At 43.7% G+C, this 67,343-nt stretch overlaps 4 protein-coding genes across 5 annotated transcripts; all 4 read right to left on the minus strand.

Annotated features, from left to right (window-relative positions):
* Positions 1-13,295: 13,295 nt before the first annotated feature.
* Positions 13,296-15,648, minus strand: LOC311110303 (uncharacterized protein; the record flags this gene model as incomplete). Its single annotated transcript, XM_084188839.1, has 3 exons — positions 15,155-15,648; positions 14,611-14,741; positions 13,296-14,411 (listed from the first exon to the last, which is right to left on the minus strand). Exons 1-3 carry the CDS (start codon positions 15,435-15,437, stop codon positions 13,296-13,298), a joined length of 1,530 nt encoding a protein of 509 aa, XP_084044965.1. The 5' UTR covers positions 15,438-15,648.
* A 5,948-nt stretch (positions 15,649-21,596) lies between these two features.
* On the minus strand, positions 21,597-31,702 carry LOC311110313 (uncharacterized protein). 2 transcript variants are annotated; one of them, XM_084188851.1, is made up of 7 exons: positions 31,196-31,702; positions 30,681-30,811; positions 30,321-30,488; positions 26,900-27,064; positions 26,390-26,501; positions 26,029-26,156; positions 21,597-23,012 (listed from the first exon to the last, which is right to left on the minus strand). In XM_084188851.1, exons 1-7 carry the CDS (start codon positions 31,476-31,478, stop codon positions 22,011-22,013), a joined length of 1,989 nt encoding a protein of 662 aa, XP_084044977.1. In that variant the 5' UTR covers positions 31,479-31,702; the 3' UTR covers positions 21,597-22,010. The 2 variants fall into 2 exon arrangements, with proteins under 2 accessions (XP_084044977.1, XP_084044978.1); XM_084188852.1 differs by lacking the exon at positions 21,597-23,012 and having other exon boundaries at positions 23,322-26,156.
* A 4,875-nt stretch (positions 31,703-36,577) lies between these two features.
* Positions 36,578-53,259, minus strand: LOC311110327 (uncharacterized protein). Its single transcript, XM_084188871.1, has 6 exons — positions 52,779-53,259; positions 48,333-48,463; positions 47,990-48,133; positions 39,495-39,606; positions 39,207-39,298; positions 36,578-37,847 (listed from the first exon to the last, which is right to left on the minus strand). The coding sequence occupies exons 1-6, from the start codon at positions 53,059-53,061 to the stop codon at positions 36,930-36,932; spliced, it is 1,680 nt and encodes a 559-aa protein (XP_084044997.1). The 5' UTR covers positions 53,062-53,259; the 3' UTR covers positions 36,578-36,929.
* Positions 53,260-63,935: 10,676 nt separating this feature from the next.
* On the minus strand, positions 63,936-67,265 carry LOC311110331 (uncharacterized protein). The gene is made up of 3 exons (XM_084188876.1): positions 66,753-67,265; positions 66,448-66,578; positions 63,936-66,234 (listed from the first exon to the last, which is right to left on the minus strand). The coding sequence occupies exons 1-3, from the start codon at positions 67,018-67,020 to the stop codon at positions 64,990-64,992; spliced, it is 1,644 nt and encodes a 547-aa protein (XP_084045002.1). The 5' UTR covers positions 67,021-67,265; the 3' UTR covers positions 63,936-64,989.
* Between the last annotated feature and the right edge of the window lie 78 nt (positions 67,266-67,343).

Raw genomic sequence — 67,343 nt, forward strand, 5'->3', positions numbered from 1 at the left:
GCAAATGGAGGACGTGATTTTTGGACTTTTCACTGTATTTTGCACCAGGAGGCTTTGTGTTGCAAGTCATTAAAGATGGATAACGTCATGAAGGTGGTCATCCAAACTGTTAATTTCATCCGATCCAGAAGCCTGAATCACCGTCAGTTTGACAGCCTTCTCAGAGAGAAAGACCACATCTATGGCCTGCCATACCACACTGAGGTAAGATGGTTAAGCCGAGGTGCTGTGCTGAGGCGTTTCTTTGATTTACGAGAAGAAATTGAACAGTTCATGGAAGAAAAGGGCAAACCAGTGTTAGAATTTAATTCCGCAGAATGGATGCAGGACCTTGCATTTATGGTGGATGTTACAGAGCACCTGAATAACTTGAACAAACAGCTGCAAGGGCGCAACAAAGTTGCCACGCAGTATTATGACAGCATACGTTCTTTCAAGTTGAAGCTGTCATTGTGGGAGACGCAACTCGCCGGTGGTGATGCAGCTCACTTCCCCTGTCTGAGAAATGTGTGCGCGACCCAACATGTGGCAGACATAAAGCGGTTCAAAGATAAAATAACGGGACTGTTAAGGGAGTTTGAGCAACGCTTTCAGATTTTTGGTGAACTGGAGAAAGACTTCAACGTTTTTTGTTCGCCATTCACCGTGAATCCCTCTGATCTGCCCGTCAGCATCCAACTTGAAATAATAGACTTGCAGTGTGACTCGGATTTGAAGGGCAAATTTGCCGCAGCTGGCTTGGACACATTTTATCAGAATCTCTTGCCAGGTTACCCCAACTTGACAGCCCTCGCTGCAAAACTGTTGTGCATGTTTGGAACCACATATCTTTGTGAGCAAGTTCTCTGTAATGAGCATAAATAAAACAAAGCTGCGCTCAAGGCTCACGCACAAGCACTTGAATCACATCCTGAAGTTGGCTGCCACTCAGGATGTGACGCCTGATATTGATGCGCTGGTGAAAGCTAAAAGATGCCAGGTATCAGGAGTCAAATAAACTATGCAACCCCACTTAAAGTGCTGCATGAGACACCCTGATATAGTTCTGTGATCTGTGATATACTTCTGTGAATCACTGAGGCATTGTGTGTTTGTGTGTTGTTTGTCCTCAGAATTTCAAATAACTTGAGGTGTTTTATGATTAATAGTGATGTCGTGCTTTTGGACACACTGTCCTCAGGCTCCAGCTTTATGTTTATATGTTTTTATGTTGATGTGCTATTGTTTTTAATTGATTTGTATATTTAACCTATTCTTGACTCTGTGGTTCTTGCACTTGTTTGGGGAACAGGATTTCATTATTTGTATCTACATTTCTGCCTGAGAAATGACACCCTGATATAGTTATGTGATCTGTGAAACAGTTATGTGAATCACTGAGGCATTGTGTGTTTGTGTGTTCTTTTTCTTTAGAATTTTCAAATAAACTTCAGGTGTTTTATGATTAATAGTGATGTTGTGCTTGTACTATTTTGGACACACTGTCCTCAGGCTCCAGCTTTATGTTTTATGTTGATAGTATTAAAACAAAGAAAACAATCTGAAGTTGTTGTTTTTAAGTTATATATACACCATGATTTTACCGGTCCGGCCCACTTGGGAATAGATTTTCCTCCATGTGGCCCCTGAGCTAAAATGAGTTTGACACCCCTGACGTAGAGAGACAGGAAAATAGATTTCCACTCTTAAATTTAGAGCAACTGGCTCGCAACAGATACTACATGTCAGCTGTAATTTATATGCTGGAGTTTTTAGTGGTGAATCAATTGCCGTTACGTGGAGATAATGCTGGTTTTGCCAGTGTGCTAGATGATAATAGCTCAATGGGGCTGTTTTTGTCTCTCTTTGAGTACACCATGCGCAAAGATCCTGAACTGACACGGATTACAAAAACAATCCCACAGAATGCACGCTATACCAGCCCACAGATACAAAACGAGATTCTCGAAATGATGAGCAAACTCGTGACAGAGGAGATAGTGAGACATGTCGGCGATAGCTGGTATTTAATTAAAGTGGATGGCAAACGGGATCCTTTAAGCCAAGAAAACATATCTGTAGTTGTGCGTTTTGTTGACAAAAACTATGGTCTGTGTGAGCGCCTCTTGGTAATACCACATCTGAGAAAAGTGATGCAGAGGCTCTGACAGGTGTCATCATTGATGAGCTCACCAGCGCCGGACTCAGCACGGACAAAATCCTGAGTCAAGTTTATGATGGCGCATCACTCATGTCTGGCAGGCATGGTGGTGTGCAGAAATTGCTCCAAAACAAGCTGGATCGTAACATACCATATATTCACTGCTTTAATCACCAACTTCATCTGGTTGTGATTCATGCCATGTCCAGTGAAGCAGCTGTCGATGATTATTTTGGAGTATGCAACATACTGTACAACTTCATCAGGAAGCCAACTGTGGCTATTCTGTACAAAGGCGATACCCTGAAACGTCTCTTGAACCAGAGATGGACTGGCCACTTGGCAACGGTCAAAGTTGTGGTGAAGAGTTTTCACGACATATCCACATTACCAGGGGCGGTGTGTTCATTAGGGCGATATGGGCGACGCACTGCCAAACGGGAAAAGGAAGGGATTTTTTTTCTAATCAATTATATCACGGCAACAGTAGTTATCAGTGTTCTAATCTAGACGTCTGATCTGCCACTAAATGTCCAATCAGGCTAAAGTCGTGCTTCAAATGGCCCCGCCCGTTTTGGGGCGATTTCAGTCAGGTTGAAAATCGCCCCAGAAGTCTCTCATAGACTCTCATGTAAAATCTTTTTTTTTTCAAATATCAGAGCTTTCAATACAATCTCTATGGGTTCCGGGAGGGCTTGCACTTACGCGCTTTCGTCATACGTAACATAACCATGAACATAACTAAGAAAAGAGCGGGTAGCAGCGTCAATCAATTCACGTACTACTGTCAAGATGGCTAGCGTTCAGTGCAACTCGATTGTCTCTTTGAAAGAAGTTCCTTTTTGTCGGCGAACAAATCAAGATAAATTGGCAACGAAACAATTAGGACCTCCCAGACCAAATTTAATAATTCAACAGGTTTCTACTAAAGGGGGAAAGTCCTACACCCGAGGATTTTCCAAAAATTGGTACGAACGAAAAACCTGGCTAGCAGGCTGCGATGTAGCTAATGCAGTCTTCTGCTACCCCTGCTTACTCTTTCACCCTGAAGGCGGCACGGCAGACAGCACCGCTTGGACAGCGACTGGTGTAACGGACATGCACCATCTTTCAGAAAAGATTAAGAAACATGAGCTGTCAAAGACCCACATGGATAGCTGTTTGAGATTGTCTGCTTTGGGGAGAGTGAACATTGCCACTCAACTGGATGAGGGATACAGGCTAGCTGTCCGCCGCCACAACGATGAGGTTAGCAAGAACCGCCACATCCTCAGCCGGCTAATCCAGTGTGTGAAGTTTTGCGGAGTGTTTGAGTTAGCTTTGCGAGGCAAAGATGAAACTGAGGGCTCCACCAACCCTGGTATTTTTCTTGGACTTGTCAACTTTGTGGCACAATTAGATGAGGTGTTTTATGGAAATGCATATTGTTTATGCAGTGTTGAGGAATGTGAAAGAACACCCTTGATTATTTTTTACTGTGATAACTTATTTTGCTTTTGTAAGCCAACACTTTTGAGATCAGTCAATAAATGCTTCTGGTATTGACTTATATGCTGCCCCTGTCTTCATGTTGTTGCTGGACATATCTTTTTTAAAATGTGTGTAGGTCACCTAAATCATCAGAAAAATTGCCCCCCCTGAGAATTTTTTCAGGAGCCGCCACTGGTGAAATGTCAGAATAATAGTAGAGAGAATGATTTATTTCAGCTTTTATTTCTTTCATCACATTCCCAGTGGGTCAGAAGTTTACATACACTCAATTAGTATTTGGTAGCATTGCCTTTAAATTGTTTAACTTGGGTCAAACGTTTCGGGTAGCCTTCCACAAGCTTCCCACAATAAGTTTGGTGAATCCTGGCCCATTCCTCCTGACAGAGCTGGTGTAACTGAGTCAGGTTTGTAGGCCTCCTTGCTCGCACACGCTTTTTCAGTTCTGCCCACACATTTTCTATAGGATTGAGGTCAGGGCTTTGTGATGGCCACTCCAATACCTTGACTTTTTTGTCCTTAAGCCATTTTGCCACAACTTTGGAAGTATGCTTGGGGTCATTGTCCATTTGTAAAACCCATTTGCGACCAAGCTTTAACTTCCTGACTGATGTCTTGAGATGTTGCTTCAATATATCCACATAATTTTCCTTCCTCATCATGCCATCTATTTTGTGAAGTGCACCAGTCCCTCCTGCAGCAAAGCACCCCCACAGCATGATGCTGCCACCCCTGTGCTTCACAGTTGGGATGGTGTTCTTCGGCTTGCAAGCCTACCCCTTTTTCCTCCAAACATAACGATGGTCATTATGGCCAAACAGTTCTATTTTTGTTTCATCAGACCAGAGGACATTTCTCCAAAAAGTATGATCTTTGTCCCCATGTGCAGTTGCAAACCGTAGTCTAGCTTTTTTATGGAGGTTTTGGAGCAGTGGCTTCTTCCTTGCTGAGCGGCCTTTCAGGTAATGTCGATATAGGACTCGTTTTACTGTGGATATTGATACTTTTGTACCTGTTTCCTCCAGCATCTTCACAAGGTCCTTTGCTGTTGTTCTGTGATTGATTTGCACTTTTCGCACCAAAGTACATTAATCTCTAGGAGACAGAACGCGTCTCCTTCCTGAGCGGTATGATGGCTGTGTGGTCCCATGGTGTTTATACTTGCGTACTATTGTTTGTACAGATGAACGTGGTACCTTCAGGCGTTTGGAAATTGCTCCCAAGGATGAACTAGACTTGTGGAGGTCTACAATTTTTTTATGAGGTCTTGGCTGATTTCTTTTGATTTTCCCATGATGTCAAGCAAATAGGCACTGAGTTTGAAGGTAGGCCTTGAAATACATCCACAGGTACACTCCAATTGACTCAAAACATGACTTAGTACTTGGTGGCAAAACCCTTGTTGGCAATCACAGAGGTCAGACGTTTCTTGTAGTTGGCCACCAGGTTTGCACACATCTCAGGAGGGATTTTGTCCCACTCCTCTTTGCAGATCTTCTCCAAGTCATTAAGGTTTCGAGCCTGACGTTTGGCAACTCAAACCTTCAGCTCCCTCCACAGATTTTTTATGGGATTAAGGTCTGGAGACTGGCTAGGCCACTCCAGGACCTTAATGTAATTCTTCTTGATCCACTCCTTTGTTGCCTTGGCCGTGTGTTTTGGGTCATTGTCATGCTGGAATACCCATTCACGACCCATTTTCAATGCCCTGGCTGAGGGAAGGAGGATCTTACCCAAGATTTGATGGTACATGGCACCGTCCATCGTCCCTTTGATGCGGTGAAGTTGTCATGTCCACTTAGCAGAAAAACACCCCCAAAGCATAATGTTTCCACCTCCATGTTTGACGGTGGGGATGGTGTTCTTGGGGTCATAGGCAGCATTCCTCCTCCTCCAAACACGACGAGTTGAGTTGATGCCAAAGATCTCAATTTTGGTCTCATCTGACCACAACACTTTCACCCAGTTATCCTCTGAATCATTCAGATGTTCATTGGCAAACTTCAGACGGGCCTGTATATGTGCTTTCTTGAGCAGGGGAACCTTGCGGGCGCTGCAGGATTTCAGTCCTTCACGGCGTAGTGTGTTACCAATTGTTTTCTTGGTGACTATGGTCCCAGCTGCCTTGAGATCATTGACACGATCCTCCCGTGTAGTTCTGGGCTGATTCCTCACCATTCTCATGATCATTGCAACTCCACGAGGTGAGATCTTGCATGGAGCCCCAGGCCGAGGGAGATTGACAGTATTTTGTGTTTCTTCCATTTGCGAATAAACTGTTGTCACCTTCTCACCAAGCTGCTTGGAGATGGTTTTGTAACCCATTCCAGCCTTGTGTAGGTCTACAATCTTGTCCCTGACATCCTTGGAGAGCTCTTTGGTCTTGGCCATGGTGGAGAGTTTGGAATCTGATTGATCGATTGCTTCTGTGGACAGGTGTCTTTTATACAGGTAACAAGCTGAGATTAGGAGCACTCCCTTTAAGAGTGTGCTCCTAATCTCAGCTCGTTACCTGTATAAAAGACACCTGGGAGCCAGAAATCTTTCTGATTTAGAGGGGGTCAAATACTTATTTCCCTCATGAAAATGCAAATCAATTTATAACATTTTTGACATGCCTTTTTCTGGATTTTTTGTTGTTATTCTGTCTCTCACTGTTCAAATAAACCTACCATTAAAATTATAGACTGATCATTTCTTTGTCAGTGGGCAAACGTACAAAATCAGCAGGGGATCAAATACTTTTTTCCCTCACTGTATATGAGGAGTTTCTCCCATTCTTCTCAGCAGAACCTATCAAGCTCTGTCAGGTTGGATGGGGAGCGTCGCTGCACAGCTATTTTCAGGTCTCTCCAGAGATGTTCGATCGGGTTCAAGTCCGGGCTCTGGCTGGGCCACTCAAAGACATTCAGAGACTTGTCCCGAAGCCACTCCTGCGTTGTCTTGGCTGTATGCTTAGGGTTGTTGTCCTGTCGGAAGGTGAACTTTCACCCCAGTCTGAGGTCCTGAGCGCTCTCAAGCAGGTTTTTATCAAGGATCTCTCTGTACTTTGCTCCGTTCATCTTTCCCTCGATCCTGACTGGTCTCCCAGTCCCTGCCGCTGAAAAACATCCCCACAGCATGATGCTGCCACCACCATGCTTCACCAAAGGTATGGTGCCAGGTTTCCTCCAGACGTGACGCTTGGCATTCAGGCCAAAGAGTTTAATCTTGGTTTCATCAGCTCAGAGAATCTTGTTTCTCATGGTCTGAGAGTCCTTTTGGCAAACTCCAAGCGGGCTGTCATGTGCCTTTTATTGAGGAGTGGCTTCCATCTGGCCACTCTACCATAAAGGCCTGATTGGTGGAGTGCTGCAGAGATGGTTGTCCTTCTGGAAAGTTCTCCCATCTCCACAGAGGAACTCTGGAACTCTGTTAGAGTGACCATCGGGTTCTTGGTCACCTCCCTGACCAAGACCCTTCTCCTCCGATTGCTCAGTTTGGCCGGGCAGCCAGCTCTAGGAAGAGTCTTGGTGGTTCCAAACATCTTCCATTTAAGAATGATGGAGGCCACTGTGTTCTTGGGAACCTTCAATGCTGCATACATTTTTTTGTACCCTTCCCCAGATCTGTGCCTCGACACAATCCAGTCTCGGAACTCTACGGACAATTCCTTCGACCTCATGGCTTGGTTTTTGCTCTGACATGCACTGTCAACTGTGGGACCTTATATAGACATGTGTGTGCCTTTCCAAATCACGTCCAATCAATTGAATTGACCAAAGGTGGACTCCAATCAAGTTGTAGAAACATCTAAAGAATGATCAAAGGAAACAGGATGCACCTGAGGTCAATTTCGAGTCTCATAGCAAAGGGTCTGAATACTTATGTAAATGAGGTATTTCTGTTTTTTATTTTTAATACATTTGCAAAAATTTCTAAAAACCTGTTTTCGCTTTGTCATTATGGGGTATTGTGTGAAGATTGATGAGGGAAAAAAACTATACCTGTGACAAGTAGAATAGCTTTTCTCATTATGGTAACACTTTGTTCTGAAAATCTGGTACCCTCGCTTTGATAAAATAAATATTTGAATACTTTGGAAAAGGTTTAACATCACACACATCTTCACTACTTTATGCCAAGTAAACATGAATTAAGGCACTATCATTTCCTCATTATAAAACACCAGCATCAAACAACAGGACAAGGTTATCACTTTTCATCAGTGAAGCATTTATACAGACACCATCACATCAACCATCACCATATCATCTACTCTGCCTCATCATACTCATTCTTTCCTCAGTTGACCTCATCCAGTTCCCTATAGAGTACCACAGTATGAGTCATAATACCCATATAACCTAGCGGTCAAACAAGGAAATGGTTCCAATTGTGTTCCACCATTCATTTTTCCCAAAGGGGATTTTAGAAACACTTCAAATAAGGGCTGTGTTTCATGTAGGCTTACCCTGGCTTGACGTTTTTATAACCGTGTAAATCTCTCTAGGGCAAGGTGACTTTGTATGCATTGTGGGAAAAGGTTCTCACAAAGGAGCTACCTCAGGATACACCAGAAGAAAATGCACAAGGCCCATGGGAGAACCTCTTCTCACACTGGGGGCAGCTGTAGGACTTCTCCCCTGTGTGGAACCTCTGGTGCCTCTTCAGGTGGCCAGACACTGGGTAAAGCTGAAAAGATTTCTCCCCTGTGTGGAGAAATCTTTTCAGCTTTACCTTTTGGGGGCAGCTGAAGGCTTTCCCACAGACTGAACACGGGAAGTGCTTCTCTTTGCCACCAGATCTGCTGATAGCGTTACTACTATTGTCATTTGTCAATGGGCTTGTGTTGCCATTTAGTGTTGAGGCACTGGCATTGTCTGAGGTCTGGTTTAACATTAGGAGAGTGTGAGGAGGACGAAGGCCAGGGAGTGTCTGTGTTGTCGCAGGGTCCATGTTCCAGTTGATAGATCCTATAGAAGGCAGGCTGAAGGCAGCACCTTTCAGGGGGTTAACTTGAGGCACAATCAGTGTCTCTGAATCACAACTATAGGAGCAGGACGGAGCATCACTAGCCAAGTCTGTGTCTGTTCTCTCGAGCCGCATACGGACACCTCCGCGACCCCGCAGACCAAATCTATGCCTTGCCCTGGTCTCAGCCAGTCTGTTATCATGGAGACCTGTTTCTGGTTGTGGTTAACAGCGTTGTTCCCCAGCCCAGAATTGAGGACGCTGTCCCATCCACTGACCTCCACTATTTCGCCTCTGGGAATCCAAGATGGCCGGCCCAGTGTACTCTGTTAGCCTCCAGCCAACCACCTGCAGGAAGAGGTTCCAAAATATACTTTATAAGCATGGCAGAGAACACTCTACATATGGACTTTTATGGAAAAAATAATAGCCAGGCACATCACTATTTCCATTGAAGATCTATTACTGTATGTAGGCTATATGTATTTCTCCCTTACCTTGCTCCCCCATCTTTAGTCCACTCAGCAGGTCAATGCTCTCTGGTCCGTCTTCTATTGTCTCCTCTTTGACCAGCAGCAGATCAGGCTTCCCATCCTCCATGTCTACTGACTGTAAGAGATACAGAAAGAGAGGATGTTGGATCAAGAAATCTGATATGAGCACCCTGCTATGGAGCATCTTCTGATTGGGCAATGAGGGATTGCTATGAGTACTATGCAAACGTGTTAGTTGATTTGATTACTTGACACTCTTTATTGGTTTGATAATTCAAAGGCATGGTCTCACACTTAAGACAAAATGTATCAAGACCTGGGCCAGTATCCACAAAGCGTCTCAGAGTAGGAGTGCTGATCTAGGATATTTCCATATAATCTTATTCATTATGATCTAAAAGGCAAAACTGATCCTAGATCAGCACTCCTACTCTGTGAGGCTTTGTGGATACGGGCCCTGACCTAATACCATTCAGACAGTAGTTCACAGTGGGCTCACCTCAGTGAGACTGTGTGTGGTCCTGTGCTGCTCAGCTGATTCCTATGTGTGTTCAGGAGGTGTAGTCTGGTCCCCTCAGGGTTCCCCAGACCCTCCTCACACTCCTCCTCCTTCACCAGCAGCATCTCCGGACCCTCCTCCTGGAAGAGACGGGTGATACAGATTACACAGACATACACTCCCTCCGGTACGTACACACCCACACACAGAAGATAAACACACTTTCAACATGGAGTGTTTACCCATTGTTGTTAAACCCATCATGGTGGTCATAAATATGTTGTGGGTAAAAATAAGTCAGCTATTAGTCAAAAGTCATTAGACAAACCTGACTTAACGATTTTGATGTGTACAGTAGGTGTTTGTTAGTATGTGGGTATATTTATACTGACCAAAAATATAAACGCAACATGCAACAATTTCAACGATTTTACTGAGTTACAGTTCATATAAGGAAATCAGTCAATTGAAATAAATTCATTAGGCCCTAATCTATGGATTTCACATGACTGGGAATACAGATATGCATCTGTTGGTCACAGATAACTTATAAAAAAGGTAGGGTCGTGGATCAGAAAACCAGACAGTATCTGGTGTGACCACCATTTGCCTCATGCAGCGCGACATCTCCTTCACATAGAGTTGATCAGGCTGTTGATTGTGGCCTGTGGAATGTTGTCCCACTCCTCTTCAATGGCTGTGCGAAGCTGCTGGATATTGGCGGGAACTGGAACACGCTGTCATACACATCGATCCAGAGCATCCCAAACATGCTCAACGGGTGACATGTCTGGTGAGTATGCAGGCCATGGAAGAACTGGGACATTTTCAGCTTCCAGGAATTGTGTACAGGTCCTTGTGACATGGGGCAGTGCATTATCATGCTGAAACATGAGGTGATGGTGACGGATGAATGGCACGACAACGGGCCTCAGGATCTCATCATGGTATCTCTGTGCATTCAAATTGCCATCAATAAAATGCTATTGTGTTTGTTTGTCCGTAGCTTATGCCTAGCCATACCATAACCCCACCATACGGCACTCTGTTCACAACGTTGACATCAGCAAACCGCTCGCCAACACAACGCCATACACGTGGGTCTGCTGTTGTGAGACCGGTTGGACGAACTGCCAAATTCTCTAAAATGAAGTTGGAGGCAGCTTATGGTAGATACATTAACACATTCTCTGGCAACAGCTCTGGTGAACATTCCTGCAGTCAGCAGTAAGTAGTCAGCCAATTGCACACTCCCTTTCTTTTCAGCTCATTAAACATGGGACCAACACTTTACATGTTGTCTTAATATTTTTGTTCAGTGTAATAAGTATATATTGGTTATAACTGTTGTGTTTATGCAGAATAGGATGAGATCAGATGTAATGTACACTAAAGAGAGTCTCAATGACCATTTTCTGTTTATTCAACAAACAAGTTTTAAATAGACCATATGAAAACCACACATACACGTCTTGACTACAAATCTGCATGATAAACTGCATTCATTTTCTAAATAAAAGGTGTCTTGGGGAGAAAAAAAAATAGTAATTGAATGGAAGTAATGAAACAGGCATTTGTGAACATCATTATAGCCTACACAGTACAAACACAATATGTAACATACTTTTTAGGCTTACAGTGCATAAAGAAAGTCTACACCCCCTTGAACTTTCTTCACATTTTGCTGCCTTAAAATTTAATCTAAAAAATGATTCAATTAGATTATTTCCTACAGATTCCTACAGATCCCCCCCCCCCGAGTTAGTATGTGGTGGTAGCGCCAGTACAGCTGTGAATCATTTGGAATAAGATTCTACCAACTTTGCACAACTCTTAGGGCAACATATATGCATTGTTTTTGTCATAATTGCTCAAGCTCATTCAATTTGGTTGGGAATCATTGATAGACAGCATTATTCAAACCTTGTCTCAGATTTTCACCTCTTTGAAAGCCATTCTGGTGTGTCTGTCATAAATGTGTGTAACTGACTCGATGAAAAATACATCACAATGTCTGGATGCAATATTCTACCCAGTAATATCCAAATGCATCTGTGGATATTTTGTGCTGACAACGAAAATGAATATTTTCCTTTTGATATACAGTGAGGGGAAAAAGTATTTGATCCCCTGCTGATTTTGTACGTTTGCCCACTGACAAAGACATGATCAGTCTATAATTTTAATGGTAGGTTTATTTGAACAGTGAGAGACAGAATAACAACAAAAAAATGCAGAAAAACGCATGTCAAAAATGTTATAAATTGATTTGCATTTTAATGAGGGAAATAAGTATTTGACCCCTCTGCAAAACATGACTTAGTACTTGGTGGCAAAACCCTTGTTGGCAATCACAGAGGTCAGACGTTTCTTGTGGTTGGCCACCAGGTTTGCACACATCTCAGGAGGGATTTTGTCCCACTCCTCTTTGCAGATCTTCTCCAAGTCATTAAGGTTTCGAGGCTGACGTTTGGCAACTCAAACCTTCAGCTCCCTCCACAGATTTTCTATGGGATTAAGGTCTGGACACTGGCTAGGCCACTCCAGGACCTTAATGTGCTTCTTCTTGAGCCACTCCTTTGTTGCCTTGGCCGTGTGTTTTGGGTAATTGACATGCTGGAATATCCATCTACGACCCATTTTCAATGCCCTGGCTGAGGGAAGGAGGTTCTCACCCAAGATTTGACGGTACATGGCCCCGTCCATCGTCCCTGCGGTGAAGTTGTCCTGTCCCCTTAGCAGAAAAACAGCCCCAAAGCATAATGTTTCCACTTCCATGTTTGACGGTGGGGATGGTGTTCTTGGGGTCATAGGCAGCATTCCTCCTCCTCCAAACACGGCGAGTTGAGTTGATGCCAAAGAGCTCCATTTTGGTCTCATCTGACCACAACACTTTCACCCAGTTCTCCTCTGAATCATTCAGATGTTCATTGGCAAACTTCAGACGGGCCTGTATATGTGTTTTCTTGAGCAGGGGGGACCTTGCGGCGCTGCAGGATTTCAGTCCTTCACGGCGTAGTGTGTTACCAATTGTTTTCTTGGTGACTATGGTCCCAGCTGCCTTGAGATCATTGATAAGATCCTCCCGTGTAGTTCTGGGCTGATTCCTCACCGTTCTCATGATCATTGCAACTCCACGAGGTGAGATCTTGCATGGAGCCCCAGGCAGAGGGAGATTGACAGTTCTTTTGTGTTTCTTCCATTTGCGAATAATCGCACCAACTGTTGTCACCTTCTAACCAAGCTGCTTGGCGATGGTCTTGTAGCCCATTCCAGCTTTGTGTAAGTCTACAATCTTGTCCCTGACATCCTTGGAGAGCTCTTTGGTCTTGGCCATGGTGGAGAGTTTGGAATCTGATTGATTGATTGCTTCTGTGTACAGGTGTCTTTTATACAGGTAACAAGCTGAGATTAGGAGCACTCCCTTTAAGAGTGTGCTCCTAATCTCAGCTCGTTACCTGTATAAAAGACACCTGGGAGCCAGAAATCTTTCTGATTGAGAGGGGGTCAAATACTTATTTCCCTCATTAAAATGCAAATCAATTTATAACATTTTTGACATGCGTTTTTCTGGATTTTTTTGTTGTTATTCTGTCTCTCACTGTTCAAATAAACCTACCATTAAAATTATAGACTGATCATTTCTTTGTCAGTGGGCAAACGTACAAAATCAGCAGGGGATCAATTACTTTTTTCCCTCACTGTAAAAGTGTTTGATATGTTATAGAGTGGTGTGTTTTTGCTGTTGGTGTAACCTGAGGTAGCTCTTCTCTGAGAACCTCTTCCCGCAGTGCGTACAGGCAAAAGGCCTCTCTCCCGTGTGGACCCTCTGGTGCCTCTTCAGGTCACCAGCCTGGGCAAAGCGCATGTGACACTGGGTACAGCTGAAGGGTTTCTCCCCTGTGTGGACCCTCTGGTGCCTCTTCAGGGTGCAAGCCTGGGCGAAGCGCATGGGACACTGGGTACAGCTGAAGGGTTTCACCCCTGTGTGGACCCTCTGGTGGATCTCCACCTTCTGGGGGCAGCTGAAGCCTTTGTTACAGAACATGCAAAGGAACCGTTTCTCTTTACTATTGCCTGATGTGGCTCCCCCGCCCCGCGCCTTCGCCCTTTGGTTCCTGTGTGAATCGGAAGGCCCCATTGACATGGATACTGGGTCGCGATCCCTGAACGCGTGTAAAGGGGAGTGGGTCACAACATTTAGATTTGTCTCTAAGCTTTCCCTGTAGTCTAAGAAGTCACTGGTGTTGCCCTGCGAGTGTCCTTCTCCTAAGTGAGTTTCGTCTGCATTCCATGTCAGAGAAGCGTCGCCCTCAACTTTCACCTCATTTACGACCAGACCCTCCCCTTTCTCATCTAGGCACCCTTCAGAGTATACACTACTGCTGTACTGGTTCCAGTCCCCTCTCATTGGATTAGTATGTGTATCTAAGCCCACAGGCATGTTACCAGGTATCATCTCTGTCTCTGTAGCATATGAACAGGATGGATCATTGACATTCTGTAATGTGTCACCTGAGTCCCGATGGGACAGAACCGTCCTCTGGTTACCGTAAAGTAAATACTCTGAGAGTGGAGCATGAGGACAGCCCAGTCGGTCCAGCCCTGTTAACGTCTCAGTGTCTGTCTCTGACTTGAGGACGGCGTTCAGCGTTCCACTGACCTCCAGGATGCTACGTCGGGTCCTGGACTGCACTTGGGCAGCGGTGAGGTCCTCCGTGGCTACAGGGGGCTCTCCAGCCGCTCCAGTCTGGATGTCTCTACTGTGCCGTGGGTCCTCCTCTCCTTCAGACCTCTCCTGCTTGACCCCAGGACATGCAGCCTCTGCATCTGCAGACTGACACAATAAGAGAGGAGGTTATTACCGGTACATGAGTTGAATTGGATAACAATGTCGGAAGTCTCACAAGCTCCCCTATGGCAGATAAATGTACATGTAAGCAAGTGAATAGCTGAGGGGAGCCTTTCTGAAATAAACAGAACACATTTGATTTACAAAGTAACTGTAATGTTAAATGCAACACTATTACACTAACCTCTATCACGATAACGTGCTGGGTTGAGGTTCCTATCTCTTCATCAACAGTGATTGGTTGGTCATCTCTCCGTGTATTGTGTCCGGCTGGCTTCACAAAGCTCCTGTGGCCTCCAGTGAGATGTCCTTCACCTGAGAGAGTGATTGGGGGAAAATAGGTGGTTAGGTTAGCTACTGTCAATGCTCAACGCTATATTGTACACTATTGACACTGTCTAAAATTGGCAAGGATGTAAGGAATTCACTTATATAACTTCTTGGTATACTATTTACTGATTGATGTATTATGTTCCATGCATCATATTGTTTTCATTTAGTAAATAATTGGAAATGCAGTAAATCAGGAATCTAGTTAGAATTTGTGATATTGTGTCTATGCGCAAGATAGCCAAGTAATCAGGGGAATTATTGCATACTATCCAAAACCTGACCAAGACCCAATTCTGGGTAACACATCTGAACACATATTCAGAGTGGAACGGGGCGACAGGCACTGAGCTATATATGAAAGGAGACACACCGCGCACCCTCGGGCCAAAATGTACCTTTTGCTTTTCCTCTGTATTGATCGAGGATCTTGACACTACTGGGATGACAGGCGAGGACGCGCTCTCGCGTTGTCCTCTCTGCGCGCTCCCGTGCCACCTTAACTTCCAGTAGCTGTAGTTTCCTCCGCAATGCCTTGTTTTCTTTCTGGCTTTGAGTTATTTCCAAACGAAACACTGCATAGTCGTCGTCTACGAGTTTACAGATCTCTACCGCGGCTGCATTCGCTAGCACCTCCATGATGGAGGCTATTTGAGTGTGAAAAACCATACAGTTTGCCATTGTTAGCAGCTAGCTAGCGTTACCTAGTTCACATCTATCAACCAAGTTTCCAATGCAATTTAAAGAATACCTGGAGTAAGTATGTGATGCTGTGCGGTTAAATTAATCATATTTTGAGTTCCAGGGTGTTAAACGTCTAAATATCAACAATAAAAAAGCTACCGTGGAAATTGCTCTTGGTCACTGTTCTTTCGTTTGCTACTGTTTCTTCTTTCATGGCGTTATGGCGGTCCACAAACAACCGTTAGCGGTGCATGCCGCCACCTTCTGTACTGGAGTGTGTAGTCAATCACAGCTTACAAACTAAAATAATAAATAAACAAACATTAAGAAAAAACGAAACCTTCCTACCTTATCCTTTACTTCAAAAAAAAAAAAACGTACTAACTTCTGATCTTTGAGTCTTGGTCCACCCACCTTTGAAGGGCATATAAATGCTGGCCCTTGGGCTTGCTTTCCCACCTCTTCTGCCACACATGTATCATAATGGCTCTAATCTTACATTCGGCTGGTGGAAGGAGCTATAGGAGGACGGGCTCATTGTAATGGCTTTGTAATTCCAGCCATTACAATGAGCCTGTCCTCCTATAGCTCCTCCCACCAGCTTCCACTGCATTCGGCCTCACCTCTACCCAGTGGAGTGCAAATATCAATTATATATTGTTTAAAAGCCCTTTTGGCTACCTGGTCTACTAATACATTCCTGCCCACTCCCAAGTAGGCTGGGACCCAGCAGAATCACACTACTACACGCAGTCTCTTGATTTTTCATAACATTAATGCCTCCAATAGTAGGTCACTCCTATTAGATTTGCTGGATGATAAACTATTCAATACAGACAGGGAATTCTGTTTACTTCTTCTTCTTTGAGTTTTTAATTGGCAGACTACACCAAAAAGGTGTATTGCCGCCACCTACATTTTAGTCATTTAGCAGATGCTCTTATCCAGAGCAACTTACAGTTACATTTACATTTTACATTTTAGTCATTTAGCAGACGCTCTTATCCAGAGCGACTTACAGGAGCAATTAGGGTTAAGTGCCTTGCTCAAGGACACATCGACAGATTTTTCACCTAGTCGGCTCGGGATTAGAACCAGCGACCTTTCGGTTACTAAAGTGAGTGCATACATTTTTCATACTGGCCCCCCATGGGAATCAAACCCACAACCCTGGCGTTGCAAGCGCCATGCTCTACCAACTGAGCTACACGGGACCTACTGGGTGAAGTGAAAACTGGGAGACTTTGAAGGGATAGTTAATGCTAAATCTATATATGGCTACAGCCATATTAACATTGTCAGTTTTCATGAGTGGAAACAGCAGAACTGATGTTAGCAAAGCTGCACTGCAAGCCCCAACTTCCTCCCGAGTGGTGCAGCGGTCTAAGCTGAGGCACCACTATGTCCTGGGGTTCGATCCGTGACCGGGAGCCCCATCCAGCGACCCACAATTGTCCCAGAGCCGTCCAGGTTAGGAGAGGGTTTGGCCGGGGGATTTTCCTTGGCTCACCGCACTCTAGCGACTCCTTGTGGTGGGCCGGGCACCTGCAAGTTGACTTCGGTCATCAGTCGAACAGTGTTTCCTCAGACTCATTGGTACTGCTGACTTCCGGGTTAAACAGCGTGGCTTGAATGGTCATGTTTCGGAGGATGCATGTCTCAACCTTCGCCTCTCCCGAGCCCGTTGGGGAGTTGCAGCAATGAGAGGAAGAGTAGCTGCTGCCATGGCATGAGCTAATGGGGATCCCTAATAAAATACAAATAAAAACTACCAATTGGGGAGAAGATGGGGTAAAAAAAAAAAAAAAAAAAAAAAAAATATATATATATATATATATATATATATATATATATATATTCTTCAAACTAAGTTTGGTAGTTCGCAGGGATCTTTTTGGGTGCATACTACGGATATAATTGTTGTAATTTAGTTACTCAGAACTGGAGCTATTTCCTCATGTAGCCACAGCACAGAGCATCTCTATGCGTCTTTCAGTGATGATGTCATCCGCCTGGGGCAGGCACTTCCACGTGGATTGCTTTCCAGATGTGAACAAAACTAACCGGTAAACACAGGAAGTATCAGAGCATTGGACAATTAGAATAATGGAATATTGTGGATACTGTCATCATGGGCATTCACACACAACTCATGGGTAATTTGACCCAAATATAGATTTTGCATGAACTATCCCTTTAACACAAATAAAAGGGGAAAAGCAAACAAAAAACAACAAAATAAATGTACTCCTTCAGTCAGATTCAAATGTCTTCTCAGATCCCTACACAGACTCAGGAGCCTGAGAGGGGGGGGGGATATCTTCATTCAATATTCCCTGCAACGATTCGGCCGTGAAGTCCTGGAGCGCTTCGGTTTACTTCTTCTTCTTTGAGGTATTATGGCGTACCACAACTAATGTTGTATTGCCGCCCCCAACTGGATTAGGGTGGGGGGGAAAAAATACAAAAAAAGTACATTCCATTACTGATAAGGGAAAAACGTCATTAATCCACACACACTACTAATGATTTTTTTTTTTTTTTTACAAAAATCATCCCACTCCTTCAGTCATACAAAAACCTCCATAACACCCTACTCAGGCTCTGGGGCCTACTTTGGAAACCTCAATCTCTTTTACCCTTATCAGACGTTCTAAGGATTACGCTTCATGTTCTCCGCCACAGTAACATTTTGCTCCTTGTCCATTTTCTTCTGCTAAACAGTCTCCATGGAACCTTAATTGGGGAGGACGGGCTCATGGTAATGTCTGATATGGCTTTTTCTTTGCAACTCTGCCTAGGTCAGCATCCCGGAGTCGCCTCTTCACTGTTGACGTTGAGACTGGTGTTTTGCGGGTTCTATTTAATGAAGCTGCCAGTTGAGGACCTGTGAGGCGTCTGTTTCCTAAACTAGACACTCTAATGTATTTGTTCTCTTGCTCAGTTGTGCACCGGGGCCTCCCGCTCCTCTTTCTATTCTGGTTAGAGCCAGTTTGTGCTGTTCTGTGAAGGGAGTAGTACATAGCATTGTACGAGATCATCAGTTTCTTGGCAATTTCTCGAATGGAATTGCCATCATTTCAGAAGAAAGTTCTTTGTTTCTGGCCATTTTGATCCTATAATCGAACCCACAATTGCTGATGCTCCAGATACTCAACTAGTCTCAAGAAGGCCAGTTTTATTGCTTCTTTAATCAGCACAACAGTTTTCAGCTGTGCTAACATAATTGCAAATGGGTTTTCTGATGATCAATTAGCCTTTTAAAATGATAAACTTGGATTAGCAAACACAACGTGCCATTGGAACACAGGACTGATGATTGCTGATTATGGGCCTCTGTACGCCTATGTTGATATAACATTAAAATTCAGCCGTTTCCAGCTACAATAGCCATTTACAACATTAACAATGTCTACACTGTATTTCTGATCAATTTGATGTTATTTTAATGGTTAAAAAAATATGATTTCTTTCAAAAACAAGGACATTTCTAAGTGACCCCAAACCTTTGAACTGTAGTGTAGCTACTAGAACTAACGTGTTAGTAAGCCCGCTACAATCATGCAGTACAGTGTACATTCAGCAAGCAGGTTAGCAGTTACACCGGCGGGCCCGGTGACAATAAATTAATAAAAACCAAAGGCTTACCTTGACCTGGAAGAGTTCCAATGTTGGATAGCTATAGCCAGCTAGCATCCCTCTCTGTTTGAGCTGGTTGTTTGAGTAGGCTAAACTACCTAGTTGCATTCGCTAGCTAAGTAAGTGGAAAAATAATACAACTAAATATAGCTAGCTCTCACTCTCGCTTCTCCTTCATTTTTGAATAAATTAATTTGTTCAAAACTGTTCAACTATTGTTTTTCTCTCTCTTTGAGTCAACTACTAACCACATTTTATGCACTGAAGTGCTAGCTAGCGGTAGCTTATGCTTCAGTACTAGATTCCTCCTCCGATCCTTTGATTTGGTGGAAACATGTCAGTTCATGCTGCAAGAGCTCTGATAGGTTGGAGGATGTCCTCCGGAAGTTGGCATAATTACTGTGTAAGTCAATGGAAGGAGGTGAGAACCACGAGCCTCCTAGGTTTTGTATTGAGTTCAATGTACCCAGAGGAGGACAGAAACTAGCTGTCCTCCTGCTACACCATGGTGCTACCCTACAGAGTATTGTTGAGGCTACCGTAGACCTTCATTGCAAAATAGTGTGTTTTAATCAATGATTTGGTGGCGTGAATACATTTAGTATAGTATTTTCTAAAAATGATAACTTTTTTTATGTTTCACTATAAAAAAAAAAAAAATGAAATTCACTGAGGATGGTCCTCCCCTTCCTCCTCTGAGGTGCCTCCACTGGTGTGGGTATGTGTAGGTATATTTAGAAAGTGTATATTGGTTATAAAGCGCGGTCAGGTGTATGTAGAATAGGGTGAGATCAGATGTGATGTATACTAAAGAGTCTCAATGAAAGTCTTAGAATGAAAAGTCCCATTTTGTGTTTATTACACATAAACAAGTGTTAAATACACCATATGAAAACCACACATACACCTGTCTCAACTACAAATCTGTATGATAAACTACATTAATTTTCTCATTAAAAGTGTTTTGGGAAAGAAATTAAGTAGTTAAATAGAAGTAATGAACATCAAATAGCCTACACAGTTCAAACACAATATGTACAGTGAGGGAAAAAAGTATTTGATCCCCTGCTGATTTTGTATGTTTGCCCACTGACAAAGAAATGATCAGTCTATAATTTTAATGGTAGGTTTATTTGAACAGTGAGAGACAGAATAACAACAAAGAAATCCAGAAAAACGCATGTCAAAAATGTTATAAATTGATTTGCATTTTAATGAGGGAAATAAGTATTTGACCCCTCTGCAAAACATGACTTAGTACTTGGTGGCAAAACCCTTGTTGGCAATCAGAGGTCAGACGTTTCTTGTAGTTGGCCACCAGGTTTGCACACATCTCAGGAGGGATTTTGTCCCACTCCTCTTTGCAGATCTTCTCCAAGTCATTAAGGTTTTGAGGCTGACGTTTGGTAACTCGAACCTTCAGCTCCCGCCACAGATTTTCTATGGGATTAAGGTCTGGAGACTGGCTAGGCCACTCCAGGACCTTAATGTGCTTCTTCTTGAGCCACTCCTTTGTTGCCTTGGCCGTGTGTTTTGGGTCATTGTCATGCTGTTTTCAATGCCCTGGCTGAGGGAAGGAGGTTCACACCCAAGATTTGACGGTACATGGCCCCGTCCATCGTCCCTTTGATGCAGTGAAGTTGTCCTGTCCCCTTAGCAGAAAAACACCCCCAAAGCATAATGTTTCCACCTCCATGTTTGACGGTGGGGATGGTGTTCTTGGGGTCATAGGCAGCATTCCTCCTCCTCCAAACACGGCGAGTTGAGTTGATGCCAAAGAGCTCCATTTTGGTCTCATCTGACCACAACACTTTCACCCAGTTCTCCTCTGAATCATTCATTCATTGGCAAACTTCAGACGGGCATGTATATGTGCTTTCTTGAGCAGGGGGACCTTGCGGGCGCTGCAGGATTTCAGTCCTTCACGGCGTAGTGTGTTACCAATTATTTTCTTGGTGACTATGGTCCCAGCTGCCTTGAGATCATTGACAAGATCCTCCCGTGTAGTTCTAGGCTGATTCCTCACCGTTCTCATGATCATTGCAACTCCACGAGGTGAGGTCTTGCATGGAGCCCCAGGCCGAGGGAGATTGACAGTTCTTTTGTGTTTATTCCATTTGCGAATATTCGCACCAACTGTTGTCACCGTCTCACCAAGCTGCTTGGCGATGGTCTTGTAGCCCATTCCAGCCTTGTTTAGGTCTACAATCTTGTCCCTGACATCCTTGGAGAGCTCTTTGGTCTTGGCCATGGTGGAGAGTTTGGAATCTGATTGATTGATTGCTTCTGTGGACAGGTGTCTTTTATACAGGTAACAAACTGAGATTAGGAGCACTCCCTTTAAGAGTGTGCTCCTAATCTCAGCTTGTTACCTGTATAAAAGACACCTGGGAGCCAGAAATCTTTCTGATTGAGAGGGGGACAAATACTTATTTCCCTCATTAAAAAGGCAAATCAATTTATAACATTTTTGACATGCGTTTTTCTGGATTTTGTTGTTGTTATTCTGTCTCTCACTGTTCAAATAAACCTACCCTTAAAATTATAGACTGATCATTTCTTTGTCAGTGGGCAAACGTACAAAATCAGCAGGGGATCAAATACTTTTTTCCCTCACTGTAACAGACCTTTTAGGCTTATATATGCCTTAAATATCACACAATGTCTGGATGCAATATTCTACCCAGGAATATTCAACACTGAAATCTGTTACTCTCGTTATTCCAAATGCATCTGCTGACAAAAATGACATTCATATTTGTCTTTAATGAAGGGTTTGAGTGTAATGGTTTTCTATTGGTGTATCCTGAGATAGCTCCTCTCTGAGAACCTCTTCTCGCAGTGTGTACTGGTGAACAGCCTCTCTCCTGTGTGGACCTTCAGGTGCATCTTCAGCGGGTGCTGGCTGGATCATTTCTTCTCACAATGGGGTCAGCTAGAGGATTTCTCCCCTGTGTGGACCCTCTGGTGCCTCTTCAGGTTGCCAGCATGGGCGAAGTGCATGTGACACTGGGTACAGCTGAAGGGTTCCTCCCCATTGTGGACACCCTTATGCCTGATAAGGTTACTCAGGAAGGAGAAGCTCTTGTAACACAGCTTACACTTGAAGGGCCTCTCCTTGGTGTGAACAGTCTGGTGTTGCTTCACATAGTTCGCCTCAGAGAAGCGCTTCCCACATGTGGGGCAGGCATACGGCTTGTCGGCGTCCGTCCTAATGCGTCGCTTCCCACATTGTGACCCAGAGGAGGTAGAAGCAGGAGCCACCACCCTCAGGTGGTTAGTCTTTGAGCTCACTCCTTGACCTCTAGCCATTGTTTGGGTGTTGTTGGAATTGTGTGCTGTGTTATAAGCTAGGTACCTCTTGTGTTGAACGCCCATCCTGACCCTGTCTGTATTGATGGGGTAACCCTGAGGTAGGTGAGGAAGGCTAGACTCAGGTCCAGGCCTTCCATGAACCCAGTCACAAGGCAATTGACGAGACCCTGAAGAAGAAGACAGACTTGATGATAGACTACCACCAGGGGGTTCACCCACCACTCTCTCTGAAGGCTGAAGCCCAGGGAGATCTGCTCTGTTCATCATGGATACTGTGGTGTTTGTATCATAGGAACAGGAGGGTCCATCTCTATCAGCCCCAGGCCCTGCTTCATCCCTGCACTGAGACTGTGAAGAGAAGGGTCTGGGCTGCAGACTGGATCCCTGACTGGAGCCTCTGTCTCTCTGATGACCACCAGGACTGAGGTTGTTCAGTCCACCTGTCCACTGGTTGTGTTCTGTGTGCTGGTGGGGTCCTGGTTCCAACTCAGGAAGGAAGAGTGATGGCTCCTGATCCATGATTCTGATCCTGGGCCAGGGTTCGTGACCAGCCACCTCAGAGGTCCAGTCTCTCCCGCCAGCAACACCGGATATCAGCAGGTCCTCATTGACTGCAGACTGTAAACACAAATTGTACAGAAGAGCATATCAAAGTTTATATAATAAATTATTTGCTATACACACAGAAACATGACACTATAAAATGTTAACCACAGTCAAGCCCATCTCTAAGACCGTGATTAAAGTACCTAACAATTATTATAAAACGATTCTGTATGTGTTGATTCAAGAATTAAGCACAATGTTTTGGTTCGACTGAGATAAGGGAAACTCAGTTCCTGCAATGATACAAAAATAACCAAGTCAGTCAGCACAGAGTTAATTTTGTATTTAATTTCAATAAAATGGTCATACACTCACAACTTTGAAGTACGGTACTTTTATTGCAAAAACGATCGTGACAAGTACATCAACTTTTCTCACTATGGTAACACTTTCGATTTTCTGTAAATCTGGTACCCTCGCTTTGATAAAATTAATTTTAGTATACTTTGGAAAAGGTTCAACATTACATTACATACAGTAATTCACAACTTCCTGTCAAATAAACATGAATTAAGGCACCATCATTATCTTACTATAAAACACCAGTATCAACCTACATTGGCTTGCGAAAGTATTCACCCCCCTTGGCATTTTTCCTATTTTCTTACCTTACAACCTGGAATTAAAATTGATTTTTGGGGGGGTTTGTATCATTTGATTTACACAACATGCCTACCACTTTGAAGATGCTAAATAATTTTTATTGTGAAACAAACAAGAAAAAAGACAAAAAAACAGAAAACTTGAGCGTGCATAACTATTCACCCTCCCAAAGTCAACCTCCTTCAAGTTGGATGGGTTCCGCTGGTGTACAGCAATCTTTAAGTCATACCACAGATTCTCAATTAGATTGAGGTCTGGGCTTTGACTAGGGCATTCCAAGACATTTAAATGTTTCCCCTCAAACCACTCGAGTGTTGCTTTAGCAGTATGCTTAGGGTCATTTGTCCTGTTGGAAGGTGAACCTCCGTCCCAGTCTCAAATCTCTGGAAGACAGAAATAGGTTTCCCTCAAGAATTTCCCTGTATTTAGCGCCATCCATCATTCCTTCAATTCTGACCAGTTTCCCAGTCCCTGCCGATGAAAAACATGGTGTTGAGAGGTGTAAGGTTTGCGCCAGACATAGCGTTTTCCTTGATGGCCAAAAAGCTCAATATTAGTCTCATCTGACTAGAGTACCTTCTTCCATATGTTTGGGGAGTCTCCCACATGCCTTTTGGCGAACACCAAACGTGTTTGCTTATTTTTTTCTTTAAGCAACGGCTTTTTTTCTGGCCACTCTTCCGTAAAGCAAAGCTCTGTGGAGTGGTCCTATGGACAGATACTCCAATCTCCGCTGTGGAGCTTTGCAGCTCTTCAGGGTTATCTTTGGTCTCTTTGTTGCCTCTCTGATTAATGCCCTCCTTTGCTGGTCTGTGAGTTTTGGTGGGCAGCCCTCTCTTGGCAGGTTTGTTGTGGTGCCATATTATTTCCATTTTGTAATAATGGATTTAATGGTGCTCCGTGGGATGTTCAAAGTTTCTGATATTTTTTTATAACCCAACCCTGATCTGTTCTTCTCCACAACTTTGTCCCTGACCTGTTTGGAGAGCTCATTGGTCTTCATGGTGCCGCTTGCTTGGTGGTGCCCCTTGCTTAGTGGTGTTGCAGACTCTGGGGCCTTTCAGAACAGGTGTATATATACTGAGATCATGTGACAGATCATGTGACACTTAGATTGCACACAGGTGGACTTTATTTAACTAATTATGTGACTTCTGAAGGTAACTGGTTGCACAATATCTTATTTAGGGGCTTCATAGCAAAGGGGGTGAATACATATGCACGCAACACTTTTCCGTTATTTATTTTTATACTTTTTTGAAACAAGTTATTTTTTAAATTTCACTTCACCAATTTGGACTATTTTGTGTATGTCCATTACATGAAATCCAAATAAAAATCAATTTAAATTACAGGTTGTAATGCAACAAAATAGGGAATACGTCAAACGCCAAGGAGGATGAATACTTTTGCAAGGCACTGTAAAGGGAGAAGGTTTGTCACTCTTCACGAGTGAAGCATTTTTACAAACACCATCACACCAACCATCACCATATAATCTACTCTGCCTCATCATACTCATTCTTTCCTCAGTTCACCTCATCCAGTTCCCTAGATCATCTAAAACCAACAGAATGAACTACAAACAAACTAGCTAATACTACTATACATGGGCCGTGTGCATTTTCTGCTGGTGTATCCTGAGGTAGCTCCTCTCTGAGAACCTCTTCCCGCAGTGCGTACAGGCGAACGGCCTTTCTCCCGTGTGGACCTTCAGGTGCATCTTCAGCTGGTGCTGGTGGGAGAACCTCTTCTCACACTGGGTGCAGCTGAAAGGTTTCTCCCCTGTGTGGACCCTCTGGTGCCTCTTCAGGTGGTGCTGGTGGGAGAACCTCTTCTCACACAGTTGGCAGCCGAACGGTTTCTCCCCCGTGTGCATCCTCTGGTGGATCTCCACCTGTTTAGGGAAACTAAAGACTTTCCCACAGAACGAACACGGGAAACGCTTCTCTTTGCCACCGGATCTCCTGATAGCATTACTACTACTGTCATTTGTCAATGGGCTTGTGTAGCCATTTAGTGTTGAGGCACTGGCATTGTCTGAGGTCTGGTTTAACATAAGGAGAGTGTGAGGAGGACGAAGGCCAGGGAGTGTCTGTGTTGTCACAGGATCCATGTTCCCGTTGATATATCCTAAAGAAGGCAGGCTGAAGGCAGCACCTGTTAGGGGGTTAACCTGAGGCATCTCTGATTCACAACTATAGGAGCAGGACGGAGCATCGCTAACCAAGTCTGTGACTGTTCTCTCCCGCCGCATACGGACACCTCCCCGTTCCCGCAGACCAAATATACGCCTCGCCCTGGTCACAGCCAGTCTGTTGTCATGGAGACTAAGATCGGTTGTTGTTTTTTGTTCCACTGTCTGTTTCTGGTTAACAGTGTTGTTCCCCAGCCCAGAGTTGAGGACGCTGTCCCATCCACTGACCTCCACTATGTCGCCTCTGGTCCTGGCCTGCTCAGTGATGTTGTCCCCTTGGCGCTTGGCTGCAGAAGTCTGGTTCTGGGAATCCAAGATGGCCTCCCAGTCTCCTCTGTTAGCCTCCAGCCAACCACCTGCAGGAAAAGGTTAGAAAATAGACTTTAAAAACATGGCAGAGAACTCTACATATATAATTTTTTCCATCAATTACCTGGTTAAGTTCATACATTATAATGTTTGTTTTTGTATGTAAACATAAGTTGTATTGATTTCATTTTATGAATGAAGAAAAAACAATAGCCATGTGCATCACTATTCCCATTGAAGATCTATTACTGTATGTAGGCTATATGTATTTCTCCCTTACCTTGCTCCCCCATCTTTAGTCCACTCAGCAGGTCAATGCTCTCTGGTCCATCTTCTATTGTCTCCTCTTTGACCAGCAGCAGATCAGGCTTCCCATCCTCCATGTCTACTGACTGTAAGAGATACAGAGTGAGAGGATGTTAGATCAAGAAATCTGATATGAGCACCCTGCTATGGAGCATCTTGAGGGATTGCTATGAGTACTATGCAAGCATGTTAGTTGGTTTGATACTATGCAAACCTGTTATTTATTTAGATTACTTGACACTCTTTAATGGTTTGATAATTCAAAGGCATGGTCCCACACTTAAGACAAAATTATTAAAACCTGGGCCCGTATCCACAAAGAGTCGCAGAGTAGGAGTGCTGATCTAGGATCTTTCCATATCATCTTATTCATTATGATCTAAAAGGCTAAGCTGATCCTAGATCAGCACACCTACTCTGAGAGGCTTTGTGGATACGGGCCCTGACCTAATACCATTCAGACAGTAGTTTACAGTGGGCTCACCTCAGTGAGACTGTGTGTGGTCCTGTGCTGCTCAGCTGGTTCCTCTGTGGGTTCAGGAGGAGGTGTAGTCTGGTTGTCCTCCATGACCATGGTCCCCTCAGGGTTCCCCAGACCCTCCTCACACCCCTCCTCCTTCACCAGCAGCACCTCTGGACCCTCCTCCTCCTGGAAGAGACAGTTGATACAGATTACACAGACACACACTCCCTCAGGTACGTACAAACACACACACAGATAATGAACAAGTTCAACATGGAGTGTTTACCCATCCCCACTACATTTGAGTCCTATACTATAGTTACAGAATTACTTCATTGTAGTTGAACCCATTATGGGGGACATAAATATGTTGTTGTGGATAAAAATAAGTCAGCTATGATAAGTCAAATGTCATCATCAGACAAACCTGACTAAACTATTTTGACGTGTACAGTAGGTGTTTGTTAGTGTGTGGGTATCACAGGAGGTTGGTGGCACCTTAATTGGGGAGGACGAGCTTGTGTTAATGACTGGAGCGGAATAGGGTGGAATGGTATCAATTACATGGTTTCCAGGTGTTTGATGCCATTCCATTTGCTCCGTTCTGGCCATTATTATGAGCCATTCTTCCCTCAGCAACCTCCTGTGGTGGGTATCTGTAGGTATATTTAGTAAGTGTATATTGGTTATAACGTCATGTTTATGCAGAATAATATACAGATGTGATGTATACTAAAGAGAGCTTCAATGAAAGTCTTAGAATGAAAAGTCCCATTTTGTGTTTATTAAATATAAACATGTTTTAAATACACCATATGAAAACCACACATACAAATATCTCAGATACAAATCTGTATTTACGCGATAAACTGCATTTAGTTTCTCATTAAAAGTGTTTTGGGAATTTTTTTGGTAGTTCAATGGAAGCAATGCATTTTTTAGCACCAAATGTACAGTAGAGACTTTTTAGGCATATATAGTATTTAGTCAGCCACCAATTGCGCAAGTTCTCCCACTTAAAAAGATGAGAGAGGCCTGTAATTTTCATCATAGGTACACGTAACTATGAAAACCAAAATGAGAAAAGAAAATCCAGAAAATCACATTGTAGGATTTTTAATGAATTTATTTGCAAATTATGGTGGAAAATAAGTATTTGGTCAATAACAAAAGTTTCTCAATACTTTGTTATATACCCTTTGTTGGCAATGACACAGGTCAAACGTTTTCTGTAAGTCTTCACAAGGTTTTCTCACACTGTTGCTGGTATTTTGGCCCATTCCTCCATGCAGATCTCCTCTAGAGCAGTGGTGTTTTGGGGCTGTCGCTGGGCAACACAGACTTTCAACTCCCTCCAAAGATTTTCTATGGGGTTGAGATCTGGAGACTGGCTAGGCCACTCCAGGACCTTGAAATGCTTCTTACGAAGCCACTCCTTCGTGGCTTAAGCAGGGGGACACGTCTGGCACTGCAGGATTTGAGTCCCTGGCGGCGTAGTGTGTTACTGATGGTAGGCTTTGTTACTTTGGTCCCAGCTCTCTGCAGGTCATTCACTAGGTCATTGTGGATACGGGGTGTGGTTCTGGGATTTTTGCTCACCGTTCTTGTGATCATTTTGACCCCACGGGGTGAGATCTTGCGTGGAGCCCCAGATCGAGGGAGATGATCAGTGGTATTGTATGTCTTCCATTTCCTAATAATTGCTCCCACAGTTGATTTCTTCAAACCAAAGCTCCACAGCGGAGATTGGAGTATCTGTCCATAGGACCACTTTAGGCCGTACACTCCACAGTGCTGGGCTTTAAGGAAGAGTGGCCAGAAAAAAAGCCATTGCTTAAAGAAAAAAATGAGCAAACACGTTTGGTGTTCGCCAAAAGGCATGTGGGAGACTCCCCAAACATATGGAACAAGGTACTCTGGTCAGATGAGACTAAAATTGAGCATGTTGGCCATCAAGAAAAACGCTATGTCTGGCGCAAACCCAACACCTCTCATCACCCCAGGAACACCATTCCCACAATTTTCTTTTTGAGCAGATGGTCAGGGAGCTGGAACATAATTACAAATCACTTCTAGACTGCAAATTGACCACAAGAAGCCAAAACAGATCTAGTATTTGACAAAAATATAATCATTTCAAACCTTGCTTAAATTTGCATATGATCACATATTTCTCTCTATTAAGCGTGGGAATACTTTGGAACAGATTTCCAAAATTAAAATCACTTGGAGCGGATTTTCTGCTGTTTTATGTCCAACATGTAAAAATATGCTCCGAAAACTTACCCGCAGGCCACCAGTTGGGGAACCCTGGTCTACGTCATTTCGCAGAGTCTACCTTTACTTACGTAGTGTTGAATATTCTACCCAGAAATATTCAACACTGAAAACTGTTTCTCCAAATGCATCTTTGGACCTTTTCTGCTCACATCAATTACAATACATGTTTGTTTTTAATGCAGGGCTTGATCTAACACGTCAGAAGCTATAGAGTGGAATGTTTTTTTTGATGGTGTATCCTGAGGTAGCTCCTCTCTGAGAACCTCTTCCCGCAGTGCGTACAGGCAAACGGCCTCTCTCCCGTGTGGACCTTCAGGTGCGTCTTCAGCAGGTGTTGGCGGGAGAACCTCTTCTCACACTGCGGGCAGCTGTAGGGTTTCTCCCCTGTGTGGACCTTCTGGTGCCTCTTCAGGCTGCCAGACTGGGCGAAGCGCATATGACACTGGGGGCAGCTGTAGGGTTTCTCTCCTGTGTGGACCCTCTGGTGGATCTCCACCTTCTGGGCGCAGCTGAAGCCTTTGTTACAGAACATGCAGAGGAACCGCTTCTCTTTACTAGTGCCTGATGTTGCTCCCCCTCCCTGAGCCTGGGCTCTAGCCCTGTCGTTTGAGTTCAATACCTGATCGAAAAGGACACTCCCGTGTGAATCGGAAGGCCCCATCGACGTGGTCACTAAACTTTCCCTGTAATCTAAGAAATCTCTGCCCTGTGAGTGTCTGTCTCCTAGGTGACTATCTGCATTCCATGTGGGAGGAATGTCACCCTCCACTTTCACAGTCACTTCATCTAAGACCAGACCCTCCCCTTTCTTATCTAGGCACCCTTCAGAGTATACACTACTACTGTACCGGTTCCAGTCCCCTCTAGACAGATCAGTCTGTGTCTCTAAACCCAAGGGTATGTTGCCTGGGTCCATCTCTGTAGTGTAAGAACAACACGGATCATCGCCAGCATCTAACACATCACCTGAATCGGGATTGGAATGAACCGTCCTCGGGCTCGGGTTACCGTAAAGTAAATATTCTGAGCTGGGAGCAGGAGGACAGCCCAGTCTCTCCGGGTCTGACCTGTGGTCAGGTCCTGTGTGTAAAAGCCTTTGTGTTACAGTTAAAGTCTCTGTGTCGGTCTCTGACTTGAGGACGGTGTTCAGCGTTCCACTGACCTCCGTGATGCTGTGTCGGATCCCGGGCAGCACTGGGGCGGGGTCCTCCGTGGCTACAGGGGGCGCTCCAGCCCCTCCAGTCTGGATGTCTCTGCTGTGCCGTGGGTCCTCCTCTTCTTCAGACCTCTCCTGCTTGACCCCAGGACAAGCAGCTTCTGTATCTGCAGACTGACACAAGAGAGGACGTTATAACCGGTATATGAGTTTAATTGGATAACAATGTCGTAGGGAAGCCTCACAAGCTCACCTATGGCAGATACATGAGGATGTACATAGCTTAGGGGACCATTTTTGAAATAAAAGGGACACATTTGATTTACAAAGTAACTGTAATTTTTTATGCAACACTATTACACTAACCTCTATCATGATAACATGCTGGGTTGAGGTTCCACTCCCCTCATCAACAGTGATTGATTGGTCATCTCTCCATGTATTGTGTCCTGCTGGCTTCACAAAGCTCCTGTGTCCTCCAGTGAGATGTCCTTCACCTGAGAGAGTGATTGGGGGAAAAGAGGTGGTTAGGTTACTTACTGTCAATGCTCAACGCTATGTTGTACACTATTGACAGTTTTGACACGGTCTAGAATTGGCAAGGATGAAAGGTAACAGTTCACATAACTTCTTGATATACTATATATAGATCAATTATGTTCCATGCATCACATTGTTTTCATTAGGTAAAAATAATAGGAAATGCAGTAAATCAATAATCTGGTTAGAATATTATATGTTGTCTTTGCGCAAGATAGCTAAGTAATCAGGGGAATTATTGCATACTATCCAAAAACGGACCAAGACCCAATTCTGGTTAACACACCTAGTCACACATGTGCAGAAGTGAACGGGGCGATAGGCCCCGCTGAAAAATTTACCTCTTTCCATTCCTCTGTATCGGTCGAGGATCTTGACACTACTGGGACGACTGGCGAGTGCGCGCTCTCGCATTGTCCTCTCTGCACGCTCCCGTGCCATCTTCAGTTCCAGTAGCTGTAGTTTCCTCCGCAATGCCCTGTTTTCTTTATGGCTTTGAGACATTTCCAAACGAAAGACTGCATAGTCGTCGTCTACGAGTTTACAGATATCTGCCACGGCTGCATTCGCTAGCAGCTCCATGATGGAGGCTATTTGTGTGTGAAAAACCATGCAGTTAGCCATTGTTAGCTAACGTTAGCAGCTAGCTAGCGTTACCTAGATAACGTCTATCAAACAAGTCCTGTCTCCAACGCAAATTAAAGACTACATGGAGTGAGTATTCAATGCTGTGCAGTTAAATTAGTCATATTTTGAGTTCCATGGTGTTAATAAACTTCTAAATAACGACAATTAAAAACCGCCAACGTGGAAATTGTTCTTGGTCACTGTTCACGTCCGTTTACACTGAAGAGAAAGGATATTAATGGCGGCGTCATAGCTCAAAGGGTGTGGCTAAATGAAAAGGAAATGCGCGCTGTTCTTTGAATTACGGTACTGATTAATACGTTACACATCAAGTCTCCAATTCATAAATATCTTTCAAGCTCAGTGCAGACTTGTTTATAAAGAACAGTGTGTTAACAAGAACATAGTATAGTAGAATTCAATATAATTATTTTATCCATCTACATCATCTCATTAAGGTAAATATGCAACTGTCCTTTATCTACAGTGCCTTGCAAAAGTATTCATCCCCCTTGGCGTTTTTCATATTTTGTTGCATTACAACCTGTAATTTAAATTGATTTTTATTTGGATTTCATGTAATGGACATACACAAAATAGTCAAAATTGGTGAAATTGCTATGAAGCCCCTAAATAAGATCTGGTGCAACCAATTACCTTCAGAAGTCACAAAATTATGATCTGTCACATGATCTCAGTATATATACACCTGCTCTGAAAGGCCCCAGAATCTGCAACACCACCAATTAAGCAGCACCATGAAGACCAAGGCGCTCTCCAAACAGATCAGGGACAAAGTTGTGGAGAAGTACAGATCAAGGTTGGTTTATAAAAAAATATCTGAAACTTTGAACATCCCACAGAGCACCATTAAATCTATTATAAAAAAATGGAATATGGCACCACAACAAACCTTCTAAGAGAGGGCCACCCACCAAAACTCACGGACCAGGCAAGGAGGGCATTAATCAGAGAGGCAACAAAGAGACCAAAGATAACCCTGAAGGAGCTGCAAAGCTCCACAGCGGAGATTGGAGTATCTGTCCATAGGACCACTTTAAGCCGTACACTCCACAGTGCTGGGCTTTACGGAAGAGTGGCCAGAAAAAAAGCCATTGCTTAAAGAAAAAAATTAGCAAACACGTTTGGTGTTCGCCAAAAGGCATGTGGGAGACTCCCCAAACATATGGAAGAAGGTACTCTGGTCAGATGAGACTAAAATTGAGCATGTTGGCCATCAAGAAAAACGCTATGTCTGGCGCAAACCCAACACCTCTCATCCCCCCAGGAACACCATCCCCACAGTGAAGCATGGTGGTGGCAGCATCATGCTGTGGGGATGTTTTACATCGGCAGGGACTGGGAAACTGGTCAGAATTGAAGGAATGATGGATGGCGCTAAATACAGGGAAATTCTTGAGGGAAACCTGTTTCTGTCTTCCAGAGATTTGAGACTGGGACGGAGGTTCACCTTCCAGCAGGACAATGACCCTAAGCATACTGCTAAAGCAACACTCAAGTGGTTTAAGGAGAAACATTTAAATGTCTTGGAATGGCCTAGTCAAAGCCCAGACCTCAATCCAATTGAGAATCTGTGGTATGACTTAAAGAATGCTGTTCACTCGCGGAACCCATCCAACTTGAAGGAGCTGGAGCAGTTTTGCCTTGAAGAATGGGCAAAAATCCCAATGGCTAGATGTGCCAAGCTTATAGAGACATACCCAAAGAGACTTGCAGCAAAAGGTGGCTCTACAAAATATTGACTTTGGGGTTGGTGAATAGTTATGCATGCTCAAGTTTTCTGTTTTTTTGTCTTATTTCTTGTTTGTTTCAATGTGGTAGGCATGTTGTGTAAATCAAATGATACAAACCCCCCAAAATGCCAAGGGGGGTGAATACCTTCGCAAGCCACTGTAGCCTAGGTTTACTGTCTCTCTAAAAACAAGTATTTACAAGCCTGTTTCAAATTCAAGTTAACAAAGGGTTAATGAGGGGTATGTTAATATATTTGTTTGGGTTGCAAATTGGATTCCATCGTACATTTCTTGAATTCTTGTTGTTCTTCCAGTTTTAAAATGTTTATTACATTTACATTTTAGTCATTTATCAGACACTCTTATCCAGAGCGACTTACAGGAGCAGTTAGGGTTAAGTGCCTTACTCAAGGGCATGGACAGATTCTTCACCTAGTGTCTCTGCGATTCAAACCAGTGACCTTTCCCTCTTAACCGCTAGGCTACCTGCCGCAGTTATTTTTTGTTTTTGTACCTGTTTGACATAGCCAGGAGTTAGTAATATAAGCGTTTCGCTGCAGCTGCTATAACATCTGCTAAACTGTGTAAGTGACCAATAAACTTTGATTTGATGTTTATTACCCTCCTAAACAAAAGTAAACAGGTCATACACGCTGACCCAGTTTGTAGAGACCAGTCAGTCTGGAATATCAAGTGTAGGTGCACTTTAGTACATGTTTAATATTTCACCTCAGTCATAACATGACCTGAATGTATTTTATAGGCCATTTACTACAAACAGCTTGAGGTCAAGGACTGTAGACTAAACACAGTAACATGGTGACGAACACTGCCTTACTTATTTGGACAGTTTAATTTGGCTCTATACCCCCATTCCAGCATTTTGGATTTGAGATCAAATGTTTCCTATGAGGCGACAGACAGATCATGTTGTGCCCAATATAAATGAATGGTAATTAATGTAGTCATTTTGAAGTCACTTTTATTGTAAATAAGAATAGAATGTTTCTGCACACTGCTACATTAATGTAAATGCTACCATGATGATGGATAATCATGAATGAATCATGAATAATGATGAGTGAGAAAGCTACAGAGGCAGAAAGAGAAGATGCTGTAGACCACCGAGTGCTAACAGTAAGTATCTGGATAATGTGTGAAATACTCAATGGTGTATGTGATAGTAACAGATAGGTATATTTTCTGGGTGACCTAAATATTGACTGGTTTTCATCAAGCTGTCCACTCAAGAAAAATCTTCAAACTGTAACCAGTGCTTGCAATCTGGTTCAGGTAATCATTCAATCTACATACAAACAGCACAGGAAATAAATCATCCACGTGTATTGATCACATCTTTACTAATGCTGCAGAAATCTGCTCTAAAGCAGTATCCACACCCATCGGATGTAGTGATCATAATATAGTAGCCATATCTAGAAAAACCAAAGTTCCAAAGGCTGGGCCTAAAATTGTTGAGGATAGTAGCGGACTATATTGCCACTCCTATTTGCCATGTTTTCAATCTAAGCCTACAGGAAAGTGTGTGCCCTCATGCCTGGAGGGAAGCAAAAGTCATACCGTTACCCAAGAATAGCAAAACACCCTTTACTGGTTCAAACAGCCGACCAATCAGCCTACTACCGACCTTAAGTAAACTTCTGGGAAAAATGGTGTTTCAACAGATACAATGCTATTTCACAGTAAACAAATTGACATCTGACTTTCAGCGCGCTTATAGGGAAGGGCACTCCACATGTACGGCACTAACACAAATGACTGATGATTGGCTAAAAGAAATGGAAAAATATTGTGAAAAATATTGTGGGAGGTTTTTTGTTAGAATTCAGTGCAGCTTTTGACTTTATCCATCATAGTGTGCTGGTGAAAAAACGTATGTGTTATGGGCTTTACATCCTCTGCAATATTGTGGATCGAGAGTTACCTATCTAACGGAACACAGACAATGAAAGCCTCTAACTTAAACCAGGTAGAGCTTGGCATACGTCAAGGTAGCTGTCTTGGCCCCTTAATTTTTTTAATTTTTTTTTACAAATGACCTGCCACTAAAGCCTGTGTCTATGTATGCTGATGATTCAACATTATTATATGTCACCTATCACAGCAAGTGAAATCACTGCTACACTTAAAGAGCTGCAGTCAGTTTTAGAATGGGTGGCAAGCAATAAGCTAGTCCTAGTTTATTAGGTACCCCACACCGTTCACGAAAATGGTTCGCTCCTACAGACAGTGAGCCATGTGGCCGTGGCTTGCTATATAAAGCAGGCAGACAGGCATAGAGGCATTCAGTTACTGTTCGTATGGGCAAAACGAGTGACCTAAGCGACTGAGCATGGAATGATCATCGGTGCCAGGTGTGCCGCTTCCAATATCTCAGAAACGGCCAGCTTCTTGGGCTTTTCATGCACGACAGTGTCTAGGGTTTACCGAGAATAGTGCGACAAACAAAACACATCGAGTCAGCGGCAGTCCTGTAGGCGAAAATAGCTCGTTGATGAGAGAGGTCGAAGGAGAATTGCAAGAATCGTGCAAGCTAACAGGTGGGCCACAAACAGGCAAATACTGGCACAGTACAGCAGTGGTGTGCAGAACGGCATCTCGGAACACACAACTCGTCGGTCCTTGTCACGGATGGGCTATTGCAGCAGAATCCCGGTTCCTGTTTCGTCATGCTGATGGTAGAGTCAGGATTTGGCGTAAGCAGCATGAGACCATGGCCCCATCCTGCCTGGTGTCAACAGTACAGGCTGGTGGCAGCAGTGTTTTTTCCTGGCACACGCCATACCTTGTAGAATTCATGCCAGGAAAGCTGTAAAATCAGATTTTAAAAGAAGACAAAACACCTCACGGCACAACGCGGACTGTGAAGAGATGCGCACACACACTAACACACGCACTCTAAAAACACACACACAATAACTCAAATCGCCCGTGTACTCCTTCCAAAGAACGCTTTTTTTTTTTTACTTTGGCAAAGGGTAAAGTCTGCCAAACTTCGTAACAGATTATAGTTTTTGAAAGCAGAAAACTGTATTGAGATCAAATGTTTCATTGATTAAAAAATTAACAGAATGTTGGCCAAAATCCATCTCGCTCCATCTTCTCCCACTGCTGGCCACTGGGCTTCCTCTCATCACCATATTTGGTAGTGAGTGGAAACGCCAAACAGATGCTTCACATTTATACATCCGGTGAAATATTTTGGCCTATAGGTTCAAAGGAAGCCAAGGAAACTAAGACAAATGTTTATTCTAAATGATAAACAAGCAAATAAAAAGAACATATCAAAAGGACTACATGATTCCGCATTAACAGATTTGATCACCTAATTTTTTGTACATAAAGGAACAGGTACCACCTGATTATGCCAAATAGTGTTGGGTGGGGGGTGTTATAAAGGTGTTATCAAAAAGAGGGACATTATATTTGTTATGAACAGAACATAGGCAAAACCAAATTCAGAGGGTGAATATAGTTACACTTCAATGACAGTGTTTTGGCTATGCCAGCACACCAAACAATAAGTCTGTATCGTGAGAATGTGAGCGTGCACAGATGCTCAATTTAGTCATCCAAAAAACGTCTTACCCAAAGACACTTCACATGATAACTACAATATGTCAGCTAAAGAATGGTTCCCAGATATCCCCTGCGTAAAACTCAAGCCACACTGCTACGATTTCTTCCCATTGTGGACACTCCTATGTCTGATAAGGATACTCAGGAAGGAGAAGCTCTTGTAACATAGTTTGCACTTAAAGGGCCTCTCCTTGGTGTGAATGGTCTGGTGCTGCTTCACATATTTAGCCTTAGCGAAACGCTTCCCACATGTGGGGCAGGCGTACGGCTTGTCTGCATCCATCCTAATGCTCGGCCTCCCATGTTCTGACCCAATAACACCAGAGGACGTAGAAGCAGGAGCCACCACTCTCAGGTGGTTAGTCTTTGAGCTCCCTCCTTGACCTCTAGCCATTGTTTGGGTGTTGTTGGGATTGTGTGCTGTGTTATAGGCTAGGTACCTCTCGTGTTGAACACCCATCCTGACCCTGTCTATATTCGTGGGGTAACCATGAGGTAACTGAGGAAGGCTAGACCCAGGTCCAGGCTTTCTATGAACCCATTCACTAGGCATTAGATTAGATCCTGAAGGAGAAGACAGACTTCCTGTTAGATTCCCATCAGGGGAGTCTCCCACCACTCTCTGTGAAGGTTGAAGCCCAGTGTAACCTGCTCTGTTCATCATGGATACTGTGGTGTTTGTATCATAGGAACAGGAGGGTCTATCTCTATCAGCCCCAGGCCCTGCTTCATCCCTGCACTGAGTCTGTGAAGAGAAGGGTCTGGGCTGCAGACTGGATCCCTGACTGGAGCCTCTGTCACTCTGATTCAGTCCACCTGTACACTGATTGTGTTCTATGTGGTGGAGTCTCTGTCCCTCGCGGTTGGGTCCTGGTTCCGACTCGGGAAGGAAGAGTGATGGCTCCTGATCCAGGGGCCTGATCCGGGGCCAGGGTTTGTAACCAGCCGCTTCAGAGGTCCACTCTCTCCCACCAGTAACACTAGATATCAGCAGGTCTTCATGGACTGCAGACTGCAAACAAATATTGTACAGAAAAACATAAAGGTTTATATTATAAACTCTTTGCTGTACACACAGAAACATGACAAGATATAAAATGTTAACCACAGTCAAGCCCATCTCTAACACTGTAATTCAAGTACCTAACAATATGGAGCCATTATAGTTTATTATTTAAAGACATGTACATATGTGTTGAAACTCAGTCCCTGCAATGATAAAAAAAATAATAAGTCAGTCAGCACAGATTCAATATTGTATTTAATTTAACGTGAAGTACAGTACTTTTATTGCACAAAACGATATGTGACGAGTAGAATAACCTTTCTCACTATGGTAACACTTTACCTTTTCTGTAAATCTGGTACCCTCGATTTGATTATTAAATGAATTTTGGAATACTTTGGAAAAGGTTCAACATTACACACAGATTTACTACTTCCTGTCAATTAAGGCACTGACTATCCTTATCTCACTATAAAACACCTGTATCAACCTAAAGGGACATAGTTGTCACTCTTCATCAGTGAAGCATTTTTACAGACACCATCACACCAACCATCATCACCAACTATACATAGGCCATGTGCATTTTCTGCTGGTGTATCCTGAGGTAGCTCCTCTGAGAACCTCTTCCCGCAGTGCGTACAGGCGAACGGCCTCTCTCCCATTTGGACCTTCAGCTGGTGCTGGTGGGAGAACCTCTTCTCACACTTGTGGTAGCAGTATGATTTCTCCCCTGTGTGGACCCTATGGTGCCTCTTCAGGTTGAACGAGTGGGAGAACCTGGTCTGGCACAGATGGCAGCCGAATGGTTTCTCCCTCATGTGCATCATCTGGTGGATCTCCACCTGTTTGGGGAAACTGAAGGCTTACCCACAGAACAAACACTGGAAGTGCTTCTCTTTGCCACCGGATCTACTGATAGCGTTACTACTACTACTGTCGTTTGTCAACGGGCTTGTGTAGCCATTTAGTGTTGAGGCACTGGCATTGTCTGAGGTCTGGTTTAACATTAGGAGAGTGTGTGGAGGACGAAGACAGGGAGTGTCAGTGTTGTCACAGGGTCCATGTTCCCGTTGATAGATCCTATAGAAGGCAGGCTGAAGGCATCACCTGTTAGGGGGTCAACCTGAGGTGCAATCAGTCTCTCTGAAAAACAACTATAGGAGCAGGATGGAGCATTGCTAGCGGAGTCTGTGTCTGTTCTCTTCTGCTACATACCGACACCTCCCCGACCCCGCAGACCAAATCTATGCATCGCCCTGGTCTCAGCCAGTCTGTTGTCATGTGTTCGACTGTCTGTTTCTGGTTGTGGTTAACAGTGTTGTTCCCCAGCCCAGAGTTGAGGATGCTGTCCCATCCACTGACCTCCACTATGTTTTCCTCTGGGCTCTTTGCTGCACCGGTCTGGGAATCCAAGATGGCCGCCCAGTCTCCTCTGTTAGCCTCCAGCCAACCACCTGCAGGAAGAGGTTACAAAATAGACTTTAAAAACATGGCAGGGAACTCTACATATGGAGTTTTTTTCATCAATTACCTGGTTAAGTTCATACATTATAATGTGTGTTTTTGTATGCAAACATAAGTTGTATTGATTTCATTTTATGAAATTGAAGATCTATTACTGTATGTAGGCTATATGTATTTCTCCCTTACCTTGCTCCCCCATCTTTAGTTCACTCAGAAGGTCAATGCTCTCTGGTCCGTCTTCTATTGTCTCCTCTTTGACCAGCAGCAGATCAGGCTTCCCATCCTCCATGTCTACTGACTGTAAGAGATGCAGAGTGAGAGGATGTTGGATCAAGAAATCTGATATGAGCACCCTGTTATGGAGCATGTTCTGATTGGCCAATGAGGGATTTGCCCCTGACCTAATACCATTCAGACTGTAGTTCTCACGTTTTTGCATATATGACAAAATTCCACATTTTTGTTTGTCTGTTTCACACACATCCGTGTGCTTTTATGGGAAAAATATAAATGAGGTTCTTAGTTTACATGTTAGAACTCAAACTCTCGATACGAGGTAATTGAGGCACATGCACGTACCGATAGGACGCAGAACTGTGGTTCTATGTAGAAGCCAGGCAACAAAGTTTTAACTAAGCCTCTAAAATCAAATAGATCAATATATCCCCAAGCGACTGGGAAAGAGTGAGCGATCAGTTATGTACAACAGTAAACCAATCAGTTGGTAAAGCGGCGCGGCGACATGAATCCAACAAGCCATTCCTTCCCCCAGAGGAAAAGATGAGCAACTAGGAGACGCAAACGAGAGTAATGAACAGCTAAAGCATATCCAGGAAAACATAGCTAAAATGCTCTCAACGCACACCAAAGAAAACTGTTGTTAAAAAAGTAGATTTGTTCGAAAATAAAGTCTATTGTGTCAGACATGCACATACAAGGCGTGCGCATGAAAGAACAAGACAAAAAATGAGCCTGCTGGAAACAAAGTTGCAAACTTTAGAAGATGAATTGGACCAGCAAAAAAACAGAATGAGACAAAACATGAGAATGTTGTTCTTACCAGAAGACGAGGAAAAAGGAAGAACGCTACTATCAGACCAAAGTCAACATTCTGAAAGCACAGGGGGGAAAGGAGATCAAAATCCACAGCCAGTCCATTCGATTCGTCTAGGACCTGTCTGCTAGGCTGAGAAAACGCAAGGAATACATTCCGATCAGACAGTCACTGGAGAAAAAAGGAATCAAATCTCAACTACGCTTCCCGGCAGTGCTGTGGGTATGGAAGGGAATGCAAAGAATGGAATTCACAAGTGCCGATGAACCCTAATCAAGCTACAATAAACCTTTCCAGTTGAAGAAGGAGAGCCCCCTGTTCTGAGAAGAGAACGAAGTAGGAAAAAACAGAGCGCACTAGGCTACATACAGTGATGCCTATGATCAGCTTATCGTAAATTGAGATAATATTCTTTCCCCCTCCCCCCAATACAAACTATAATCTACTTTCCCCAAGTAACTGTTCTTCTCTAGGAAGTAACGATAGAAGTAGCCATTGGGCTACAAAATAGGAAATATAGCATGTATGTCAATAACAATTTGGTCCCGCTTTTTTAAAAGTGCATCTTATGAAGGCTTAAAGCCTTCATATAGGCGTCATAACACTACATAGATGCTTCACAAATCATTTATAACCGTATATCATGCTCTATAAATATTAATAATGTGGCATAACTGTGTGACATTTATACTGCATGAAATACGGTTAAAAGATGATTTGTGGCCCATTTATGCAGTGCTTATGAAGCCTATTTGAATGCTTAATGAAGCCTTCACATGAAGTGGAACCAACTGTTCTATGGATGGATGTGTGTGTGTCTGTTCATATGAATGGGAGTGTGAAGAAGGGTGAAATAATGTGTGGGAGGGAGAGAATGGGTGTGTGGATGCATAGAGTATATGTGAATGAAGGAGAATGGATGAGTAAGTCGATGTATGTAAATGTGTCTGAGAAGTAGGGAGGGTGGAAAAAGACAGGAGGTTGTGACAAGCTTGGCTTGGAAAAGAGGGATTTAGGATTTATCTATACTACAATGTAATTTTTATTTTTGTGACTTGCAAACCTGCTGTAAAATGAAAAAGAGTTCTGGAAAAATTAGAAGAGGAGGTCAATTCATTATTATGCCTTGTTTGCCATTATAGGTAAGTTCCAATGGTGGTTATTGGTGAGAGTAGAGGGACGGGGGAGCTGGGATGGCATCAGACTCTTCCCTGAAGTACAGTGAGCTCCAAAAGTATTTGGACAGTGACACATTTTTTGTTGTTTTGACTCTGTACTCCAGCACTATGGATTTGAAATTATACAATGACTATTTTTATTTATTATGGATCTCCATTAGTTCTTGCCAAGGCAGCAGCTACTCTTCCTGGAGTCCAGCAACATTAAGGCAGATATATACCATTTTTAATATTACATTACATTTCATAACACTTTACCCAGTACATTTAGTGTGTTCCCTCAGGCCACTACTCCACTATCACATATTTACAATACAACATCCATGTATGTGTGTCTCTTCACAGTCCCCGCTGTTCCATAAGGTGTATTTTTATCTGTTTAAAAAAAATCTGATTCTACTGCTTGCATCAGTTACCTGATGTGGAATATAGTACCATGTAGCCATGGCTCTATGTAGTACTGTGCGCCTCCCATAGTCTGTTCTGGACTTGGGGACTGTGAAGAGACCTTTGGTAGCATGTCTTGTGGGGTATGCATGGGTGCCTGAGCTGTGTGCTAGTAGTTTAAACAGACACCTCGGTGCATTCAGCATGTCAACACTTCTTACAAAAACAAGTAGTGATGAAGTGAGAGATTGACATGCATATTATTAATGTTTGCTCTCCGTATACATTTAATGGCCAGCCGTGCTGCCCTGTTCTGAGCCAATTGTAATTTTCCGAATTGTCTCCCTTTGTGGCACCTGACCACATGACTGAGGTTAAAGTGAAGACTGTCAGATTTTATTTAAGGTTATTGTCATCCATATCGGGTGAACCGTTTAGAAATTACAGCACCTTTTGTACATAGTCCCCTCATTTTAGGGGACCAAAAGTATTGGGACAAATTAATTTATGTGTATTAAAGTATTCAAAAGTTGAGTATTTGGTCCCATATTCCTAGCACGCAATGATTACATCAAGCTTGTGACACTACAAACGTGTTGGATGTGTTGCTGTTTATTTTGGTTGTGTTTCAGATTATTTTGTGGCCAATAGAAATGAATGTTAAATAATGTATTGTGTCATTTGAGTAACTTTTATTGTAAATAAGAATAGAATATGTTTCTAAACACTTCTACATTAATGTGGATGCTACCATGATTACGGATAATCCTGAATGAATCATGAATAATGATGACTAAGAAAGTTAGACGCACAAATAGCAGTGTGTTTGTGTGCAAGGCTTAAAAGAGGTAGCTCCTTATTAAATACATTATTAATCTTTATTTTCAAGCTGTTGGCTGTAGGCTACGTCCCTTTTCAACACACTACATGTAAATCTACATAAAAAAAGGGGGGGGGGGGACTCATTTGAGATTCGAAGCCTTGCAACAATCTGCGTCAATTACGCAGACTAGGTAATTTAAAGAGAGAGCAATTTCACCAGTCAGTCAAATACACGTGATAGTTGCTTTGATGATCAGAACATGTGGTTGGACTGAGGTATGTTAAGGACACTATCATGAACAAGTGTTGGAACACGTCCAACTACGTCAACGATTTTAATTGGCTGATGCAGAACTTGTTCCAGGATATAATCTGATGAGACCAGCTACAATTTAGCGTTTTGTGTCCTGCAAATCAAACATTTTAATTGGCTGATATGCATTTTCAGCCGCAGAAACTAATTCAATTTAAATTGTTGCTTATGTTCCCCACTAAGTTTGAGTCCTACACTGTAGTTACAGAATGATTTCATTCTTTTTAAACCCATTATGGGACATAAATATGATGTGGGTAAAAATAAGTCTGCTGTCAAAAGTCAGACAAACCCGACTAAACTATTGACGTGTACAGTAGGTGTTTGTTAGTGTGTGGGTATGTGTAGGTATATTTAGTAAGTGTATATTGGTTATAAAGCGCTGTCGTGTGTATTTTTTTGTTTTGTTATTTCACCTTTATTTAACCAGGTAAGCCAGTTGAGAACAAGTTCTCATTTACAACTGCGACCTGGCCAAGATAAAGCAAAGCAGTGCGATAAAAACAACAACACAGAGTTACATATGGGGTAAAAAAAAACATAAGGTCATAAAATACAACAGAAAATATATATACAGTGTGTGCAAATGTAGCAAGTTATGGAGGTAAGGCAATAAATAGGCTATAGTGCAAAATAATTACAATTAGTATTAACACTGGAATGCTAGATGTGCAAGAGATTATGTGCAAATAGAGATACTGGGGTGCAAAAGAGCAAAATAAATAACAATATAGGGATGAGGTAGTTGGGTGGGCTAATTTCAGATGGGCTGTGATCGGTAAGGTGCTCTGACAACTGATGCTTAAAGTTAGTGAGGGAGATAAGAGTCTCCAGCTTCAGAGATTTTTGCAATTCGTTCCAGTCATTGGCAGCAGAGAACTGGAAGGAATGGCGGCCAAACGAGGTGTTGGCTTTGGAAATGACCAGTGAGATATACCTGCTGGAGCGCAGACTACGGGTGGGTGCTGCTATGGTGACCAATGAGCTAAGATAAGGCGGGGATTTGCCTAGCAGTGATTTATAGATGGCCTGGAGCCAGTGGGTTTGACGACGAACATGTAGTGAGGACCAGCCAACAAGAGCGTACAGGTCACAGTGGTGAGTAGTGTATGGGGCTTTGGAGACAAAACGGATGGCACTGTGATAGACTACATCCAATTTGCTGAGTAGAGTGTTGGAGGCTATTTTGTAAATGACATCGCCGAAGTCAAGGATCGGTAGGATAGTCAGTTTTACGAGGGCATGTTTGGCAGCATGAGTGAAGGAGGCTTTGTTGCGAAATAGGAAGCCGATTCTAGATTTAACTTTGGATTGGAGATTCTTAATGTGAGTCTGGAAGGAGAGTTTACAGTCTAACCAGACACCTAGGTATTTGTAGTTGTCCACATACTCTAGGTCAGACCCGTCGAGAGTGGTGATTCTAGTCGGGTGGGCGGGTGCCAGCAGCATTCGATTGAAGAGCATGCATTTAGTTTTACTAGTGTTTAAGAGCAGTTGGAGGCTACTGAAGGAGTGTTGTATGGCATTGAAGCTCGTTTGGAGGTTTGTTAACACAGTGTCCAATGAAGGGCCAGATGTATACAAAATGGTGTCGTCTGCGTAGAGGTGGATCTGAGAGTCACCAGCAGCAAGAGCGACATCATTGATATACACGGAGAAAAGAGTCGGCCCAAGAATTGAACCCTGTGGCACCCCCATAGAGACTGCCATAGGTCCAGACAACAGGCCCTCCGATTTCACACATTGAACTCTATCTGAGAAGTAGTTGGTGAACCAGGCGAGGCAGTCATTTGAGAAACCAAGGCTATTTAGTCTGCCAATAAGAATGCGGTGGTTGACAGAGTCGAAAGCCTTGGCCAGGTCGATGAAGACGGCTGCACAGTACTGTCTATTATCGATCGCGGTTATAATATCGTTTAGGACCTTGAGCGTGGCTGAAGTGCACCCATGACCAGCTCGGAAACCGGATTGCATAGCGGAGAAGGTACGGTGGGATTCGAAATGGTTGGTGATCTGTTTGTTAACTTGGCTTTCAAATACTTTCGAAAGGCAGGGCAGGATGGATATAGGTCTGTAACAGTTTGGATCTAGAGTGTCACCCCCTTTGAAGAGGGGGATGACCGCGGCAGCTTTCCAATCTCTGGGGATCTCAGACGTTACGAAAGAGAGGTTGAACAGGCTAGTAATAGGGGTTGCGACAATTTCTGCGGCTAGTTTTAGAAAGAAAGGGTCCAGATTGTCTAGCCCAGCTGATTTGTAGGGGTCCAGATTTTGCAGCTCTTTCAGAACATCAGCTATCTGAATTTGTGTGAAGGAGAAGCGGGGGGGGGGGGGGGGGGGCATGGGCAAGTTGCAGCGGAGGGTGCAGAGTTGGTGGCCGGGGTAGTCAGGTGGAAAGCATAGCCAGCCGTAGCAAAATGCTTGTTGAAATTCTCGATTATTGTAGATTTATCGGTGGTGATAGTGTTTCCTAGCCTCAGTGCAGTGGGCAGCTGGGAGGAAGTGCTCTTATTCTCCATGGACTTTACAGTGTCCCAAAACTTTTTGGAGTTAGTGCTACAGGATGCAAATTTCTGTTTGAAAAAGTTAGCCTTTGCTTTCCTGACTGCTTGTGTATATTGGTTCCTAACTTCCCTGAAAAGTTGCATATCGCGGGGGCTATTTGATGCTAATGCAGTACGCCACAGGATGTTTTTGTGCTGGTCAAGGGCAGTCAAGTCTGAGGAGAACCAGGGGCTATATCTGTTCTTAGTTCTGTATTTTTTGAATGGGGCATGTTTATTTAAGATTGAGAGGAAATTACTTTTAAAGAACAACCAGGCATCCTCTACTGACGGAATGAGATCTATATCCATCCAGGATACCTGGGCCAGGTCAATTAGGAAGGCCTGCTCGCTAAAGTGTTTTAGGGAGCGTTTGACAGTGATGAGGGGTGGTCGTTTGACCGCGGACCCGTTACGGACGCAGGCAATAAGGCAGTGATCGCTGAGATCCTGGTTGAAGACAGCGGAGGTGTATTTAGAGGGTAAGTTAGTCAGGATGATATCTATGAGGGTACCCATGTTTACGGATTTAGGGTTGTACCTGGTAGGTTCGTTGATAATTTGTGTGAGATTGAGGGCATCTAGTTTGGATTGTAGGATGGCCGGGGTGTTAAGCATATCCCAATTTAGGTCACCAAGCAGTACGAACTCTGAGGATAAATGGGGGGCAATCAATTCACATATGGTATCCAGGGCACAGCTGGGGGCTGAGGGGGGTCTGTAGCAAGCGGCAACAGTGAGAGACTTATTTCTGGAAAGGTGGATTTTTAGAAGTAGAAGCTCAAACTGCTTGGGCACAGACCTGGATAGTATGATAGAGCTCTGCAGGCTATCTCTACAGTAGATTGCAACTCCACCCCCTTTGGCAGTTCTATCTAGACGGAAAATGTTATAGTTGGGGATGGAAATTTCAGAATAGGGTGAGATCAGATGTGATGTATATTAAAGAGAGTCTCAATGAAAGTCTTCGAATGAAAGGTCCCATTTTGTGTTTATTAAACATAAACAAGCGTTAAATACACCATATGAAAACCACACATACGTCTCAACTAACAATCTGCATGAACTTGATGAATTGCATTCATTTTCTCGAATAAAATAGTTGAATGGAAGTAATGAAATAGACATTTGTGAACATCATATAGCCTACACAGTACAAACACAATATATAACATACTTTGTAGGCTTACATATCACTCAATGTCTGGATGCAATATTCTACCCAGGAATATTCAACACTGATATATTCTCATTATTCCAAACGCATCTATGGATCTATTCTGCTGACAACAATGAAAATTAATATTTCTCTTTAATGCAGGGTTTGAACTAAGCTGTCGAGTGGAATGGTTACTTTTATGTTATAGAGTGGAATGTTTTTTTTGCTGGTGTATCCTGAGGTAGCTCCTCTCTGAGAATCTCTTCCCACAGTGCGTACAGGCAAATGGCCTTTCTCCCGTATGGACTTTCAGGTGCATCTTCAGATGGTCCTGGCGGGAGAACCTCTTCTTACACTGGGGGCAGCTGTAGGGTTTCTCACCTGTGTGGACTCTCTGGTGCCTCTTCAGGTCACGAGCCTGGGCGAAGCGCATGTTACACTGGGTACAGCTGAAGGGTTTCACCCCTGTGTGGACCTTCTGGTGGATCTCCACCTTCTGGAGGCAGCTGAAGCCTTTGTTACAGAACATGCAGAGGAACCGTTTCTCTTTATTATTGCCTGACGTGGCTCCCCCTCCCTGAGCCTGGGCTCTAGCCCTGTCGTTTGGGGCCAATACCTGATCGAAAGGTATGCGGCCGTGTGAATCGGAAGGCCCCACCGATGTGGACACTGGGTCACGATCCCTGAACGCGTGTATAGGAGAGTGGGTCATGACATTTGGATTTGTCTCTAAGCTTTCCCTGTAATCTAAGAAATCTGTGCCCTGTGAGTGTCCGTCTCCTAGGTGACTATCTGCATTCCATGTGGGAGAAGCATCGCCCTCCACTTTCACAGTCACCTCATCTACGACTATAACCTCCCCTTTCTTATCTAAGCACCCTTCAGAGTATACACTACTACTGTACTGGTTCCAGTCCCCTCTAGACAGATCAGTCTGTGTCTCTAAACCCAAGGGCATGTTGCCAGGGTCCATCTCTGTAGCGTAAGAACAAGACGGTAAACCGCCAGTGTCTAACGCGTCACCATCCCCACGGGAATGAACCGTCCTCTGGCTCTGGTGAAATACGGGTAAGAACTCTGAACCGGGAGCAGGAGGACAGCCCAGTGTCCCCAATCCCAGTCTCTCTGGGTCTGCTCTGTGGTCAGATCCTGTGGGTAAGAGCCTTTCTGTTAAAGTCTTGGTGTCTGTCTCTGACTTGAGGACGGAGTTCGGCGTTCCACTGACCTCAGTGATGCTGCTTCGGGTCCTGGGCGGCGCTGGGGCGGTGGTAGGGTCTCCAGTCTGGATGTCTCTGCTGTGCCGTGGTTCCTCCTCTCCTTCAGACATCTCCTGCTTGACCCCAGGACCTGCAGCCTCTGCATCTGCAGACTGACACAAAGAAGAGAGGAGGTTATTACAGGTACATGAGTAGAATTGGATAACAATGTCGCAGGGAAGTTTCACAAGCTCCCCTATGGCAGATGTACATGTAAGCAAGTGAATAGCTGAGGGGAGCCTTTCTGAAATAAACGGGCCACATTAGATTTACAAAGTAACTGTAATTTTTATGCAACACTATTACACTAACCTCTATCATGATAACGTGCTGGGTTGAGGTTCCACTCCCCTCATCAACAGTAATTGGTTGGTCATCTCTCCATGAATTGTGCTTCACTGGCTTCACAAAGCTCCTGTGGCCTACAGTGAGATGTCCTTCACCTGAGAAAGTGATTGGGGGGAAAAAATAGGTTGTTATGTTGGCTACTGTCTGCTCAACGGTATAGACCCTTTTCTGTGTTTGCAAACACTGCCGCATGAGGGCGATTTGGTTGCAGAACACGGGGGAGTTCTCATTTTAAGGTTTGTATGAAAGTCCTGCTTAACATAACATTGTAAGCATATCAAATCACATTTTAAGTCACATGCGCCGAATACAACAGGTGTAGATCTTACAGTGAAATGCTTACTTACAATGCAGTTAAGAAAGAATACTAAAAAATAAAAAAATAAAAAAGTATATAAATAAATAATACGAAATAAAAGTAACAAATAATTAAAGAGCAGCAGTAAAAATAACAATAGCGAGGTTATATACAGGGGGTACCGGTACAGAGTCAATGTGCGGGGGCACCGGTTAGTTGAGGGGGGGCAATGCAAATAGTCTGGGTAGCCATTTGATTAGATGTTCAGGAGTCTTATGGCTTGGGGGTGGAAGCTCTTGGACCTAGACTTGGCACTCCGGTACCGCTTGCCGTGCGTTAGCAGAGAGAACAGTCTATGACTAGGGTGGCTGGAGTCTTTGACAGTGGTTTCTACAGCTGCACCATCGAGAGCATCTTGACTGGTTGCATCACTGCCTGGTATGGCAACTGCTCGGCCTCCGACCGCAAGGCACTACAGAGGGTAGTGCGTATGGCCATTACATCACTGGGGCCAAGCGTCCTGCCATCCAGGACCTGGTATAAAGCTTGGCCCCAGTGATGTACTGGGCCATACGCACTACCCTCTGTAGTGCCTTGCCGTCGGAGGCAGAGCAGTTGCCATACCAGGCAGTGATGCAACCAGTCAGGATGCTCTCGATGGTGCAGCTGTAGAACCTTCTGAGGATCTGAGGACCCATGCCAAATCTTTTCAGTCTCCTTAGGGGGAATAGGTTTTGTCGTGCCCTCTTCACGACTGTCTTGGTGTGCTTGGACCGTGTTAGTTTGTTGGTGATGTGGACACCAAGGAACTTGAAGCTCTCAACCTTCTCCACTACAGCCCTGTCGATGAGAATGGGGGTGTGCGCGGTCCTCTTCTTTTCCTGTAGTCCACAATCATCTTTGTCTTGATCATGTTGAGGGAGAGGGTATACACTACTACTGTACCGGTTCCAGTCCCCTCTAGACAGATCAGTCTGTGTCTCTGACCTCCTCCCTATAGGCTGTCTTGTCATTGTCGGTGATCAGGCCTACCACTGTTGTGTCATCGGCAAACTTAATGATGGTGTTGGAGTCGTGCCTGGCCATGCAGTCACGAGTGAACAGGGAGTACAGGAGGGGACTGAGCACGCACCCCTGAGGGGCCCCCGTGTTGAGGATCAGTGTGGCGGATATGTTGTTACCTACCCTTACCACCTGGGGGCGGCCCGTCAGGAAGTCCAGGATCCAGTTGCAGAGGGAGGTGTTTAGTCCCAGGGTCCTTAGCTTAGTGATGAGCTTTGAGAGCACTATGGTGTTGAATGCTGAGCTGTAGTCAATGAATAGCATTCTCACATAGGTGTTCCTTTTGTCCAGGTGGGAAAGGGCAGTGTGGAGTGCAATAGAGATTGCATCATCTGTGGATCTGTTGGGGCGTTATGCAAATTAGAGTGGGTCTAGGGTTTCTGGGATAATGGTGTTGATGTGAGCCATGACCAGCCTTTCAAAGCACTTCATGGCTACAGACGTTAGTGCTACGGGTCGGTAGTCATTTAGGCAGGTTACCTTAGTGTTCTTGGGCACAGGGACTATGGTGGTCTGCTTGAAACATGTTGGTATTACAGACTCAGTCAGGGAGAGGTTGTCAGTGAAGACACTTGCCAGTTGGTCAGCGCATGCTCGGAGTACACGTCCTGGTAATCCGTCTGGCCCTGTGGCCTTGTGAATGTTGACCTGTTTAAAGGTCTTACTCATATCGGCTACGGAGAGCGTGATCACACAGTCGTCCGGAACAGCTGATGCTCTCATGCATGTTTCAGTGTCACTTGCCTCGAAGCAAACATAGAAGTAATTTAGCTCGTCTGGTAGGCTCGTGTCACTGGGCAGCTCGCGGCTGTGCTTCCCTTTGTAGTCTGTAATAGTTTGCAAGCCCTGCCATATCCGACGAGTGTCGAAGCCGGTGTAGTACGATTCGATCTTAGTCCTGTATTGACGCTTTGCCTGTTTGATGGTTCGTCGGATGGACAACCCAAAAATATATGGCTCTGGTTCCAATAGCCTCTTTTAGAATCTGAGAGTGAAATATTTACACACTCGTCTCTAACATGTAGGCTCAGCATTCCCTAACAGTCCCATTACAAGTCAGAATGTTGAACAAACTTCATTTCAACTTACTTTACCTGTTGTCCGCTGATTTTGTCACCATGTCGGAGGTAAACTGATACAAAATATCCACAGGGAAGTGTTATCAACCCTACCTTCAGTACGCTGGTCTGTATATCGGTTTGTTTAATTTATTAATTTTCAATACTGATGCAATTCGCACTTGACAAACACTTGCACAATATGGCCGAGCATAACCGAACGGCGAACACTTCCAGCTGATTGCGAGGAAACGTGCTTCGGTCAACATACGTGTCAAAAGATTGAAAATACAAACGATAGAACCTACCAGCGCCGCAAAAACAACCCTTTCCTATGGATACCCTATCTCCAGCTCCTACCGCCAAAAGGACCAACAGCATGAATAACCGGTAAAGTAAGGGTAAATATCATTTTATTTAACATTCTGGCTTGTAGAGACTATTGAATATTTTCTTGGGGCTCCAATCATGGTTACATTAAGACACCATGGAGCCGGCGCGAGACATGGGTTGAAGAATTTACAACCGTATAGGGCTATGCCACTGTACTCCAGATTTGACCTTTATCCACACTGCTCCATCGAGAAGATTGAAATACTGCTTGTTTTCCTGGAAAACTGCCATTTTCGTCCTCATGCTAGCGAGCATTCCAAAATGGCTGTGATACACTACATGGCCAAAAGTATGTGGACAGCTGCTCCAAATCTCTCATTCCAAAATCATTGCCATTCATATGGAGTTGGTCCCCCCTTTGCTGCTATAACAGCCTCCACTCTTCTGGGAAGGCTTTCCACTAGATGTTGGAACATTGCTGCAGGGACTTGCTTCCATTCAGCCACAAGAGCATTAGTGAGGTCGGGCACTGATGTTGGGCGAGTAGGCCTGGGTCGCAGTCGGCGTTCCAATTCATCCCAAAGGTGTTCGATGGGGTTGAGATCAGGGCTCTGTGCAGGCCAGTCAAGTTCTTCCATACCGATTGACAAACCATTTCTGTATGGACCTCGCTTTGTGCACGGGGGCATTGTCATGCTGAAACAGGAAAGGGCCTACCCCAAACTGTTGCCACAGAGTCGGAAGCACAGAATCGTCTAGAACGTCATTGTATGCTGTAGCATTAAGATTTCCCTTCACTGGAATTAAGGGGCCTAGCCCAAACCATGAAAAACAGCCCCAGACCATTATTCCTCCACCACCAAACTTTACAGTTGGCACTCTGCATTCGGGTAGGTAGCGTTTTCCTGGCATCTGCCATACCCAGATTAGTCCATCGGACTGCCAGATGGTGAAGCGTGATTCATCACTCCAGAGAACGTGTTTCCACTGCTCCAGAGTCCAATGTCGGCGAGCTTTACACCACTCCAGCCGACGCTTGGCATTGCGCATGGTGATCTTATGCTTGTGTGCGGCTGCTCGGCCATGGAAACCCATTTCATGAAGCTCCCGATGAACAGTTATTGTGCTGACGTTGCTTCCAGAGGCAGTTTGGAACTCGGAAGGGAGTGTTGCAACCGAGGACAGACGATTTCTACTCGCTTCAGCACTCGGTGGTCCCATTCTGTGAGCTTATGTGGCCGAAATAGCCGAATCCGCTAATTTGAAGGGGTGTCCACATATTTCTTTGCAGTGGCAGTGGCTATTGCTAGCTAGCATGAGGACAAATGGCAGTTTTCCGGGAAAACTAGCAGTATTTCAATCTTCTTGATGGAGCAGTGTGGATAAAGGTAAAATGTAAACAACAGTAAAGGTAGGGTCGGTATCTTCTGGCAAGGTGACCTGCTTTTATTCCGCATCCAAAAGTCGCGCGCATTTGTTTAGAATATGATATTGAATCTTTGCACCAGATAGCTAGTAATCAGGGAATTTCAATTATTGCATACCATCCAAAAACTGACCAAGACCCAATTCTGGGTAACATCTGAACACATGTGCAGGGGGGAACAGGGCGACAAGCAATTAACTTTATGAACGGCGACAGCCTTCTGCAAAATATACCTCTTGCCATTCTTCTGTACCGGTCTAGGATCTTGACACTACTGGTGTGACTGGCGAGGGCGCGCTCTCGCATTGTCACATCTGCGCGCTCCCGTGCCACCTTCAGTTCCTGTAGCTTCCTCCGCAATGCCCCGTTTTCTTTCTGGCTTTGAGAAATTTCCAAACGAAACACAGCATAGTCGTCGTCTACGAGTTTACAGATCTCTGCCACGGCTGCATTCGCTAGCACCTCCATTATGGAGGCTATTTGAGTGTGAAGAACCATACCGTTGCAGTTAGCCATTGTTAGCTAACGTGATCAGCTACCTAGTTACCGTTACCTAGATAATATATATTAACCAAGTCCTGGCACTAACGCGAATTAAAAACTACAGTGGGTATGTGAGTGACGCTATGCAGTTAAAGGACTGATATTTTTGGTTCCATGGTGTCAATAAACGTCTAAATAACAACGCTAACGTGGAAATAGTTTTTGGTCACTTCCGTTTACACTAAAGAGAAAGGATCTTATTGGTTGGCGTCATAGCTCAACTGGTGTGGTTAAATTAAAAAGGTATGCGCGCTGTTCTTTGAAATACTGTACTGCTTAGAGTGTCATTGCGATCTATAGAGTTGCTGTTTTCTCGTCACTTAACTCGTGACATTCCTGGATTACTCATTATATGAATAAAGTCCGATTAAATCAACAAATACGATAGTCAGTTGAAAAAACGTTAACGGTACAACTAATGGTGTTGTGCAATCTTTTTTAGGTGAGGGAGCGCAAAATCATGCCAATGACGTCATAATTTCCTCAATCAATGTTTGACACGACAGATGTAGCCAATTTAATAGCTTATAGAATATACATAAAATGCATCCTCCAATTGCAACGTCTACCTATTCCCACACATAGGGTGCGTTCGTAAATTCACTCTGGCTATCTACTCCGATTTCAGAGCACTCTCGTCTGAGTGTGCCAGAGCGCAGAAAAACGGATGAAATTATGAACGCTCAATACCCGTTGAATATGGCCGGTGTCAGGAAACGTCGGCAAAAAAGCGTAATTAAATTGTTGCCAGCAGCATAGTTACAGTCACCTACGATTAGGATCAAATGAAAACAGCCTAACCAGCTCTGCTAGGGCGAGTAAAATGGTCAGAGTGAGGCGTTCTCTCATTTGTGTCTAGAAGTAGCTAGCAAACGTTAGCTTGGGTGCATGATTGCCGTTTTGAGGTCAGAACGGTCGGATCAACCCTACTCCTCCAGTGTGCGCTCTGAACGCTCCGAGAGCGAAACCCTCAATTTACGACACTCACACAATCTGACAACGCTCTGAATTTACGAACGCCCAGCGCGCACTCTGTCATACCAGATTGAATTTACGAACACACCCATATTGTCTCGAAAGTTTATATTTTTAAATCCCTTTAAACACCAAGTTAGGAATAGGCTACCTCATTTCGAAATAGGCCATCACTTTCAATCATGTATGATAATTCGTCACGTTATACCGGTGAAACGTCCAAACTGCATCTCCTTGACAATCATTTAATTGATCTCAATCAGTTTCATAGAAATATGCATTACTGAACAAAAATATAAACGCAACATTTAAAATGTTGGTCCCATGTTTCATGAGATGAAATAGAATATCCCAGAAATTGTCCATACACACAAAAAGCTTATTTCTCTCAAATTGTGTGTACACATTTGTTTACATCCCTGTTAGTGAGCATTTCTCCTTTCCCAAGATAATCCATCCACCTGACAGGTGTGACTTATCAAGAAGCTGATTAAACAGCATGATCATTACACAGGTGCACCTTGTGCTGGGGAAAATAAAAGGCCACTCTAAAATGTGCAGTTTTGTCACACAACACAATGCCACAGATGTCTCAAGTTTTGAGGGAGCGTGCAATTGGCATGCTGACTGCAGGAATGTCCACCAGAGCTGTTGCCAGATCATTGAATTGTAATTTCTTTACCATAAGCCGCCTCCAACGTCGTTTTAGAGAACATGGCAGTACGTCCTACCGGCCTCACAACCGCAGACCATGTGTAACCACGCCAGCCCAGGACCTCCACATCCACATCCGGCTTCTTCACCTGCGGGATCGTCTGAGACCAGCCACCCGGCCAGCTGATGAAATTGAGGAGTAGTTCTGTCTGTAATAAAGCCCTTTTGTGTGGAAAAACTATTTCTGATTGGCTGGACCTGGCTCCCAAGTGGGTGGGCCTATGCCCTCCCAGGCCCACCCATGGCTGCGCCCATGCCCAGTCATGTGAAATCCATAGATTAGGGCCTAATTTATTTATTTCAATTGACTGATTTCCTTATGAACTGTAACTCAGTAAAATCGTTGAAATTGTTGCGTATCTATTTTTGTTCAGTATATACACTATATAAGGCTCCTTCACAGCTTCTACCCCCAAGCCATAAGACTGCTGAATAATTAATCAAATGGCCACCCAGAGTATTTACATTGACCCCCCCTTTGTTTTTACGCTGCTGCTACTCACTGTTTATTATCTATTCATAGACATGAATCACGCTTCACCATCTGGCAGTCCGACAATCGAATCTGGGTTTGGCGGATGCCAGGAGAACGCTACCTGCCCGAATACATAGTGTTATCTGTAAAGTCTGGTGGAGGAGGAATAATGGTCCGGGGCTGTTTTTCATGGTTCGGGCTAGGCCCCTTAGTTCCAGTGAAGGGAAATCTTAACGCTACAGCATACAATTACATTCTAGACGATTCTGTGCTTCCAACTTTGTGGTAACAGTTTGGGGAAGGCCCTTTCCTGTTTCAGCATGACAATGCCCCCGTGCACAAAGCGAGGTCCATACAGGAATGGTTTGTCGAGATTGGTGTGGAAGAACTTGACTGGCCTGCACTGAGCCCTGACCTCAATTCCATTCAACACCTTTGGGATGAATTGGAACGCCGACTACGAGCAAGGCCTAATCGCCCAACATTAGTGCCCGACTTCACTAATGCTATTGTGACTGAATGGAAGTCCCCGCAGCAATGTTCCAACATCCAGTGGAAAGCCTTCCCAGAAGAGTAGAGGCTGTTATAGCAGCAAAGGGGGACCAACCCCATATTAATGCCCATGATTTTGTAATGAGATGTTCGACAGGCAGGAGTCCACATACTTTTGGTCATGTAGTGTAGTTCATCTCAGCGAAGCACTTTCCACACGTGGGGCAGGCATACTTACTGTTTGTCGGCGTCCGTCCTCACGCTCGGCCTCCCACGTTGTGACCCAATGACACCAGAGGAGGTAGAAGCAGGAGCCACCACTCTCAGGTGGTTAGTCTTTGAGCTCCCTCCTTGACCTCTAGCCATTGTTTGGGTGTTGTTGGGATTGTGTGCTGTGTTATAGGCTAGGCACCTCTTGTGGTGAACGCCCATCCTGATCATGGATACTGTGGATACTGTGGTGTTTGTATCATGGGAAGAGGAGGGTCTATCTCTATTAGCCCCAGGCCCTGCTCCATCCCTGCACTGTCCCTCGTGGTTTGGTCCTGGTTCTGACTCGGGAAGGAAGAGTGACTGATTCTGACCAAGGGCAAGGGTTTGTGACCAGCCGCTTCAGAGGTCCAGTCTCTCCCACCAGCAACACCGGATATCAGCAGGTCCTCATGGACTGCAAACACAAATTGAACAGAAAAGTGTAAAGGGGTTATATAAGAAACTCTTTGCTGTACACACAGAAACATTACATATTATAAAATGTTAACCCTAGTCAAGCCCATCTCAAACCCTTTCATTCAAGTACCTAACAATATGGAGCCAATTGAGTTTATTATTTATAGATTTCTTCCATATGTGTTGATTCAAGAATTAGGTACAGTGGGGAAAAAAAGTATTTAGTCAGCCACCAATTGTGCAAGATCCACTTAAAAAGATGAGAGAGGCCTGTCATTTTCATCATAGGTACACGTCAACTATGACAGACAAATTGAGAAGAAAAAAAATCCAGAAAATCACATTGTAGGATTTTTAATGAATTTATTTGCAAATTATGGTGGAAAATAAGTATTTGGTCACCTACAAACAAGCAAGATTTCTGGCTCTCACAGACCTGTAACTTCTTCTTTAAGAGGCTCCTATGTCCTCCACTCGTTACCTGTATTAATGGCACCTGTTTGAACTTGTTATCAGTATAAAAGACACCTGTCCACAACCTCAAACAGTCACACTCCAAACTCCACTATGGCCAAGACCAAAGAGCTGTCAAAGGACACCAGAAACAAAATTGTAGACCTGCACCAGGCTGGGAAGACGGAATCTGCAATAGGTAAGCAGCTTGGTTTGAAGAAATCAACTGTGGGAGCAATTATTAGGAAATGGAAGACATACAAGACCACAGATAATCTCCCTCGATCTGGGGCTCCACGCAAGATCTCACCCCGTGGGGTCAAAATGATCACAAGAACGGTGAGCAACAATCCCAGAACCACACGGGGGGACCTAGTGAATGACCTGCAGAGAGCTGGGACCAAAGTAACAAAGCCTACCATCAGTAACACACTACGCCGCCAGGGACTCAAATCCTGCAGTGCCAGACGTGTCCCCCTGCTTAAGCCAGTACATGTCCAGGCCCGTCTGAAGTTTGCTAGAGTGCATTTGGATGATCCAGAAGAGGATTGGGAGAATGTCATATGGTCAGATGAAACCAAAATAGAACTTTTTGGTAAAAACTCAACTCGTCGTGTTTGGAGGACAAAGAATGCCGAGTTGCATCAAAAGAACACCATACCTACTGTGAAGCATGGGGGTGGAAACATCATGCTTTGGGGCTGTTTTTCTGCAAAGGGACCAGGACGACTGATCCGTGTAAAGGAAAGAATGAATGGGGCCATGTATCGTGAGATTTTGAGTGAAAACCTCCTTCCATCAGCAAGGGCATTGAAGATGAAACGTGGCTGGGTCTTTCAGCATGACAATGATCCCAAACACACCGCCCGGGCAACGAAGGAGTGGCTTCGTAAGAAGCATTTCAAGGTCCTGGAGTGGCCTAGCCAGTCTCCAGATCTCAACCCCATAGAAAATCTTTGGAGGGAGTTGAAAGTCCGTGTTGCCCAGCGACAGCCCCAAAACATCACTGCTCTAGAGGAGATCTGCATGGAGGAATGGGCCAAAATACCAGCAACAGTGTGTGAAAACCTTGTGAAGAGTTACAGAAAACGTTTGACCTGTGTCATTGCCAACAAAGGGTATATAACAAAGTATTGAGAAACTTTTGTTATTGACCAAATACTTATTTTCCACCATAATTTGCAAATAAATTCATTAAAAATCCTACAATGTGATTTTCTGGATTTTCTTTTCTCATTTTGTCTGTCATAGTTGACGTGTACCTATGATGAAAAGTACAGGCCTCTCTCATATTTTTAAGTGGGAGAACTTGCACAATTGGTGGCTGACTAAATACTTTTTTCCCCCACTGTATCACATATTGAGCAACAACCGTCCCGTATAAGGGACACCGATCCCCTAGAGGTTAAAACCTGTTTTAAGACAACAACAAAAACTCAGTGGAGTAGGTTTTAGGATGATAAGACACTGCTCATACAAACTCTGAGCCAAGAGCAAAATCAATTCACAAAAGTTTCTCAGCTGGTAATTACGATAGTTTGAGGTGGAGCAAAGGAAAGATAGTGAAGAAGGTGCATTGACATTGTTGCAAATGATAAGGGAATAACCAATCACAATGAGGCAGCACGCTTCAGACAACCAAGGTGAATGTGACTGTACATTACATTAAATGTTGCAATGGTAAAACGTTAGATATACTTTTCGCCTGACATGATCACTTTGCCAACTCTTAATTCTTGCCTAATTTGTCGGCATGCATAACCTTTAACCAATTCTGATGATTAAGTGGATTTTTGATAATATAAGTATTATATCAACACTTGTCACTCCGGTTTAACAACTCTAAATCTCACACAGCAGGTATCAAGTCACATAATAATAATCAATAATAATAATCAAGTCACGCCCATAATGTTGCATAAAACGTTTGAAAGGTCTATCATTTTCATCGAACACAAAGTTAACATGAATCCCTAGATGCCTTCAGTTGGCCAATACTTATAGGCATACCCAATTTAGGCATATTTTGTGATGCCCAATTTGATATTGCTCTCCAAAGAGAACTTGAAATAACATAATGTACAGTGGGGAAAAAAAGTATTTAGTCAGCCACCAATTGTGCAAGTTCTCCCACTTAAAAAGATGAGAGAGGCCTGTAATTTTCATCATAGGTACACGTCAACTATGACAGACAAAATGAGAAAAGAAAATCCAGAAAATCACATTGTAGGATTTTTAATGAATTTATTTGCAAATTATGGTGGAAAATAAGTATTTGGTCAATAACAAAAGTTTCTCAATACTTTGTTATATACCCTTTGTTGGCAATGACACAGGTCAAACATTTTCTGTAAGTCTTCACAAGGTTTTCACACACTGTTGCTGGTATTTTGGCCCATTCCTCCATGCAGATCTCCTCTAGAGCAGTGATGTTTTGGGGCTGTGGCTGGGCAACACGGACTTTCAACTCCCTCCAAAGATTTTCTATGGGGTTGAGATCTGGAGACTGGCTAGGCCACTCCAGGACCTTGAAATACTTCTTACGAAGCCACTCCTTCGTTGCCCGGGCGGTGTGTTTGAGATCATTGTCATGCTGAAAGACCCAGCCACGTTTCATCTTCAATGCCCTTGCTGATGGAAGGAGGTTTTCACTCAAAATCTCACAATACATGGAAAAACAGCCCCAAAGCATGATGTTTCCACCCCCATGCTTCACAGTAGGTATGGTGTTCTTTGGATGCAACTCAGCATTCTTTGTCCTCCAAACACGACGAGTTGAGTTTTTACCAAAAAGTTCTATTTTGGTTTCATCTGATCATATGACATTCTCCCAATCCTCTTCTGGATCATCCAAATGCACTCTAGCAAACTTCAGACGGGCCTGGACATGTACTGGCTTAAGCAGGGGGACACGTCTGGCACTGCAGGATTTGAGTCCCTGGCGGCATAGTGTGTTACTGATGGTAGGCTTTGTTACTTTGGTCCCAGCTCTCTGCAGGTCATTCACTAGGACCCCCGTGTGGTTCTGGGATTTTTGCTCACCGTTCTTGTGATCATTTTGACCCCACGGGGTGAGATCTTGCGTGGAGCCCCAGATCGAGGGAGATTATCAGTGGTCTTGTATGTCTTCCATTTCCTAATAATTGCTCCCACAGTTGATTTCTTCAAACCAAGTTGCTTACCTATTGCAGATTCAGTCTTTCCAGCCTGGTGCAGGTCTACAATTTTGTTTCTGGTGTCCTTTGACAGCTCTTTGGTCTTGGCCATAGTGGAGTTTGGAGTGTGACTGTTTGAGGTTGTGGACAGGTGTCTTTTATACTGATAACAAGTTCAAACAGGTGCCATTAATACAGGTAACGAGTGGAGGACAGAGGAGCCTCTTAAAGAAGAAGTTACAGGTCTGTGAGAGCCAGAAATCTTGCTTGTTTGTAGGTGACCAAATACTTATTTTCCACCATAATTTGCAAATAAATTCATAAAAAAATCCTACAATGTGATTTTCTGGAGAAAAGAATTCTCCATTTGTCTGTCATAGTTGACGTGTACATATGATGAAAATTACAGGCCTCTCTCATATTTTTAAGTGGGAGAACTTGCACAATTGGTGGCTGACTAAATACTTTTTTCCCCCACTGTAGGTTAATTAAATAAACACACTAAAAATATGCCCTGGGCCCTTAATGACTTCATTGTTAAACACATCATGGTGGACATAAATATTATGTTGTGGGTAAAAAATAAGTCAGCTATGATAAGTCAAAAGTCATCATCAGACAAACCTGACTAAACTATTTTGATGTGAACAGTAGGTGTTTGTTAGTGTGTGGGTATGTGTAGGTATATTTATTTATAATTAAGTTATTGGTAATAACGTGCTGTTAAGTGTATGCAGAATAGGTTGAGATCAGGGCCCGTAACCACAAAGCTTCTCAGAGTAGAACATTGGTCCAAGTGCTGAGAATAGAGACATCCCACTGTGCACACACTAGTTGAATCAACGCTATTTTCACATAATTTCAGTGAAATTACATTGAACCAACATGGAATAGACGTTTGTGCCCAGTGGGAGTTTATTCCTACTCTTATGGGTAAAAAATAAAAGCTATGCATGGGGTCACACCTAGTCGACAGATATTTAGGACACCTCATGACCAGTTAAGAGTTACCAGCAAGTGTCTTGATAATAGGAAAATGCAGCGAGTCAGTGGTTCCTGCGCCACATGCAATTGCTTTGGAGTTGTTAAAATAATGTTTTGATATTTCTATATGATCAAACCATAAATAATCTAGACCTACATGCAACTGTATCTCTTGCACCTTTGACAATTCATTCAAATGAGGCCTATTTCACATAGACCTAAATACTTATAGCCACTAGCCAAATAAATAAACATGTTTTTATTTTGATGATTTAATAACCTACGTTGTTATTTCAAGTTATCCATTTGGAGCGCAATAACATATTGTTAAAAAAATGTCTAAATTGGGCATGCCCATAAATTGGGCAATTGAAGGCATCTAGGGCTTATGTTAACTTTGATTGTGTTTAATTAAAATAATAGACCTTTAAAATGTTGTAGGCAACATTATCGGCAAGTGACTTGATTCCTACGGTCAAAGCAATTTAGAGTTGTTAAACGTGAGTGACAAGTGTGTTGATATAACGGTAATATTGTCAACAGCAACAATAATATAGTTTTAAAAAAACTAGAAAAGTTATGCATGCCAACATATTAGGCGATAATTAAGAGAAGGCAAAGTGATCGTGTCAGGTGAAAATTATATCAAACGTTTTACCATTGCAACATTTGATGTACAGTCACATTCACCGTGGTTGTCTGAAGCGTGCTATAGAGTTCACAGCGGGCGATACTTCATCGCAATTGGTTATTCTCCTTCATTTGCAACAATTTCAATGAGTGTGGTCATCACTGTCTTTCCTTTGCGGTACCTCAAACTGTCGTGATTACCAGCTGATATAAACTTTTAGGAGTTGATTTTACTCCTGGCTCAGAGTTTGTCTGGGCAGTCTCTTAACATCATCCTAAAAACAACTCTGAGCTGGGAGTTTTTCTTTTACAGGATTCCTAGGACCTTTTCTGATATGCTTTGTGGACAGGAGCCTTGGTGTGAAGTTTACTAAAGAGTGTCAATGAAAGTCTTAGAATGAAAAGTCCCATTTTGTGTTTATTAAACATTAGGAGAGTACCGTTATACACCTATTATTACCGTTATACAACATTATGAAAACCACACATACACATGCCTCAACAAAAAATCATAATGAACTTGATAAACGGCATTCATTTTCTCATTAAAATAAAAAAATGAAGTATTTGAATGGAGGTAATGTAATAGGCATTTGTGAACATCATATAGCCTATAGTCAAACTCATTTTGCCCCACAGGCCACATTCAGTCTTCACAGAGGTCCGGGGGCCCACTCTTAAAGGGGAATAACAGCTCATTTAGAAAATGTGTCTAAGTTCCTAAACCTTTCTGACTCATTATTGGACTGTCTGTCAAAGTGTACACCTTTCTTATTCAGGGAGAGAGAGGCAGAGGGAGAGGGAGAGTTACGTTACCAGGTTATGCTGCCCCCCCCAGATAGAACTTTGTGGAATAACGTTCACAGCGAACATACTACATTTGGGAAGCTCCAAATGGATTGTGAGAAATGGCATATCCCTTTTATGTGATACATTACAGTTGTGGGTTGCAATTGTACCTTTTCTGAGAGGGGGCTACTCATAAACACACCGGCAGTGTTCAAAATAGCCTACATCAGACTTTCGCACAGCACCCAACACAACACGCCTTTTACTATATTGTTAGAAGCATCATCAGACCTCGGTAGTAGCCCATTTCATTTCTCTCTTTTCAATGCATTTTTCTGGAAACCAAGCAGAAAATGCTGTGCTCTAAAGATGGCACCGTAGCCACACAAATACATTAGAATATAATTGTTGATCTGATCAGAAACACTGTGCTCACAACCTTTATCTCCTAACTCTATGCATAGTCACTTTACCCCAAACTACATGTACAAACGACCTTGACTAACCTGTACCCCCGCACATTGACTCAGTACCGGGACCCCCTGTATATAGCCTTGTTATTGTTATGTCATTTTATTGTGTTACTTTTAATTTTTTCGATTTGAGTTTATTTAGTAAATATTTTCTTAACTCTATTTCTTGAACTGCATTGTTGGTTAAGGGCTTGTAAGTAAGCATTTCATGGTAAGGTCTACACCTGCTGTATTCGATGCATGTGACAAATACAATTTAATTTGATTTGATGTCGTTGGTGTATTTTGTTAGAATATATTGCGCATTATAAACTGGATGGTTCGAGCCCTGAATGCTGATTGGCTGACTGCTGTGATATATCAGACCGTATACCAATGGTATGACAAAACATTTATTTTTACTGCTCTAATTACGTTGGTAACCAGTTTATAATAGCAATAAGGCACCTTGGGGGTTTGTGGTATATGGCCAATATACTACGGCTAAGGGCTGTGTCCAGGCACTCCGCGTTGCATCGTGCATAAGAACAGCCCTTAGCCGTGGTATATTGGCCATATACCACACCTCCTAGGGCCTTATTGCTTAAATAGTCTGTACGGTTTTTACCAGGCACAAGTCCATTCAGGCGAGGGTCCCGTGTGCGAAACAACACATAACGAGCTCGAGAAATGTATACTGAAGCAAAGTTCCACCCACATTTTAGATAAGAAAATATCTGCTTACCTTTGTCATGCCAACCATCCATCCAAATAAAATAATTCCATGTGTCCGTCTTTTGTCTTTATAAACTTTCACGTAGCCTATTTCATGATATGGGGTAATCCAATGAGCAACACTGCAGCTGTTGATGGCAGTGATCATCATTCATCAAGTATGCTATATACTGTACACTGAGTGTACAACACATTAAGAACACCTTCCTAACATTGAGTTGCAACCCCACCTTTTGCCCTCAGAACAGCCTCAATTCATCGGGGCATGGACTCGAAAGCGTTCCACAGGGATGCTGACCCATGTTGACTCCAATGCTTCCCACAGCTGTGTCAAGTTGGCTGGATATCCTTTGGGTGGTGGACCATTCTTGATGCGCACGAGAAACTGTTGAGCGTGAAAAACCCAGCAGTGTTGCAGTTCTTGACCCAAACCGGTGCTCCTGGCACCTACTACTATACCCCGTTCAAAGGCATCTAAATATTTTATCTTGCCCATTCATCCTCTGAATGGCACACATACACAATCCATGTCTCAATTGTCTCAAGGCTTAAAAGTCATTTTTAACCGGTCTCCTTCCCTTCATCTACACTGATTGAAGTGGATTTAACAAGGGACATCAATAAGGGATCATAGCTTTCACCTGGATTCACCTGGTCAGTCTATGTCATGGAAAGAGCAGTTTTTAATGTTTTGTAAACTCAGTGTATAATCAATACATGACTTTCAAGGAGTAGGGTATTTGATGCAAGGGTATTTGATGCCAACATATTAGAATACTTTTCCATTTCATAAAATTAGCCCAAATTACCACTTTCTCTTTCTCGCTTGAGGAAGGCAATTTGGCTCTGGCTTGCAAACGAAATCCCTTGCATCATTTTGTAAATGATTGTCATTAGTCTACCGATTTGAAAATGTAAATGTAGGCTTATAATAAATGTAATAATAACATATTTGATCTACCCCAATGAAAAATTGGACAGTGAGCATTAATGGCATTTCAATAACATGCATGCATCAGTACCTAGGCTATGGTGACGTAGCTCTCGCTCTAGCGCTCTCTCCCTTTGACAGACAGTCCAACAATGAGTCAGGGGTTTAGGAATTTAGACAAATTTTTTAAATGTGCCATTATTCCCCCTTTAAAAAGAAATTAAATCGATGCTCCACAACAGTCTAGATTTAGTTTCTATGACTGTTAGCAAGCTGGACAGAGTGAGGAGACCATAAATGTAGGTCCATTATCATTTCTACCCAGTTTCAATTTGGTTTGAATGATTTCAATGTCCACCCACGGATTGAATGGGCTCTCTGAGAACCTCTTCCTGCAGTGCGTACAGGCGGAAGGCCTCTCTCCCGTGTGGACCTTCAGGTGCATCTTCAGCTGTTGCTGGTGGGAGAACCTCTTCTCACACTGGGGGCTCCTGTATGCTTTTCCCCTGTGTGGACCCTCTGGTGCCGCTTCAGGCTGGACGAGTGGGAGAAACTGGCACGGCACAGGTGACAGCGGAACGGTTTCTCCCCTGTGTGGACCCTCTGGTGCCTCTTCAGGTCACCAGCCTGGGCAAAGCGCATGTGACACTGGGTACAGCTGAAAGGTTTTACCCCTGTGTGGACCCTGTGGTGCCTCTTCAGGTCACCAGCCTGGGCAAAGCGCATGTGACACTGGGTACAACTGAAGGGTTTCACCCCTGTGTGGACCCTCTGGTGGATCTCCACCTTCTGGGGGCAGCTGAAGCCTTTGTTACAGAACATGCAGAGGAATCGTTTCGCTTTACTATTACCTGATGTGGCTCCCCCTCCCTGAGCCTGGGCTCTAGTCCTGTCATTTGAGTTCAATACCTGATCGAAAAGGACGCGGCCGTGTGAATCAGAAGGCCCCAGTGACGTGGACACTGGGTCGTGATCCCTGAGCGCGTGTAAAGGGGAGTTGGTCGCAACATTTGGATTTGTCTCTAAGCTTTCGCTGTAATCTAAGAAATCTCTGCCCTGTGAGTGTCCGTCTCCTAGGTGACTATCTGCATTCCATGTGGAAGGAGCGTCGCCCTCCACTTTCACAGTCCCATCGTCTACCACTATAACCTCCCCTTTCTTATCTAGGCACCCTTCAGAGTATACACTACTACTGTACTGGTTCCAGTCCCCTCTAGACAGAGCAGTTTGTGTCTCTAAGGCCAAGGTCATGTTGCCAGGGTCCATCTCTGTAGTGTAAGAACAACACGGATCATTGCCAGTCTGTAACGCGTCACCTGAGTCCCGATGAGAATGAACCGTCCTCGGGCTACCGTAAAGTAAATACTCTGAGTCGGGAGCAGGAGGACAGCCCAGTCTCCCCAGCCTCTCTGAGTCTGACCTGTGGTCAGATCCTGTGTGTAAAAGCCTTTGTGTTACAGTTAAAGCCTCTGCGTCTGTCTCTGACTTGAGTACGGCGTTCAGCGTTCCACTGACCTCCGTGATGCTGCAGCAGGTCCTGGGCTGGGTCTCGGCGTCGGTGGATAGGTCATCCGTGGCTACAGGGTGCGTCACTCCTGACACTGCACCAGCATGGATGTTTCTGCTGTGTCGTGGGTCCTGTCCTTCAGTCCTCTCTTGCTTCACCAGAGACAATCCTCCAGGACCTGCAGCCTGGCACAAGAAGAGAGGAGGTTATTACCAGAGTAGAATGTAATAGAAATGAGTAGAATTGGATAACAATGTTGTAGGGAAGTCTCACAAGCTCCAATATCGCAAACAAATTAGGATTTACATGTAAGCAAGTGAATAGCTGAGAGTAGCCTTTCTGAAATAAACAGGCGACATTTTATTTACAAAGTGACACATTTTTTATGCAACACTAACCTCTATCACGATAACGCGCTGGGTTGATGTTCCACTCCCCTCATCAACAGTGATTGGTTGGTCATCTCTCCATGTTTTGTGTCCCGCTGCCTTCACAAAGCTCCTGTGTTCTCCAGTGAGATGCCCTTCACCTGAGAGAGTGATTGGGGGAAAAAACGTGGTTAGGTTAGCTACTGTCAATGCTCAACGCTATGTTGTAAACCAATACAATTTTTACACTGTCTAGAATTGGCAAGGATGTAAGGTAACCCTTCGCATAAATTCTTTATAGATCGATTGATTATGTTCCATGCATCACATTGTACCTCTTGCCATTCCTCTGTATCGGTCAAGGATCTTAACACTACTGGGACGACTGGCAAGGACGCGCTCTGCGCGCTCCCGTGCCACCTTCAGTTCGAGTAGCTGTAGTTTCCTCCGCAATCCCCTGTTTTCTTTCTGGCTTTGAGACATTTCCAAACGAAACACTGCATAGTCGTCGTCTACGAGTTTACAGATCTCTGCCACGGCTGCATTCGCTAGCACCTCCATGATGGAGGCTATTTGAGTGTGAAAAACCATACAGTTAGCCATTATTAGCTAACGTTAGTCTAGCTAGCTAGCTTTACCTAGATAACATCGATCAACAAAGTCCTGTCTCCAACGCAAATTAAACACTACCTGGTGTAAGTATGTGATGCTGTGTCATATTTTTTTTCCATTGCGTCAATAAACGTCTAAATAAAAACGCTAACATGGTTCTTGCATTTCGCTACACCTGCAATAACATCTGCTAAATATCTGTATGTGACCAATAAAATGTGTTTTGATTTTTGGTCACTGTTCACTTCCGTTTTGAAGAGAAAGGATCTTATTGGAATGCGTCATAGTTCAAAGGGTGTGGTTAAATTAAAAAG

Source organism: Coregonus lavaretus (genome assembly GCF_964263955.1).
Source record: "Coregonus lavaretus genome assembly, contig: SUPER_35_unloc_3, whole genome shotgun sequence".
NCBI classification, from domain to species: Eukaryota; Metazoa; Chordata; class Actinopteri; order Salmoniformes; family Salmonidae; genus Coregonus; species Coregonus lavaretus.

Coding starts and splice junctions, on each gene's coding strand:
- LOC311110313 (XM_084188851.1), bottom strand. CDS start 31,478: ATGGCTAACTGCATGGTTTTTCACACACAAATAGCCTCCATCATGGAG. Junction 30,812..31,195: donor ATACAGAGGAATGGAAAGAG/GTAAATTTTTCA, acceptor TCACTCTCTCAG/GTGAAGGACATCTCACTGGA. Junction 30,489..30,680: donor AGCATGTTATCATGATAGAG/GTTAGTGTAATA, acceptor CTCTTGTGTCAG/TCTGCAGATACAGAAGCTGC.
- LOC311110327 (XM_084188871.1), bottom strand. CDS start 53,061: ATGGCTAACTGCAACGGTATGGTTCTTCACACTCAAATAGCCTCCATA. Junction 39,299..39,494: donor ACTAAAGATGGGGGAGCAAG/GTAAGGGAGAAA, acceptor CTCTTCCTGCAG/GTGGTTGGCTGGAGGCTAAC. Junction 37,848..39,206: donor CAGAGGAAAACATAGTGGAG/GTCAGTGGATGG, acceptor ATTTGTTTGCAG/TCTGCAGTCCATGAAGACCT.
- LOC311110331 (XM_084188876.1), bottom strand. CDS start 67,020: ATGGCTAACTGTATGGTTTTTCACACTCAAATAGCCTCCATCATGGAG. Junction 66,579..66,752: donor ATACAGAGGAATGGCAAGAG/GTACAATGTGAT, acceptor TCACTCTCTCAG/GTGAAGGGCATCTCACTGGA. Junction 66,235..66,447: donor AGCGCGTTATCGTGATAGAG/GTTAGTGTTGCA, acceptor TTCTTGTGCCAG/GCTGCAGGTCCTGGAGGATT.